This window comes from Vicia villosa, linkage group LG7 (assembly GCF_029867415.1).
Source record: "Vicia villosa cultivar HV-30 ecotype Madison, WI linkage group LG7, Vvil1.0, whole genome shotgun sequence".
Taxonomy (NCBI): Eukaryota; Viridiplantae; Streptophyta; class Magnoliopsida; order Fabales; family Fabaceae; genus Vicia; species Vicia villosa.
In genome coordinates this window covers 110,498,871-110,570,959 of record NC_081186.1, presented here as the reverse complement: position 1 = coordinate 110,570,959, position 72,089 = coordinate 110,498,871, and the positions used below count along the sequence as shown (strand labels likewise).

Genomic DNA, 72,089 nt, shown 5'->3' with positions numbered 1-72,089 from the left:
TTAAATACACCATTAGGTGCATGTGCTAAAATAGACCATAAACACACTTTCATATATGTGGATTCAGATCCTCTCTTGCGGTTTTCCTACTGTTGCTTCTCCTGCGCAAGTTTCAGCCAATAAATTAATCTCACAACCTAGCTATCAAAGGAGAAAATTCAACCAAAGGAGAGAGAAACTCGTGTATGTCGTCTTCTTCAATCTTCTTGAAATTTCTTCACCATCTCTATTATAAAATCTCATTATAATTCAACATCTTAGAAGCTAATAGGTGAAGAAAAAAAGAGGAGCTTATAAGATTCATTTCTCTTCTCTAGCACTTCACCACCATTTTTCTTGTAACCACCATTTTTTTACTGTTTTCGTCTAATTCAAAGTTGTCTTTAACGTTGTCGTCGGTGATTATGAAAATCCATTGGCCGAAATTAGTGATTGCAAAAAATGATTGCATTAGATGTATGCTCATACTTTTACTTGATAAATCGTTATGCCATGACCAAACATCTTTTTTCTAATCAAGAATGATTTCTTCAATGCTTTCCTTTATGACATGATCCTTGCCATAAATGTATCACATCACTACCTGCTCTTGCATAGTTTAACACTTATGATATTTTGTAAGCATGACATATGATATATCCTTGTTTTGATGTTTGATACTACTACATTGATTTTCCATGATATTTTGTGCTATAGATGAATAGAACATATTTGCATCTTTTATTTGTCTTTTTGATTTCGATTAAGGGGGAGAAGTATACTATGAGGGGGAGAGTATACACTCTATCTAACTCGAGGGAAGTGTTATCATTCCAAAATATATTTCTTTGTTTATTTTACCAACTCCCTTGAGAGATAAGTTGTCATCATCAAAAAGGGAGAGAATGTGGAATCTTATTTTGCAGGTAATAGGTTTTTGTTTTGATGATGACAACTATGAAGAACTGTAAAAGATCATAAAAGAAAGATAACATGATGACAACTGTGAAGAACATAACAACAACATGATAACAACTGTGAAATATCAAAACATGTGATAGTTAACAGAGTAAAGATGCAGCAATTGTGAAAATCAACCAATGCACTGAAGCGGTTAAAAATGTAAGCCATGGGTTTGATAAAGGTTTGACAAAGTTTTCTGATAAAGGTTCAGACATCAATAAAGGTTGTTTAGATAAAGAAAAACAAATAGATTACATCAAAAGCCTCAGAGAGATCTCAAGCAAAGTATCAACACAATGAATACATCAAACACATGTTTAGGGAAGTTACCTCAATTTAGTAACTGAGTGAAAATTTTGTAAAAGCAAAAGTTTTATAGAAGTAGATGGCTATAAGCATACACACACGTAAGAAATTTTTATAAAACATTTTGAAAAGAATAAACATTGAGAAGTATATATAGAAGTTGCTTAGAAAGAGATAGAAGCATTGAAAAAGCCAAAAATATTTTTTTGACTGGATCTAATTAATTATGTCAATCGATTAGATTGGCTCGCTTTTTAAGGAAAAGACAATTTGAATGCACTTATTCGATTAGCAATGGCTATATATCAATTCTTACCTTTTTTGTAACTCATAACCGTTACATTTAAATGAATTAATCGATTGGTCTAATCAATTCGTAATGGTCAATTTTGATTTAATGAGGTTTCCTCATTTAGAGGATTTGAAGCCTATAAATAGAGGTCTCATTTCTCATTTCATTTCATCCAGAACTCTATTTGTGTATTGATACACACTCTATCTCTCTCTAAGTTTTAATTTTTCACTTTCTCTCACTAGTTCTTATAGCCAAATATTTTTGTGAGGAAAGATCTTTTTGTGAGTGAGATGTCTTTGTAATTATGGATAGGTAGCATTGTATAAGTTCTTCAAGAATTTTTTTTATGCATCTTGGATGAACATAATCCATTTAGGAATAAAAATATGTGGTCGCAAGCTAAACATGTTAAAAGCTTTGGTTGGGGATTGTGTGATTAGTTCCTGATATTTAATTAGATTGGAGATCATTAATATGGTTGAAATTCCCTTAAGGATATTATAAATCCTTGTTCATTTGAAGGACGAATTTTTCAATATTGATGAACTTACCATTAGGTTCATGGTTAGCCCGTTTAAAACCATAGGTTAGAAGATCAGCCTGTAAAATCTACAAAGGTTATTCATTATCCTGTTCAACCAAATTTAGCTTAGATGTTTTGTTTAGATAATTCTTATCGCTTTAATCTACCATTGGGAAAGAAGCTTGGCCACTTCAATCTCAACATTTCTATAGAGAAGACGCAAACAATCATATCTTCTGTCTTGCATTATCATGGTTGTAGGACAACCACCATTTCCTTGTATAAGGGGGTTCGTGAGTTTCACCTACTAAAATATCTCAAGTATTTAATGGAAACTCTCATGATCAATTCTTGGGGAGAGGAGTGGGTTCTTTTTTATTTGACTGAACCTCTATAATTTTTGGTGTTTTTCTTCTTCCCTTAAACTCTTTCAATTCTGCATTTTATTTCAACATTTATTTTCTGGTGCTTATAGAAAAATGATTTTTAAACTCTGATTTTAATCTCGAAAATGTTTTAAGGTTTTTCAAAACCATGTTTTTTCAAACCACATAGTTCATCCTCTCTTGTGTGTGAAGTCTCAAGTCCAACAATATTATCCTCACCTTTCAATCTTCTTTCTTCAGAAATAATTTTACTAGCAACTTCTTCAAAACTCAAAGTTTCCTTTCCATATATCAAAACATGTTTAATATGCTTATAGGAAGATGGAAGAGATCATATGAGTCTCAAAGCTTTATCTTCATCATCATTCTTGACTCCAATAGTTTCTAATTCAGAAACAATACAATTTAGAACACTTAGATAATCAGATACTTTTGTATGTTCATCCATACACAACCTATGAAACTGTTTCTACAACAACAACTGATTTAATATATCTTTTTTCTTGATATAGCCCTTCAATTTTCTCTGAAAGCTCTTTGGCAGACGATATACCAAGAACATTCGCAAGAATATTCTTATCCAAATACACATGAATTATACTCGAAGTTCTCAAATCTAGTTCCTCCCACTTCTCGTTGTCCATGTGTTGAAATGTTTCCTTTCAATGCCTTATGTAATCCTAATTGTATCAAAATATCTTTGTCTTGAATTTTCCAAAGCTCTTTAGCTGACGATGTACCAAGAACATTCGCAAGAATATTCTTAGCCTAAGACTTACAGGTTGTGCTCGGAGCTCTCAATTCTAGTTCCTCCCACTTCTTGTTGTCCATGTTGGAAATGTTTCCTTTCAACGCCTTGTGTAATCCTAATTGTATCAAAACATATTTGAATTGAATTTTCCACAAGCCAAAATTGATTCTTCCATCAAATTTCTCTAAGTCAATCTTCAGTGCACTTAAAAAATTTGACATTGCAGCCAAAAACTTTCCTGCAGCAAAATAAAATTTTCCCAACAAACACAGAGTATAAAATTTCTTTTCTGATATGGAAGATCAGAAAAACTGCAACCACAGAGCATACTAAAATTTATACCCCACCAAACCAAGGTTCTTGATACCATTTGTTAGGATAAACAAACATAGATAAAAAAAAGGAACAACATAACAACACAAGAGATTATCATGGAAACTCCAAAAGTGGAGAAAAAACCACGATCGTTGTCAAATGACAACCAGAGAATAACACTATGTGAAAATTAGTACAACACATAGACTATCGTCAACCACCCTAAGGCCCCAATACACCCACACTCTCTAAAGAAAATGTTTAACTACCCCTCACAACACTCTAAAACAAGAGTATAAGTGAAAATATAAAAAAAGTCAAATACAAAAGTAAGGAAAAGGATCCTCTCATGCTTATCTCTTCTGCCATCCCTCATTCTCATGATCCAATGGATAAAAATTTATGAAAAACAAATAAATAAATAAATAAATAAAATGGATTTTAAAGAGAGCGAAAAAAGACTAATAGAGGGTTGTGATTGCAGCAGCATGGTAGCAGAAGATAAAATGCAGGAGAGGATCTGTATCCCAAAATTAAAGTGCTTTTGAGTGGTACATCTTGTAAAGAAAAATTTGAATCTTATATATAGCCTTGGATTCTCTCTTCCTTCACAACACTAAGTGATATGAGACTTCTTCAACATGTATATTTTCAACCAACCCTAACCGTTTTTTCATTCCAATCCCTGAAAACTACGACTGTAATGTGATAATACGAGTGGGTCGTAATTCTAACGTACTTTTGCCTATTTTTTTTGTTTTCTCTTATGTTCTTTAGGAATTTCCATATTTGATCTTGATCACTTGAATATTGGCTATAAATCTTGAGTCTACACTATTTTTCTAGAATAAGCAATAGCAACAGATATCATAGTAAAAATAGAAATAAAAGCAAATGAAAACACAAATAATTATGATAAATAAGCTTATTTTCCGTCCCAATTGCTCTGTTTCTTTGTGAATGACTCCCATTTGGTCAACTACCTGAAATCCAGACAAAATACCAACATAATACAAGAAATGGAAATAAAACACATGAAAATCGAGTCAAATATACAGTGTGTTTTGGTGTTATCAATTCTTCACTAGAATTTGCAAGAGCTATAATTTTTTATTCCATTATGGATTGAGTGAGTATTATCTATTTCTTAGACTTCTAAGAGACTAGTTCTTCAACTATTCTAAAGATGTAACTCATAATCACTTTGGAGTCTTCTAACAAGGTGTTCCAATTAGCGTTAATGTGCCCCTCAAGAACAATAGGAAACTTTTGATAATGTTATATGAGGTTCTTGGTCCTTTTAAGGTACCTCATAAATTTTTCAATATAGCGTCAATGCTCCATATTATGTATAATGGTAAACTTGCACAATAATCCTACGACATAGGCATGTCGAGTCTCATATAATCAGTTGCATAACTGAGGTTGTCAATGATGCTTTCGTATTCTTATAGTTTTATGTTATCACCGGTGTTTTTGAAGAGTTTAGTACTTGGATCATATGGAGTGCATGCAGCTTTACAGTCAAATTACTCATATTTATTAAGATCTACTCGACATAGTAAGACTGATCCAAAGATATTCTAATATTTGGCCTAGTAATTTTAATACTAAGGGTTACAATCACTTGTTTGAGGTATTTCATATCAAATTTTTTACTCTACAACGATTTCACATTATTAACGACATGAATTTTTGAACCAAATATGAGCAAGTCGTCTACATATAGACATATGATAGTGAAAATGTCACTTTTATACTTGAAGTAAATACGTTTGTCACATTCATTCACTTTGAACCCATTCGAGATTATTATATTTTCAAAATTTTCATGCCATTGTTAATGAGATTGTTTTAGACCATATCGAAATTTATCTAATATATAAACCTTAGTATGCTGTATGTAAACCAAAAATCCTTTAGGTTGTCCATATAGATTTCTTCTTCCAAATCACCATTTAAAAAACAATTTTAATGTCCATTAATTGGTGTACCTCTAAGTTATAAATTGTTGCAAGAGAAATGAGTACCCTAATGGACAGTATTCTAGTAACAGGTGAAAATCAAAGAAATCTACATTTTTTCATTGTCTAAAACCCTTGGCTACAAGTCAGGAATTGTACTTCTAAATGGTTCAATCAGATTTTAGTTTCTTTTTCAAAACTCATTTATAGCCTATGGGTTTGCATCCAGGGCGTAAATCTACTAAGTTACATGTCTTATTAGATTCTAGAGAATTCACCTCGTTGCTAATGGCTTTGGGTCACAAGTCAACATCTAGTTATGGGTAGGTTTATCGCATCCTCCTCTATGGTAGAGACTTCCATATCAAGTCCATAGTTTTTAGAAATTGTTGTTCCCTTGCTTCTACGTGGTTTTTCTTCTTCTTATTTCTTGCTTCTACTTCTCGATATGGTGCCCTCATTACTTCTTTATTTAAAAAGGAATATAGTAACATGAAAGTCAACTTCATTTGACTTTATGATAACCTTAGTATTCAGGTCATAAAACATAATGTGTTTCCATTAATTGCATGCTTTTGAATACATATCCATAGACTTTAGTGTCGAGCTTGAGTAGCTATGGGTAGGGATCCTGATATAAGCCACATAACCCCATGTTTGAAGATAATACGAGTTAGATTGTATTTTCTTCAGGATTTCTTAAGGAGGGACAATTATCTTAGGCTTAGGAACTCTATTAAGCACATAATAGACAATTAATAATATTTCCCTTGCCAATAAGACTTCGCACAAGAATTTAATGTAATAGCAACAATTAATTTAGTTAATATTCTATTTTTCTTTTATAGGAATATGTAGTAGTGGTTTCGTGTAATTTCATGTGATTTATAAAATTCGTTAAACATGTTGGTATCATACTTTGCATCTCTATCACTATGAAAGCTCTTAATTTTTTGTGTTGAATTTATTCTCTATTTTAGTAAAATTCTAAAACATGCCAGAAGATTTACACATGTCAAAGAGATATCAATTTTATTTTTCATGAGATATACATAGGTATAATCAGAGAAAACATCACTAAAGGTGATAAAATTTCATTTTTTTTCATTTCTAGTTAAAGTTCGGTCAAGTTTGCATATATCATAATGTATTCAATTTTAGGGTTCAAATTCTCTAACTATTTATTCATGTGAATTTTTCTTTATTTTGGCTTAACTACAAAAATTGCATTTTTGTATTTCGTTTATTTTTAATTTTGAGATTAATCCTAATTTACTCAAGTTCAATATCATTTGTTTATTCACATGATACGGCCTAGAATTTTAAATATAAAAAATCAAACAACATAAATGTTGTAGTTTTGATGATTCTTGTATGGTTTGTCGGTTTGCTTCAGAGCAGCATGCATGAATTTATTTTGCGGATTGAAAAAACCAACACTTCTTATTTTATATCTATTTTTTGAGCTTTCTCTTCAAAATGGAGGCAGTTTGTCATGCTTTCTATATAAATTTCTATAGTCTTGTGCCTTAAAAGATTTTTGAAATTCTTCCTAAAATGGGGCATTTTTTCAATGATAATAGCTACTTAAAATTTTTCATCTAAAGTCACACCTTGATATGGTACTTAATCGTAGGATTGAGACTCCACGAATTTTTCATTTGTCATATGGTACTTTATATAGTGTCTCATAGATTTTTTATCTTGGCACTAACTTCCTCAGTGACATACTTCTTCTTCATAGCTTTTTGGATGTCTTTGACAATATTGTAGGCATTGTAATAATCATATAAATCATCGATCACACCATTTAGAATATAGATTTTGTAGAGGTAGTCATTCTCATGACATATTAGTGCTTCTTTAGCAAATTTATCATTTTCAGCTTTATCCACGGGTGGTGTGTCCTTAGTCAAAACAGTATCAACCTTAATCACAGTTAAGAATATGAGCATCTATTATTGTCATTGTTCGAAGTGATTTTTCTAAAATTTAAATGGTTTGTTGAAGTCACCAATGATTTCTTCACAGTTAAAATTTTTATTGTTTTTATTTCGAAATAATTTTAAATTTTGATTTATGTCACTAAAATTGACTTAGAAAATTGATTTGTGTCAAAAATTGGATTGATTGAATGGAATGGTATAAATTTATATTCTATTATTTTGATTAATTAAAAATGGATGGAATGCATTGGAACCAGATGAGATGCATTTTATCTCATTCCATCACTTTCCATTATTTTTTTACCCTCCAATTTGGGCAGAATGACAAAATTGTGAGATTCCGTCATTAAATACCCAAATAATGGAATGACATTTTTATTCCATTATGTTTCGTTCCTCTCCATTTCACTCCGCTCCGCGTTATTATGCTCTGATTATTTAACAATATTCAAACATAACCTAAAGAAGTTATTGGTTGAATCGCGTATTAGGTTACACTCTTTAAGACATTTTATGTTATTGTCCAAAATTGTGAAAGTAGTCTATCAATCATGAAGTCTCAAGGATAAAACGTTGAATTTTATGATATTCTACTAAACTATATGTGTCGTTCTAGAATACACCACTACTATAAATAATGCTTCTAACGTCGGACGCGAAATGTGTTTTACCTCGGCTAAAGTAGCGAGGTAAACAAGGTCGTCATAAAAAGTAAAGTCTTATCACCTTGGTGTTTAAAACACCGAGGTAAAATTCTATTAGCGCATGGTTTCGAACCCCAATTTGTGCACTTTTATTATTTACAAAAACTAGTTCATTTTTTATCTCGGTTTATCGAGAAAACCGAGGGGTCATTAGTTTTTTTTAATAAAACTTGTTACAGTGTTTACCCATAATATTACATTTTTTAATAAAACTCGTTACATTGTTTGCCCAGAATATTACATTATTTGTCCATGAAGATCATACGTTGGATCTTTAACTCCTTGATATTATGGGCAAGATCAAATACTGGGAAACTCTTTTCTCAAAACCAACAAAAAGGGCTAGGTAAATTAATTTCCAGAAAATCTAGATTTTAGATCTTAAAATCATATAATTTTAAGGTAGATCAAATGTTGGGTGCAATGATGTTTTCAATCGCTTTGCATGCATTTGTTTCTGATATAAACAAAATATGGGTTATTCAGAAAAATGGTTAGATAAACAACTATTTTTTTGCTCAAATAAATATTTAAGAACACAAATCTTAAACCCAAATAACTTTAATGCTCTTGCAATCCATCATAGAGAACTCTTCATGGCAAACACTCTTGAAAATCTTAAACTTTTCATGATGATACTTGCTTGAGAGGCACAATTCTTGATATTCAGAACGTAATCCATGATAGAGAACTTCTTTATAATGGAAGTTATTTATGTTTCATGCGGATCACTAATGGTAATATCTTAAGCACTGATAGTCATGAAATAGACAGTAAGGATTTGATTAAGGATTTGATAAATGCCCTTGATTTTAACGCTAAATCATCCCTCAATTTTTAGAAAAAACCTACGGATTAAAACATTTAATTTACAAATAAAAAAATAAATTAATATAGAGGTTCCAATTTTAACGCTAAATGTTACCTCGATTTTTAGGAACACCGACGGGTTAGAACATTTAATTTACAAATAAAAAAATACAATTAAAAGAGAGGTTAGAACATCGACATGTCGCACATGCTTTAGAATCATATCACTATAATAGCAATGATCAGCTATATAATCAAGTCGTAACTTCTCTTTTAGATTATTAAATTGTTGTGTCTTCAAAGTTTGAAGTTCATTGTTTCAAAGTCTTTTCCTATTTTCAACGTCCTACTATCAACTCTCAGTTTTCTTGTTTCAAATTCCTTTTTTTTATCAAAAACAGATGCAAATTTGTTGTTCATTGTCAATGAAAAGTATGTTGATTTCAATGATTTCGAACGTTTTGAACCTAAGTTGAGAAAAACTGTTAACAAACAAAAGTTGAATGGTTACTTTAACATTCTACATGGTCCCATATACACTAACCTCGTTAAATAGTTCTGGTTGAATGCATTTGTTGTTTCAACTGGCCATCAAGAAATCATCCAGACATATGTCAATGCCACTCATTTATACATTACTCTGTCGCTGATTGCTATGACAATCAATTGTGAAGAGTTTGGTAGTTGTGTTAAACATTATGAATTCAACAATATCAATGCAACCCACCTTCACCGACTATTTGCCAACCAAAATAATTTCTCTAGTCCTGCTTCTCTTATCCCAATTGCAAAATTTTGGTTTGAACTTTTAGTGGCAAATCTCCGCCTAAGAGAGAAAGGACTAGAAACACTTACTTGGTATGACAAGTATCTCGTGTTATTCCTCACCTACAACATCAAATTTAATCTTTCTCTTACTATTTTCAACTTCTTGAAGGAAATGATAAAGACTTTTCAGGAGAAAACGAATTTCCTCATACCTTATGGAAGAGTTCTTTTTGAACTTTTCTATAAGTTAGGGATAGTTAGAGGTGATGTTGAAGTTTGATTCACTGAGAAGTTTGAATTTGTTGATTAGTTTTCTTTGTTGTGTTATTTTTTATTATCAATGAAATATTTCCTTTTTATATTATTGCCTATTTTTGTTTAACAAAGTTTTTGAGAATTACTAATTAACAAAACAAAACATGGCAACTGGAAAAGATGTCAACTGATAAATCTTTAAAAAAAGTTTTAAATGCGGCAAAGAGGATTTGAAGCGAGGTTTCTTATATATTACCTCGGTTCTAAAAAAACCGAAATAACAGAGTTATTATTTTTTTTATGGATTAAAAAAGGCACTAACTTATAGATGGGTTACCTCGATTTTTTAAAACACCAACATAACATGTTGTTTATCTTATTAGAAACATAAAATATTACGCTCCCAGAACATATCCTCTCATTTTTTGCATGTTGGAGATGAAAATTTTATCATAAAAAATATTATTCGTTGCAGTGCACTCTCATATTCATCGTTTGACGACCCTAAATAATTTCTAAAAAAAGAAAAGAAAATGATGACTCTTCAATAACTCAAAACAGACAAAATACAATAGAGTTAAGAATGAAAAGCTAAAGTGTTGATGTGTTTTGAAAAGTAATATTAGTTTTTCTTATAAAATATTAGAAACTAATCAAGGTGTATAAAATAAATAATGTGAAACTTAAGAGTTTTTTCAATTCACACAAACACATAATGTTCCAATAATGTGATGCTTAATTTTTTCATTTCCATTCCCACATTAAAATCTTAAAACTTATTTAACAAAGGTAATTGTCATTTAACTATTTCAACATATAAGATTCATCATGGCTAAATCTATCCCAATTTAGGGCACATTGTGTACCAAACATCAAAGGTAAGCAAAGTCACATAAGACAAATAGATTTAGGAAAGATTCGACATGGCCCTACAAAGAAAACAAGAGGCAACTGAAATTTCACCAATCACCTTCATATGAAACAAATTGATCCTAGTGGAGGAGTCTATCCAAAAGCAACATCAAGAGAAAGCACGCCACACCATAGACAAATTGACGACAATAAACGACGTTATTCAACCACTATGTCTTATTATGTTTTTCTCTTGTAAAAAAGATCTTATTATGTTCTATGATATATGGTATAAACAAAAATATCAAATTTCATGATGTATAAGAATTTAAGGTAATTGTTTATATATGTACGCTAAATTTAGACGTATGTTAATAGTGACCAAAATAATCTTACTTAAATTTTCAGAACTTAGACTCAGACTCATTTTGGGGGTAGTTTTATACTTCATCTTTTGAAGTTTTAAAAAATTAAAATCAATTTCTGTTTTGAATTTTAATTCCTCTTATAGTAGAGGTAACAAAATTTGCTTGTGCAGATATTGTGAAAAAAAAAATACAAGGTCAAGATCAAAGTAAAGAATCTCTAAAAAAATACCAATGTAAAATAGAAGATCATTAAGAGTAGATTATCAGAGTCGTGACTACTAAAGAATATCTTATTCATAACGTTATTGATATATTTTTAAGGGAGTCACAACTCGACACTCCCTTAGCAAGGTACGTAATTTTATGACTTTTTATTTTTTAAATTGAACCAAAGGTGGTTGATGAATCTCTCATTAACGAACATTGGTCTCTTGCAATACAAGATTAATTAAATCAATTTGATTGAAACAATGTTTAGGAGCTTCTTCTCAAACCTTCATCTACTGTAGTTATTGGAACCAAATGGATCTTTCGCAACAAGCTTGACTAAAATAGTTTAAAAAATACAACAAGACTCATTGTGAAAGGATACAATCAACAGGAAGACATAGATTTTGATGAGACTTAACTTGATTAAAAGCCATAAGGATGCCTTTAGTTTTTTTTTTTTTTTGCATCATGGATTTAAAACTCTTTCAAATGAATGTGAAGAGTGCGTTCTTGAACGTCTACATTCAGGAGGAAGTGTTTGTTGATCAACCTTCGAGTTTTGTAAACTCTTCATTTCTTCATTATGGCTTCAAGTTAAAAATGGCTATGTACGGCCAGAAACAAGCTTCTAGAGCTTGGTATGATTGTCATAGCGAGTATTAATTGAAAATAATTTTCAAAGTGGAAAAGTTGACAAAACCCTCTTTATAAAAAAAAATTGAGCATGACATATTGTTAGTTCAAGTTTAGGTAGATGATGTCATTTTCGGTGCTACTAATGAATTCTTTTGTAAGGAATTTTCTAAGAAGATGTAGAATGAGTTCAAGATGACAATGATGGGGGGCTTTGATACTTCCTCGGCCTTCTAATTCATCAATCTAAAGAAGACACTTTCTTAAATCAAGCAAAGTACTATGATAATTTGTAGATGTTGTTGATTGGCTGTATTTTTTGGTAAAACAAATAGTGTCTTTATCATGTCAAATTTGGTGTCATGACATGCATTATTCTGTTATGAAGTTCTCCTTGTGCAGGCCTTTACCTGATGTCAAGACCGATGTCATGACATCCGAAGCTGCTGTGTTTTATTCTGTTCTAGTTATGGTTATATGATCTGTTAAGACACTGTGCGCCTTTTTTTGGAAACATTGGATATTGATTTGATTCAGGACAACATTATGCGCTGTTATTCATAGGATCTTTGTTTTATGGAAATAGTTTTAATTAGGTTTAAAACTAATATTGGATCCAAGGCCCAGCCGCTGCAAGGTTATTTATAACAGTTGAAGAAGCTGTTGACTGTATGGTTTTTAGGGTTTGTCGTCCAGAAGTTTGTTGCAGTTTTTCGTTAAGTCCTAGTTTTCTTGTAAGCCAAACAATCATCATGGTTGTCTTGGTCTAGGTGTTTTCGTGTTGTAATAGGTACTTGAAGCTTTTAAGCAAGAGTACCATTGTACTTGATTGAAGCTCTTAAGCAAGATCAAGTTGTGTCTTTGAAGTGTGTCTTCTTTTTATATGTGTTGCATGTTGGTCATCACTGCTGTGATTGAGGGGGAGCGAGAAGGATCTCAAATCTAAGTTGCTTAGATTGAAGTTGCATTGGGTAGTTATTAAGTGAAAGGTGTAGTCTTGTTGTGTATTACTCTGAATTGATACTACTTATAGTGGACTTCCTCCCTGGCTTGGTAGCCCCCAGACGTAGGTGTTTTTGCACCGAACTGGGTTAACAAATCACTTGTGTTATTTGTTTTCTTTCCTGTTCATATTTTTAGTTTTGTTCAGATAGTTGATGTCGTGACATCCTGTTCGACATCACGTGTCTGATTCCAGAATTTCAATTGGCATCAGAGCAGGCACCCTGCCTGTTTTTACTGGGTGAGATCTAGGGACAGTATTTTTCTGGTATTATGGACAAAGAAGGTGGTGGATATGGGATTAGACCACCCATTCTGGATGGCTCTAATTATGATTATTGGAAACCTCGCATGGTGGCTTTTCTGAAATCCGTGGATAGTAAAGCATGGAGAGCTGTGAACAAAGGATGGGAACATCCTGTTATTACTGAAAAGGATGGCAAGAAAACTCTTAAACCAGAGGAAGAATGGGACAAAGATGAAGAGGCATTGGCGCTTGGCAACTCTAAAGCCTTAAATGCTTTATTCAATGGAATTGACAAGAATATATTCAGACTGGTACACCAGTGTGAACTAGCCAAAGATGTCTGGGATACCCTCAAGACTACTCATGAGGGCACCTCCAAAGTGAAGATGTCAAGACTTCAACTGCTAACTACAAAGTTTGAAAATCTAAGGATGAGAGATGATGAAAGTATTAAGGATTTTCATATGAATATACTTGATATTGCTAATACCTCAGGAGCCTTGGGAGAGAAAATGTCTGATGAAAAGCTGGTGAGAAAAATTCTTAGATCTCTACCTAAGAGATTTGATATGAAAGTTACAGCTATAGAAGAGGCACAGGACATCAGCAAAATGAAGGTAGAAGAGTTAATTGGATCTCTTCAAACCTTTGAGATGGGAATCAGTGAAAATTCTGAAAAGAAGAACAAAAGTATAGCTCTTGTGTCCAACTCTCAAGAAGAAGTAGAGGAAAGTAGAGAAGAGAATCTATCTGAATCTATAGCTATGCTTGGTAAACAATTTAACAAAATTATAAGAAGAATGGATCAGAAGCCAAGACCAAATGTCAAGAACATCTCATCTGACACGAATAGATCCTATGACTCAGGTAGAAGAGCTAAACCTGAAGAAAAATATAATCACAGCAAAGGAATTCAATGCCATGGATGTGAAGGGTATGGACATATTAGAGCTGAATGTCCTACTTACCTCAAGAAACAAAAGAAAGGACTGTCAGTCTCCTGGTCAGATGAAGATTCTGGAAGTGACTTTGAAGAAGAATCAGCCAAACATGTCACAGCCTTCACTGGTGTCTGCAATTCTGATGAAGACTCTAGTGATGATGAGCTAACCTTTGAAGAACTGGCAGCATCCTATAGAAAGCTGTGTATCAGAAGTGCTGAAGTATGTCAACAAAGTGAAAAGCAGAAGAAGTACATAGCTCAGCTGGAGGCTGATAACAAAGGCTTTAGTAAAACAATATCTGAACTAAACAATGAAATTATCATGCTACAATCCAAACTCGATTAGATGTCAAAATCTGTAAAGATGTTGAATAATGGCTCAGATATGCTGGATGAGATTCTGCAGATTGGAAAGAGTTCAGGAGATATGTCTGGTATAGGTTTTGTTGGTACAAAGAAACCTCCCCAGGATGGGAACAGGATTAAACCTGAAACTGAGATGTTGAACCCGATGTCAAGACATGCGACCCAACATCAAGACAGAAGTAAAATGAAGAGAAAATTTCAAAGATGGAGATGTCATCACTGTGGAAGATTTGGACACATCAAGCCCTTTTGCTTCAGGTTATATGGATACCCAGATCAAGCTCCTTACTACAGACCTAAACAAGTCATGCCCATCCAAAAGCCACAATGGATACCCAAAAACATGGCTTTAATAGCTCATACATCTCTTAGAGTATCAGCCAAAGAAGATTGGTACTTTGACAGTGGATGTTCTAGACACATGACTGGAATCAAGAATCTACTTGTGGATATCAGAAACCATGCTACTAGATATGTTACCTTTGGTGATGGAGCTAAAGGAGAAATCAAGGGAGTTGGTAAACTGAACTGCTCAGGAGTTCCAAATCTGGAAGGTGTATTACTGGTCAAAGGATTGACTGCTAATCTCATAAGTATTAGTCAACTTTGTGACCAAGGATACCAAGTTAACTTCACTAGAGCTGAGTGTGTGGTCACTGATGAAGGGAAGAATGTAATAATGAGAGGAGTCAGGTCCAAAGACAACTGCTACTTGTGGACATCTCATGAGACTAATTACTCATCTGTATGCTCTAAAGAAGAAGAAGCAAAGCTGTGGCATCAAAAACTTGGTCATCTTCATCTAAGAGGTATGAAAAAGATTATCTCAACAGAAGCTGTGAGAGGAATTCCCAAGTTACAAATTGATGAAGGAAGAATTTGTGGTGAATGTCAGGTTGGAAAACAAACCAGGATGTCACATCCAAAGGTTAGACATCTGACCACTTCCAGGGTTCTTGAACTGCTTCACATGGACCTGATGGGACCTATGCAAATGGAAAGCCTTGGGGGAAAGAAGTATGCCTATGTGGTTGTGGATGACTACTCCAGATACACCTGGATAAACTTCATTAGAGAAAAGTCAGATGTGTTTGATGTCTTCAAAGACCTGTGTCAGAGAATTCAGAGAGAAAAGGAAAATGATGTTGTAAGAATCAGAAGTGATCATGGAAAGGAATTTGAGAATCAAAAATTTGCTGATTTTTGCTCCTCTGAAGGTATACACCATGAGTTCTCCTCTCCTATCACTCCACAGCAAAATGGAGTTGTTGAAAGGAAAAACAGAACTATTCCATAATCAGCAAGAGCCATGATTCATGCTAAGAAACTTCCTATTCATTTTTGGGCTGAAGCTATGAATACTGCCTGTTATGTTCATAATAGAGTTACCTTAAGGAAAGGAACTGCTACCACCTTATATGAGATCTGGAAGGGAAGAAAACCCACTGTCAAATACTTTCATGTGTTTGGTAGTAAGTGTTACATTCTGGTTGATAGAGATCACAGAAGAAAAATGGATTCTAAGAGTGATGAAGGGATTTTTCTTGGGTACTCTACAAACAGCAGAGCCTATAGAGTTTTCAACTCAAGAACTAGGGTAATCATGGAATCTATAAATGTGGTGGTTGATGATGAACACAAACAAGCAGATGTCACATATGATGTTGGAACATTCTGGGAACAAGCAGCTGAAGACTCTAGAAAAGAAGATGAGTGCAGCCCCTCTGCTGCAAAATCTGAAGCTGAACTCTCTAACAAAGGACCTTCCATAAGAATCCAAAAGGATCATCCTAGTGAACTTATTATAGGAGATCCCAATAGTGGAGTAGTTACAAGGTCAAGAGAGCAAGTATCAAACTCCTGCTTTGTATCAAAAATTGAACCTAAGAATGTTAAGGAGGCTTTGACAGATGAGTTTTGGATTAATGCTATGCAAGAGGAATTATGCCAGTTTGAAAGGAATGAAGTATGGGAGCTGGTTCCAAGACCACAAAATTCTAATGTCATTGGAACAAAATGGGTCTACAAGAATAAGTCAGATGAACTGGGAACTATAATCAGAAATAAAGCAAGGTTAGTTGCTCAAGGATACACTCAAGTTGAGGGAGTTGACTTTGATGAAACTTTTGCTCCTGTTGCCAGACTTGAGTCAATTAGGCTGTTGTTAGGGGTTGCATGCATTCTGAAATTCAAACTATACCAGATGGATGTGAAGAGTGCTTTCTTGAATGGATATTTGAATGAGGAAGTCTATGTAGAACAACCTAAAGGTTTTGCAGATCCAAACCATCCTGATCATGTGTACAAATTAAGAAAAGCTCTTTATGGTCTGAAACAAGCCCCTAGAGCTTGGTATGAGAGACTAACTGAGTTTCTTACTAGCAATGGATACAGGAAAGGAGGGATAGATAAAACTCTTTTTGTTAAAGATGAAGGAGGAAAGATTCTGATAGCTCAAATCTATGTGGATGATATTGTATTTGGTGGTATGTCAGACAAGATGACTAGACATTTTGTTGAGCAGATGCAATCTGAATTTGAAATGAGTCTAGTTGGAGAATTAACTTATTTTCTTGGGCTGCAAGTCAAACAGATGGAAGACTCAATCTTTCTCTCTCAGAGCAAGTATGCTAGAAACATTGTCAAAAAGTTTGGAATGGAAAATGCTACTCACAAAAGGACACCAGCACCTACTCATTTGAAACTGTCCAAAGATGAAAAGGGAACTAGTGTTGATCAAAGTTTATACAGAAGCATGATAGGAAGTCTGTTGTACCTTACAGCCAGTAGACCTGATATTGCCTTTGCTGTTGGGGTATGTGCTAGGTATCAAGCAGAACCCAAAGTCAGTCACATAAATCAAGTCAAGAGGATAATGAAATATGTGAATGGTACCTGTGAGTATGGAATGCTTTACTCTCATGGATGTGAACCCATTCTCACTGGATATTGTGATGCAGATTGGGCTGGAAGTGCTGATGACAGAAAAAGTACTTCAGGAGGATGCTTCTTTTTGGGAAATAATCTTATTTCATGGTTCAGCAAGAAACAAAACTGTGTGTCCTTATCCACTGCTGAAGCAGAATATATTGCAGCAGGAAGTAGCTGTTCTCAACTTGTTTGGATGAAACAAATGTTATCCGAATACAATGTCACACAAGATGTCATGACATTATATTGTGACAACTTAAGTGCCATCAACATTTCAAAGAATCCCATTCAGCACAGCAGGACCAAGCATATTGATATTAGACACCACTACATTAGAGATCTTGTTGAGGACAAAATAATTGGCTTGGAACATGTTGCTACAAACCTTCAACTTGCTGACATTTTCACAAAAGCCTTAGATGCAAATCAATTTGAAAATCTAAGAAATAAATTAGGCATTTGTCTATGTGAAGGATTATAGCAATTAATCAGGTGTGGGGCCAGCATTATTTCTCTCTCCAAATATTTGCTATCATTACACATTAAAGTGGAGTTTCCCCCTCTTTTACATTTTGTCCAAACGGTTTCCATTCCTCCAAAACCTAACTTCAGCACTCACGCAACCTCTCTGTGTCATTGCATTCACAAACCTCTCGTCAGATTTCCATTCTTTCTCATCATGTCTCAAAGTACTCCCTCAAAGCAATCGTCTCCTTCCTCTGAAAAAGCATCGGAGTCTAGGGCACCAAATGTGGTGATTGATCAAGATGTCGTGTTGAATGTCGCACCATTAAACGCTGTTCCTGCTTCCGATCCTGTTCGCAGTCAACCAAGAAAGATGCATGCAAGAAAATCAACCGGAGGATCTGTTCCAGAAACTTTTTCTGTCCAGGGTAGAGAGGGCTCTTCTTATGTTCATAATGCGATTGCAAATATTGTCACCAGAATCTTGAATGAAGGGCACAAGGTTGATGGAATATCTGTTCCTCTAGCCCAAATGCCTGCTTCCGAGAACATCCAAGATGATCAAGGTGAGCAAGATGATGCTAGCAAAGATCAGGATAATGTTGAGACATCTGCTGATAAAAATGATGAGACCCCTGTTGCTAAAGATGTTGAGACATCTGTTGATAATGATGAGACCCCTGTTGCCAAAGAGGTTGAAACATCTGAAGCTATCAATGTTGAAGCATCTGGTACCAAAGATGATGAGACTCTTGAACCTGAGAAAGATGAAGAGATTCCTGTTGTTCCTGCTGAGAAAGATGAAAGCCCTAATGTGCATGATGTGGTGGATCTAGATGATCTTGATGATCCTATTGATATTGCTGATGATGACCTCATCTCCAGCATCTCCTACAGGGTCAAGGCTCGTAAGGGAAAGCAAGTTGGTGAGCAACATCCTCTCAAGCCTCAGGTTACTCCTCTGAAGACTGTTACTAAAGAAAAGATGAAGAAAGTTCCCACTGGACCTTCAAAGTCTGGAAGCAAAGTTAGTGTGAAGAAGAGGAAGGAAAGAAGCGTTTCTGACTCTGAAGCTGATGTCCCAAGCGATGTCCCTGACATCCCCTCCAAGAAGAAGATTGCTGTTACTAAATCTGCCACAAAGGTCCGTGATGTTCCTTTGGATAACATATATCTGCACTATGCTTCTAATGCAATCCAGTGGAAATTTGTGTATCAAAGAAGGCTGGCCCTAGAAAGAGAATTAGCAAATGATGCTCTGGAAAACCAAGAGGTCATGCAGCTAATCAAGTCTGCAGGTTTGATTAAGACTGTTTCTCAATTCTCTAAATGTTATGAAATGCTTGTGAAGGAGTTTATTGTCAATTTGTCTCAAGACTGTGCTGATGGTAGAACAGATGATTTTCATAAAGTTTATGTTAGAAGAAAATGCATAGAATTCTCTCCTACTGCTATAAACCACTATCTAGGTAGAAATGCTGAAGCTCAACCTGAGCTTGAAGTAACTGATAATGAGGTTTGCAAAACCATCACTGGGGGTAAGGTTAAAAAGTGGCCCATCAAAAGTAAACTGTCTGCTAGTCTCTTGACTGTCAAGTATGCTCTGCTGCATAAAATTGGTGCTGCCAACTGGGTGCCCACCAATCACACCTCTACCATTGCTGTTGGCTTAGGTAGATTCATTTATGCTATAGGGACCAAGACTGTGTTTGACTATGGGACCTATATTTTTGATCAGACTATGAGACATGCTGGTACCTCTACCACTAAGCTTCCTATTGCCTTTCCATCCCTAATATGTGGAATCATCCTAAAGCAATACCCTGGCATCTTGAAAGCTAAAGATTCTGTCTGCAAGAGGGAAAGTGCTTTGACTTTTCACTACAAGCTGCTTCAAAGGACTGATGCCTCAACATCTGCTGGGACATCTCAAACTAGCAAGTCTGTGAGCAAAGCCTCTCTTATAGCTGAGCTGAAGGAGACCTGCAAAGAACTGGAAAATAGGAAGATGAAGCTTGAACAGCTTATACAAAGTCTTGAGCAGTCTGCTGATAGTGGTGATGATCATGCTGCTGGTAGTGATGGTGAGAAGATGGATGCTGATAGTGATGATGAATATAAGGCTGAGGATGATGAGGATGCTGATGCCCAGACCAGCAGCTCCAGTGATGTGGAGATGAGTGAGGAGGATGATGAAGATACTGCTGGCTCTGAAGATTAAATCTTCATCTGAAGTTTGGCTCCTTTTGTGGCTAGAAAGGGGGAGTGATAGATGATATTTGGTTGTTAGATGATATTTGGTTGTTTCTGTTTGTTGTTGATGATATTTGGTTGTTGCTGTTTGTTGCTGGTTTTCTTTTTGGTTCTTGTTTTTGAATTTTTTGGTTCTGGTTCCTGTAATGGTTGTTTCCTGATATTTTTGGATATTATGGTTGTTTCTCTGGATCCCCTTGTCTTGACAAGTGATATTCTGTTACTGTTGAATCCTTGGATGTACTTCTAAGTTTCTGATGATTAATCAAGCAGGATGTTGTTGGTTAACAGAATTTATTTTTCTGGATCCTTGTTACTATTGCCTGTTGCGTGTACTCTAATCTCTTATGGTATCATCTATTGTTGTTTTAGCCAAAAATTCGCCAAAGGGGGAGTTTGTAGATGTTGTTAATTGGCTGTATTTTTTGGTAAAACAAATAGTGTCTTTATCATGTCAAATCTGGTGTCATGACATGCATTATTCTGTTATGAAGTTCTCCTTGTGCAGGCCTTTACCTGATGTCAAGGCCGATGTCATGACATCCGAAGCTGCTGTGTTTTATTCTGTTCTAGTTATGGTTATATGATCTGTTAAGACACTGTGCGCCTTTTTTTGGAAACATTGGATATTGATTTGATTCAGGACAACATTATGCGCTGTTATTCATAGGATCTTTGTTTTATGGAAATAGTTTTAATTAGGTTTAAAACTAATATTGGATCCAAGGCCCAGCCGCTGCAAGGTTATTTATAACAGTTGAAGAAGCTGTTGACTGTATGGTTTTTAGGGTTTGCCGTCCAGAAGTTTGTTGCAGTTTTTCGTTAAGTCCTAGTTTTCTTGTAAGCCAAACAATCATCATGGTTGTCTTGGTCTAGGTGTTTTCGTGTTGTAATAGGTACTTGAAGCTTTTAAGCAAGAGTACCATTGTACTTGATTGAAGCTCTTAAGCAAGATCAAGTTGTGTCTTTGAAGTGTGTCTTCTTTTTATATGTGTTGCATGTTGGTCATCACTGCTGTGATTGAGGGGGAGCGAGAAGGATCTCAAATCTAAGTTGCTTAGATTGAAGTTGCATTGGGTAGTTATTAAGTGAAAGGTGTAGTCTTGTTGTGTATTACTCTGAATTGATACTACTTATAGTGGACTTCCTCCCTGGCTTGGTAGCCCCCAGACGTAGGTGTTTTTGCACCGAACTGGGTTAACAAATCACTTGTGTTATTTGTTTTCTTTCCTGTTCATATTTTTAGTTTTGTTCAGATAGTTGATGTCGTGACATCCTGTTCGACATCACGTGTCTGATTCCAGAATTTCATAATTCATTATTTGTGAGATATTTAAGCCTTTAATACTTGATTTATATAGCAATGTTAAGATTAATTAGGATTATTTATCTCTGTTTTTATGACTTTAGCTTAGTTTAACTTTGAGCATACTAGGTGCTCTCTTTTGTAGTTTTATGTGTTTTTGTGTATGTGCACAAGTTGGTGGCGACAAGTTCTGCCATGCCAGGAATGGATTACCATTCCTCAGCGACCTTTTGAGCCAGATGACGTTGGAAAGAGTGATCGATCTCAACCTTAAGGAAGCATGACAGACTTGAGAGAAAAGGAAGAAAGATTGTAAGAATATTGTTTTGTTAGGCGTGACAGAACTCGCCTCTTACTGAATGAAGATTGTAAGAAGTAGAAGTGTCACTCTTAAGTTTATATTTTTTTATTTTTTTTAAGAAATGTTAAGCTTGAGAAACTTCTTTCTTGCATTTATTTTGATGTTATAGGCATACACCTCTAGATCAAGTTCTAGCCTCATCTGTCATAACAGTTCTCATCACACAAACACAATAGATGAAAATCATTGAATGAAAAATTGTTTAACATCCCTCTTATATTTGTTTTAAGTTATATACTCTTACTCATTATTGCTCAACCATAATATGTGACAACAAACAATTATTTTTATCCCTTGATCATGACTATTCATAATTTTTTGCTTTGAAAGTCAACTTAAGTTAATACAATGTGAAATTGATACTCTTATTTTTAAAACATTTGCTACTATTGGACTGTGTACTTGCATAAAATATTGCAAATAATTACTCAATATATTCAGCATGGACAAAGAAAAAGTTATCTCCACTCCGATGAGTAGTTCTTGCAACTTGGATAAGGACGAAAGAGGAAAGCCAATTGAAGAAAGCAGATGTTGGGGTATGATCAGTTCTCTCCTTTATCTCACTACATCTCATCCCGATGTCATGTTTGTGGTGTATCTCTGTGCCCATTTTCAATCATCCCCAAAAGAATCACATCTCTCTGTGGTATGATCGGGATGAGATGTAGTGAGATAGAGGAGAGAATCGATCATACCCCAGTATCTTCTTTCTACAATTGGCTTTCCTCTTTCGTCCTTATCCAAGTTGCAAGAACTACCCATCGGAGTGGAGATAGCTTTTTCTTTGTCCATGTTGAATATCTTGAGTAATTTTTTGTAATATTTTGTGTAAGTATACACAGTCCAATAGTAACAAATGTTTTAAAAATAAGAGTATCAATCTCACATTATATTAACTTAAGTTGATTTTCAAAGCAAAAAGTTGTGGATAGTCATGAGCAAATGATGACAATAATTGTTTGTTGTCACAGATTTTGGTTAAGCAGTTATGAGTAAAAGTATAGAAGTTAAAACAGGTATAAGAGGCATGTTGGGCAATGTTTTATTTGGTGATTTTTATCTAATGTGTTTGTATGATAAGAACTGTCGTGACACTAACAGATGATGCTAGAATTTGATCTAATGTGATTCCTGCTGCCAAAATCCTAATAAGTTAGAAAATGATTCATAATGCTTTTGCTACTAGATTCTCGTAAACAAAAGTTTCACTATGGTATCGTGTTATAGCATTTACACCAATTCCTTGGAAGATAATTAACCTATCTTTTTTAACTAATCTATTGTTGAGAATAAAGTGTGAGCAAGAAGTCTCACATTTATTAGAAAAGAGAAGATTGAGAATTTTATAAATGAGAGAATCCACACACCTATCACCTTAAGGTTTTTGGTGAATATGTGGTGTGTCTCTCACAAAGGTGTGTCCCAAGTTGCCTCCAATAGTGGTATCATGAACCTTGGGTTTCGAGTGAAGGGACTGACTTACTTGAATCGAAAGTACTCCCTGTAGATGGTGGATAGGAGATGTCCCGTTAAAGAGTATTAACGGCGGTACAAGTGTAAGTAGAAGAAATAGCTTCCACTTGAGAGAGAGCATTGTGTATAGACTCACACTTGAGAGGGAGTGTAGAGAATCAAGTGTGAGAAAGAAGTCTCACATTAATTAGAAAATGGAAGATTTAGCACTTATAAGTGGGAGATCCCACACACCTATCACCTTAAAATTTTAGGTGAACATGTGATGTGTCTCTCATAAAGATGTACTCTAAATGTAAAATATTTTCTAGTCCCGACCCCCAAATTGCCTTCAACATGTATTGCACTTCATAATTAAGAGGCCATCGGACATCACTCCGACATAAAATATCATTTCCATATCGACTAAGCCAATTATTATTAGCCTTAACTAAATATTTTTATATGATCATTAAAATTATAATTTAATTATTGTTTTTGTTAATATTTATAAATCAATAATTTATAATAATAATAATAATAAATAATAATAATAATAATAATAATAATAATAATAATAATAATAATAATAATAATAATAATAATAATAATAATATAGTCATTGTTTTATTTATAAAAAAGACGTGTTAGATTGTATCCTAAAAAACTTCCATGATTCATCTTCTTCTTTTTCTATATACAATCCTAAATTTATGAATTAAATCCATTACATGATTCACATAAAGTTACTTTAAAGCGACATATCCAATTACAACTATTCAATCTAACACAACGTTTTTTTATATATTTTAAATAAAAGGAGATTAAATAATTCTCTGACGTGTTGACTAGTTATAATTAGTTGTTGATATAAAATAGTTATATATTTGTATCAAAAAATAATTATATTTACTGTATCTAATATATAATATATTAGACTAAAATTTACTGTATCTATTATATGATATTAAATAAAAATATGCTTACATTTTCAACAAGGTGTGAATTCTTGTCTTCCAATTTCCACAGCAGTCAGCGCCATCAAATTTGTCGCACCAAAAAGTCTTAACTTTGAAGCTACGCCTTTGTATTTTATTTTATACACTAGACTAGATACAAATATTCCATCAAAAATGCTATTTGTACACCAAATGTACACCTACACCGTATGTACGGACAGTACTGTTCATATACAGACGGTACTATTCACCGTCCGTACATGAACTGTGCAATGTTATATTAATATTTTTTTTATGTTTTTTTTAAATATTATTTTTTTAAAATTATTTTTATGTTTTTTAAAAAAATATTTGACAATACCTGCGGATTTTTTTTCGGATTTACCTACGGATTTATAATACATGCGGATTTTACTTGCGGATTTACCTACGGATTTGACAATACCTGCGGATTTACCTACGAATTTGACAATACCTGCGGATTTACTTGCGAATTAACCTACGAATTTAGGTAAATCCGCATGTAATATCAAATGCAGGTAAATCTAGAAGTAAATCTGCAGGTATTGTCAAACTTTTTAAAAAATATTAAAAAAAAAGGTGAATTCTTATTTACCCACCTCAAAAAGGTGGGTAAGGTTACCTTTAGTGTAAAATGCATTGAAAACATCAAACAATTATTCTATATGATAAATAATTAAATACAAAAAAATTAAATGGTGACATCTGATTGGTGGAATGTACACTACCCATCTTTTTGTGATGGGTAGAGAAGTTGTCCCCAAAAAAAAATATTTTTAAAAAAATTAATATTGAAAAAAATTTAAAAAAAAAACGTAAAAAATAATAATATAATATTGCACTGTTCATGTACCGACGGTGAATAATAATGTCCATACATGAACAATGTCGTTCGTACATACGGTATAGGTGTACACTTTGGTGTACAAATAGCATTGCTGTTTTTTTAATTCTAGTTTCACTTTTTCATATCCATAGTTGACTAAAATTTTGAAGTTGGGACTTTCGTGGAAGCAGTCACAGAAATAATTTATCACTGTTCTCTTCTCTCAAACCTATACATCAGGCATCAGTATCTCGATAATTAAACTTATTATTGAAAAGAAACTAATTTATTATTGAAAAGAAACTAATTTTAAGAGCATGAGATGAATATTATATAGTATTCTCTCGATTCTTTATAAATAAAATTTACTTTTTTAAAATTTATTAAATAAATGATGTATATAGTCTATATATAATTTAAATATATTATTTATTGAATTAATGTAAAAAGTCAAATTTATTTATCTAAGAGAATGAAAGATGTATTATCATCGCTATGTTTGAAATAATTCAACTGATATGAAATAATAAAACTGAATGATGGTAAACAATTTATTTAAGGTTTGATTTGGTAATAATTATTTATATTTATATATTAATGTAAATGAGTGAACAATTTATAAAAAATAATTAGATTAATAATATTTTTTAAACAATGGCATTAAATGTAGAGGTAGCTAACAAATGTTTATATTTGAGACAAATAAATGCATGTACTTTTATTTATTGAGTCTTGTCTTCAGGGCACTCTTTAAGCATATTAAATAAAGAAAATATTGTTTATAAAAGTCATGATTTTAATTTCCAATGTATTATCAATACATTGAATGCACGCATTTTTAAAAAAAAAAAACTTACCATTTTAATCATTTAAAAGTGTCATAAGGACACTAATTAGTATTTCCCTTATTTATTTATAACAGAAGCAAAATAAGTGTGTACATATTTAGTGTTGGCTAAATCTCGAATATGATTAGATTGGAAAAGAAAACTTGTGAGAAATCATCAACAACAACAATTCAAACATGCTTTTAATGTAATATATTATTCATAGTTGCTAGTTTTTTTAAAAGAAAAAAACTTGTGCTTGTATTGGTTCGAATGATGTCAACTCAATGTTTAAGAGTTTGACTTAGTATATGTTTGGCAGTGAAAAGAAACTATACAAAACATGTTAATAGTAAGCTCAAAAAATGTTTGGCAGTGAAAAGAAACTATACAAAACATGTTAATAGTAAGCTCAAAAAACATGATTCAAATTTGTAAAGTTGTAAAATAGTTATTGGTGACATCATTAATGATAATTTGACTAAATCATCTTTTTAGCCTCTTAATATGATCTCGCACTCCATTATAGCTCTTAAATTTAGATTATCTTTCAATTCACCTCATATTTATCTTATACACCACACAAAATTTTAATTTTACCTTCAATTTTCGTAGATGCACATCCGAAAACATCCCATATTTTAAAAAAATTTGATTCTTTCTGTAGATGCATCTACGGAAGCGTATAAACTAGTGTATATGGGAAAAAAATACACATTAAAATCAGTTAAGGGAAACTTCCGTAGATGCATCTACGTAACAACTTAGCACCACATTGTTCCGTAGATGCATCTATGGAAGTGTCTGATATAGTTTGAATCAGAATGATCACTCCCCCATTGTTTCATTTCTTCAAACTTTTCATACTCCACACCCTAAAAACCCTACATCATCAATACCCTATTTCATTCCAACATTCAAACTTTTTGGTGCAACAAATCAAAGGGAGCAAGAAGAGTATGAATTTCAGGTAAATAATCACTTTCAACTACTAAATTGTTCACATTGTCAACGATTTTTTGTGCAAAAAAGTTATGTAGCTTCTGTAGATCCATCTACGGAAGGTGTTGAAGATGAACACTTTCGTAGATGCATCTACAGAATAGTCCCTGCAGTTTTTTTCCAACATTTTGTAATTCTCTGTTATTTTGACAAAATAGGTATGGTGCACCCCGATAATATTTCAAGAGAATTAGCTACTTTTGTTGATGTTTGTACAAGTATCGATGGGGTAGTCGCAAATGTGGTAGATGTCGGAGGTGACTTTCGTAGCAAGCAAGACTTTGATGATCGTGGAAGCAAGCTAACATGGATTCCTAGGAATGCAACTAACCTTGGTTTTGGTGTGGTGATAGGAAGATCGGATAATGGTACGACAAGAAGAAACTCATTTGTAACAATATTGTGCGAAAGAAGCGGGAAATACCATCCTCCTCTAAAGAATTTTAAAAGAGACGACACGGGTACTAGAAAATGTGAGTGTCCATTTAAAATCTGTTGTTACATGTTGGCTAGCACGAAGTGGAGATGCTCTATTGTTTGTGGTTTGCATAACCATGATTTTTACGCAAAATTACAAGGCCATCCTATGGCATGTCGGCTCAATCTGGTTGAGAAGACATCTATTAAAGACATATCCTTGAATTTTGTCCGACCGAAAAACATACTTGCCACATTGAAAAGGAAGGAACCCGGAAATATATTAAATGTAAGGCAAGTGTATATGGAGGGGTGTTACATCGAAAAGGAATGAACCCGACAACATATCAACATAATTGCTGCTACTGCTTTCTGTTCTGCTAAAAAAATAGCAGGGAAACTTCCGTAGATGCATCTACGGAAGGGTGTTACATTGAAAATTATAGGTCTTTACCGTATATGCATCTACGGAAAGGAGAAATATATCCCCCTTCCGTGGATATATCTACGGAATGTTCTGTGATAGACATTGGGTGGTCCATAGTCTCCAAAGGCTTCTATAAATTTTGAGTTTCTAGGTTTGCATTACACACAAGCGCAAATCCTAAACACAAAAATGTCTCGCATTAGGCCAGATGGATGTCATCGAACATCAATGAAGCGTCCCGATCCTGAACCGGAATACCGCATAAGGGAAGGGCATGTCATTTTCTCTCTCTTCAAACCTCCCATGCCGGTGAAGTTTTGGAATATCCATTCCTTCGACCAACTCAAGAGGAAAATCATGTCTTTTTTAGACGGGGGTGAAAACTCGGAGAAGAAATCAAAAGGATCCAGAGGCTTAGAACAAGGACCTCGTTTGAAACCGGAAAAACGGAACATTGGTGGGATTAAGTGAAATACGATATTGATATCATTCAAATGATGCATGGAACAGATGACATTGTCTTAACAGTTGTAATTTCTTAGATCTCTTAGTTTTCTTAATTCTCTCTGTAATGTTGATTAATCAATGAATCAATGCAATGTCTTTTATGGTTAAAAATGTTTCTGCTCTGATTTTCTAGGTCTGGGCTGATTCCGTAGATGCATCTACGGAAGACTTCTGTAGGTGCATCTACGAAACCGAACAACGTTAAACAAAAAAAAAAGTGTTTCCAGAGATGCATCTACGGAAACACAAGGACAAAATGATCAATTCGATGGTGCGTAAGAAATGTATGAGATTGGTTGAGAAATTTTCTAAATTTAAAATATCACATCGATGTCTCAAATATTTATAATGTATTTTATTAATCATTTTTGCCTGATTAACAATTGAAAAGATGAAAGGATGTTAAATTTGTAACTAACAGATGGAAATGATTAACTTGCTCCGTTTTTGTTAAAGTTAAACGTACACCCGTGCGATGCACGAATATACCTTATAAAATAAATTATTTATAATTGTGTCAATTCAATCTAATAATTTAGATTATTAAAATATGTTATATTGAAAAGTTAAATGTGAAGTTGAAATATTATAAAAATAAATGTAAATAGAAAAAAATTAAGTGATAAAAAATAAAAAATAAAGTTTAATAGTTTATAATCTCAATTACTTGTGATATAATTTATTTAAAATTTTGATACCAAGTAAAATTAAATAAAAAAATAGAATGTAAGAATAATAAAATAAGCTAAGAATATAAATATTTTAACATACACTCTTTCACAACTCAACTTTTTAAATTATATTATTACTAAAAAATATTTTTGCTGCTTCAAAATCTTTACCTACAAAATAAACATAAAAAGTTATTACACAACAATAAATTAAAAAAGAAAAAGGAAATAGGAATAGAAAATAAAGGCAAGATACAAACAATATCTTTTAAAAAAATATATGTTTTTTGTGATTCCTTAAAATAAATACCTACGAAAAAACATAATCAATCATTAGTAAAAAAATAGAAACAAAAAAATTGATGTGAAAAAATAGAAAAACTAATAATAAAAGAAAAAATAATAATAATTTAATAAATAAAAAATCTTAAAACTATTTTAATTTCAAGTGTATTCCCTTCATCCTTAACATGCTTGTACGGCTATACCTATAAAACAAAACAAAAAAACAAATAAAAATACATAATAAGTAAAAAAATAAAATAAAATATTCAAAGAAGAAACCTCATTTATGACATGTTGATATTTGCAAAAATGTAATACATTATATTTTATGCCTTGAAATTTGATCCTTCAACAAATTAAAAAAATCAAGAGAAACAAAATAATCATGTAAATTGTTAGAAGGAAATTTACCTAATAAAAAATAAAAAGAATTAATGTTTAAAATGGACAAATGAGTTGTGTTGTATATGTGAATTTTATAAGTAATACGGGTGGTTAGTGAGAGATTTTATAGCTTAAAATTTAAAAAAATTTAATTTTTAATTATTATTTAAAAATTTAAAAATTTAATTATTATTTGCCAATTTAATAATTTAGTTAATTAGTGAGTTAGTTTACAATTTTTTTGAATTTCTGAATTAATTTAATGGGAGTTAATAGAATTTGTGGGTGAGAATTTAACTTAATTTTTTATTATTTATTTATTATTTAACAATTTATTTATTATTTGCCAATTTAATAAAATAATAATTAATTATTATTAGTAGTTTTATTTAATATTTAACAATTTAATTATTTAATTATTATTTTCCAATTTAATAATATAATTAATTATTATGATTTATGGGCAATAGAATAGAGAAGTGAACTATACATTATCTTTATGTGCAATTTCTCCGTTAGAAAGATGTTGATACCTGTAAATATAAAATAAGAAGAGAATTTTGAATAGAAAATTAAACAACATAATCAAAGAATGTGTGCAATATCACCATCTATAAAAATGTATAAATAAGAAATAAAAAAATTAAGAGAGAAAGAACAATAGAATAGAGAGGAGTGCTATCTATTGTGATTTAGTTCATTTGATTTAAATAGTGAGAATTTAAGAAGTTACATTATGCTAAAGAAGTAGAAGAAATGGGTAATGGAGGAAGTTAATAGGATTAGTGGATTAAAGTAGTGGGTAATGCTAACTAATTAATTAATTATATAAAATGAAGTAGTGAGATTAGTGAGCTGTTATAGTAGAAGATATGCCATGAAATTTTTAAACACGTATTTTATATTTTTTTTTAATTAGTTATTTAAAAAATTTAGTTTTTTAAATTTATTTACTTAATTATTAATATTATTAGAATAGCCTAGATTAATAACTTTAATATATAAGATGATTGGTGTCATATTTGTTTTTTTTTATTTAGTATAATAATTATTTATTTAATTAAAATAGGAGTTCTTTTTCAATCTTTTATTTAATTTAATTAAATAATTAAAAATGAAGGTGCAAATACTCATTGAGAAGGTGGGGTGGGCTACTTTTTAATTGCTTATTTAGTAAAAAATAATTGAAAATGGGAGTAATCATTTTTTAATGTTAATAATTATTTAATTAATTAATTAATTATTAAATTTAATAATTGAAAATTCAAGTTTTAAGATTATAATTTAGTATGATGATATGATGATTCTAATATAGTATTTTTTTAGATAATGATCAAAATAAACCATATATCGAGTTAAAGGATAAAAAAAGATAATTTAGCTTAATAATTTCTCTTCTTCAATTTCTTAAAAGAAAAATGAGTTAGTTTTTTTACCGATAAATGTGCTTTGATTTAATTCGTATGCACTAATAATATAAAAATATATTATTTGACTAATTACATTTATTTGACTTTCTCATAATTTAAATGATGGGGGCATAACTAACATGTCTCATCAAAAACATTATCCTCATCTAACTCAACTAACATATAAAAGTTGAATTACCTTTCTTATTCTACAAATGATAATTTATGATTAGTTTATAGCAAGAATAACATGAGGGAGCTGCGCATGGCCCTCTTTTGCAAGCCAGATTGCATACTCATTGTCGTGTAGAGACTATGAATGAGAGATAAACTTCAATTCAAATGGAGTTAATAAATAATTTGAGTAATTAATGGAATTTATGGATGATAAGGGTAAACCTTTTCTTGATTAAATCAAGGACATGTGTAGAGATCGTCTCCACTATGATATCCTCATAACCCTTACCCTTGGCTAAGAAAACACCATCAAATCCTAATCCACTTGGGTTTCTTAATGAGCTTCCATCAAAAATGATCTTGATCAAGTTTTCTAAAAGAAGAATTCATCAAACAAATCTTTGAGGTTTAGGAATACTAAATTTTACAAATAAGTTATGAAAACTAGTTTAATATGTGCTTTAATTCTTATTTATGTTTTGGATCAATCCTGTAAATAAGAAAGAGTAGCTCTTAAAATACTAAAACAATGTATACATACACACTAAGATGTTTTACAAAACTTCATCTATTTCTAAATATTTCTAAAAATCGCATATGTTCTTAAAGAGAAAGTATTATCTTAATTCTTGAAAGATGTATTGTCATCCTTAAAAAGGATGGAAAATAGAATTATATGTTGTAGATGTTACCTTTTGTGATTTTGATGACAAGAAAAGAACAAATATAAAATTATCATGAAGATCATTAATGTAGAAGTTATTAAAAAGCGAAGCTAAAAAGGTTTCAATGTTGAGAAAAAATATAAACAAAGATCAACTTAAAAGGAGTCTTTAGTGAACAAAAGATAAACATGTTTTTATAGAAAATGCAAGTTAGATAATAATGAAAATTAAAAAACTTCTTAACTTGAATCATTTAAGTTTGTTACAATTGAAACAAAGAAGTATTAGTTTCTTCAACAGAGACAATGTCAGTGAGAATTTGCTTCTTAAACTTGTATAAGCGGATTTTATGAGCATGAAGAAGCACTTTAACTTCATCAAAATTCATTATGTCAAACTAACTTTCAATAACTTACATTATAGGAACATAATCTAGAGACAACCCTTCAAGAATTAATGTGATGAATCACAAAGATGGTGTGCTTTAGCACAAGTTTGCTTCTAAAAATAAACAAAAAGACGATCCCGGAGTTTAATTAAGAGATCTTAATCAATGATATCATCTTCAACCATGCTTCTAATATTGAAAACACAACTTTCACCAATGAAATTTGATACTAATGCATAGGATGATTCTTGTATAAGAGTTTTTTCCAAGTCATCATTTAATAAAAGAAAGGTACTTTCACTACTAATTTTAAAGCACCATTATAATATCTGGTACACGTATTTCTCTACTGTACAGAAATAATAAACTCAACATATTTTATTTGTTTGTTAAATAATACCTTAGAAAAAGAAGCTTACAAATAAAAAATTAAACAGTTGACAACAAAACATGATTATGAGTAATCCTTCCCACAGTTCTGCCTTTTCTATACAAAGGTGCAGCTTTTTTTCCAGAACAAGAGAAGGCTCATAAGCTACTAACAACCATAGTTTCATGGATACAGAGACACATTTATTACTTATCAGCGTTGATTCCGAATATCCTGACCTTGTGCATGTTAGGGAACTTTGCAACAACTAGCACGATCACGGCAAACGTGTTGAAGAGCAGCATTGGATGTTCATAGTCAGTTGTGTGTGAGGCTATCAAGTACCTGTCAATGAGAAGAAACAAAAAAAAACAGTGAATAATTATTGACTTTTAAGCACTAGTAGGAGAAAAAATTGGATTATATAACTGACTAATCAAAAATGGGATTATTCCATTATTCTAAATATGTGACAACTCTAGCCATCAAATAAAAGTCATTTGGTATGACTCTTCTTTAGCCATCAAATAGGTCCCTTAATAAGACTCTTCAAAATCCATAAACAAGATTAGTTGAAGTGTTGAACTAAGCTTTTACTTCATTTGTTGTTAAAGAGTAATGAATCTTGACATTAGTTATGAATAAGCTACTTAATTTGTGATACAAGTTTTGATGATTAAGCTTTTTACAATCAACATTCAGTACAAATTTGTCGTAAGAAAAACATTCAGTACCATAGAGTAGCATAAGAATATATAATATAATAGTTCAAGTAGAATTTTCTTTTAAACTTGATAGACATCTTTCAACCACAAATAACATGCATTTGTTCATTTCATCCAACCAACTTGAATCTTACAGTTTACATATCTCTCTTGACTCTCTCATTAGGACAGTGACACCAGAAAAAAAAAAATGCAATGCGTTATGACGGGTAGTCAACAACGGCGCTAGCCCACTATGGGAAGAACCTTAGCGGTACAGAACGCTATAGCAGCAGCTATAGGGTAAATAGCGGGATAGTGGAGTAGAGCGGTTCCGGGGCAGGAGTGGTTTCATGCTTGCTATCCTTTTCCCTTCTAAAAAGCCAAAGTTACCCCTTAATTTACAATGTTTTAAGGGTAACTTTGGGTTTTTCATTCAAATTAGAGTTGAGACTCAACCTTAACCTTCCTTCATAGTCCTTTATGCCCTTCAAGAGTCAAGTGTGTTTTGTTTATGAATATTTAATGAGTTGAATTATTTGTTTAGTTTTACATTAAATATACGTTCATAATTATTCTATGTAATTTGTCCAAAAAATGATCAGATAGAGCGGTCATCCCGCTATATGCTATCCAGCTATCTCAATTTTGGGGTCGGCCTATCTGGGAATGACTACTCTGGCGTTATGGGACTAGTTTTGGATATGATCAGCAACTACTATCTAGATAGAGACATGTGACGCATAATGGAAATTTCAGCAATACTAATCATAATCAGTACAAAACAAGACAAGATAGTCGGGCTAGCCAGCCCACCCTGTGAGGAAGTTTCCAAAAATGTGTTCATAACCTAGAGCAGACACAATCATAGATTTCGCTAGCACTACGGAAAGTCCATTTGGCAATGTTCAATAGATGTTGTTCATTGGAGCATTTGGCATGAAAAACGCTGTCATTTTCAATGGAGTCTTTTCAAATTTGTTTTAAAGAAACTTCTAGTTTTCCTGAGTTTTTATGCTGGTTTTAATTCATTTCTGTTTTTCATTGAATTTTCCCCCTGTTTTTGCACTAATTTGTTTGCTAATAAGATAACACATTCAATATTTGTCTATGATACTGCCAGTAAGATCTATTCACTGTATGTCCTAGTAAACTTTGAAAGTGGGACCTTATATCAGATATAACTTTCCGTTCCAAAACACATATTTGCATTTTTTATCTCCATTCCTTACTTTGGTGCATTACATGTGTAACTAATAACTATCCACCAACTTTGACGATAAGAAGTCAAGAAGTTTTAATTTTTCTGTATCGGGGAACAATGGGGAGAAGATTGTGTAGATAACAAATCTGCTACGGTCTCACTACGATCTCACTAGAATGCAATTAGTTTTATAATATCAAGAAAGTTAATTGAGAAACATAAGAAGACACAAACACGTTTGTCTGCATCAGAGTAGACACAACATAAATCAGCAGGAACAAACACCTCTTAAAACAAACGCAGGCATGAAAATAAAAGAGAACTTACAGAACCAAAGGAACAACTGTCAAAAACTTCCTGTTACGAGTGAGCTGCTGTCCATTGTCGACCTGCTCCCACCATGTCAATCTGTTGTAGATCCCCTGATCATCCGCAAACGGAGTTCCTTTTTTCCAGTGGAAAAAGTGATATGTTACCTGATAGACACAACAAAATCAATCAAGCCATGTAAAGAGATCAAATTTTCTAACATTCATAAACAATAACTGACAAAAAAATATATTAATTTATAGTTTGATCCAGTCACATAGCTTTCTAAGACATGTAATAATACAGCTGCCTGCCCCAAACAAAAACCAAAAGTTGATGAAGACAAAATATGACAGTCAATTCATTTTAAATCACTGCAAAATTGTATGAAGTATTTGATTCTCCGTCAAATAAAGAAACTACTTCACCAGGAATTACCACACCTTACAATGCTTTTGAACTAGTGTACTTCTAGAGTCATACATAGGATAGGCAAGTACGAACGTTTAGAACATTCCAGAAGAGGGAAACTGTGAAATCACAGCAATTTAAAACCATAAGTAGTTCAAGAATCACAGACACAAACACATAAAAATCCGTCTTCTTAAAAATTTCATTTCAAAAGCTATGGAAACACACAATCTTCCTAAGAAACATCTGTAAAACATAATGGCCACTTGCTCGCAAATAAGATACAGAAAGGTTTTAGCCAATAATTAGACGCAAACCCCGTGTCACTCATCCTAACAACCATTGACAAGAAGAGTCCCACAAGAGTGATAGGACACTCCATGAAAATACTCCAATAGCACTGAACGACACGCCTTCCCAAACTAAGACACTACACTAGGAGAGGCCAAAAATGGTGTAGGAAGAAGAGACTAAGAATAAATACCAGACAATGCATATGCATATAGCAGAGGGAATGTACAAAAGTAAGAAAAGGTAGGGCTATCCAAAGTATGGGCAACGTTATGGATACAGGAATGGGAAGTTAATTGTGTAACACACTATTAAATAACTAACTTTTTCTCAGCTTTATCATCAACAATGTCTAAGGATTTATGTTAATGACCAAAAAACATCAAATGCCAATGACAAAAGATTAACGGGATACAGTTAACTTTCCATTAAATCATTAACCTAGGTTAATATATAGAATAAACTACCTATAGCAATTGACATAAACTTGAAATTAGAGTCACTTCGACACAAAGAAAAACAGAAGCAAACTGAACATTGTTCACTTCCAATACGATTTCGTAAGATTACTCTATCTTATTGTTTCTAAATAACTATACATTCTGAATCATGATTAAAAAAAATTAACTTTAAGAAACATGAAACTCATACATTCATCCATCAAAACTACAATCAACACAATTAAACAATTACTAAAAACCCAAAAACAAAATTAAATAAACAACACAAACACACTAAAAAAACCTTGAACTACAAAGTTTCCAAATAAGTCATCATCATCAATCATCAAAGGGTAAATCAGGCAACAACAAAAACAAAAACAAAAAAATCAAACACCCAATATTCAATTCAATTCAATCACAATTCAAACAAAAAGCAAAAAACAATGAAAACAAAGAGAAAAGGGTGAAAAGAAAACGATACAAGAAAATGAGCGAGATTAACAATCGTCCACGCGATTCCCGGCGAGCAGCCAAACACAGATAGCACAAGGATCCACGTGAAGAAGAGGATGAGGATATAGGTAGTCCAAACGCCAGGATACGTAAACCATTCCGTGTTCCTGTTCAGATCCGCAGGTGGCACAGCTTTCACGTACAGATTTGCCATCAAAATCCAAATACACGATTCCGATTGAAATCACAAATTCAATGATCTTAGATTGAAAAGCTTCGAGCTTGATGATGGTGATTGGGGTAGGTTGATTTTAGGGCTATTTCTGAATGAAAATTGCAAAACCCAGAAACGCAACCCTTTTTTTTTCTACCTGGTGTTAATATTGTGTCAATGATAGCGTGCGTGTGTGAATGTGATTGATATTGGAAAATAAGAAAAAAAAAACGAAAATCATATAGAGCTAAAATTGAATTTTTTTTTTTTTTTCAACTAAAACTAATATTGATTGGTTTGGTAATAAATACATACATTAATAATAAGAAAGGGTCATGCTAACAAGTGCCCCGGGGGCACTCTTTAAGCATTCTATTTAAAGAAAATATTCTTTAAAAAGTTAACTATTTCAATTTTCGATGCATTAATTACTTATATTTCCAAGAAAAACTTACTCTTTTAAGCTCTTAAAAAGTGCCCCTGGGACACTTGTTAGCATTTCCCAATAAGAAAAAGTTTAAGCTCTTTATTTTACTTATTTATTAAATTTATTTATTTATTTTAAATTTGAAAAGTCTTACATTTTATATTTAAAATTAGTTTTGTTTACGTGACATTGTCAAAGTAAATAAATTTAGTATTTATATCATATTTTAAAAATAATTATCTAAATATATCATGTCATCTAAATTAATTTTAAAATAAGGTGAAGACTAAAACATAAGAAAATAAATCATTAAAGAAAAAAAACTTTTAAAATAAAATAATCAAAGTTTTTTTTAAATAAAATGGTAAAAGTATTTTTTTTTTAAAATAAAAATTAATATAGATGTAGTAGTGAACTAGTGATCATGTAGGTATTTTAGTTAATATAACAGAATATTTTTTGGTGGTTTTTTTCAGAGTAAGAGAAAAGTATTTTTGGAGTTTATTTTGGTGATACAAATTACAATGAAAGGTTTGTTGTTTTTGGGCAATTAACTAAACGCCGACTTGTTGTTGGTAAGAAAATGCGAATTATAGCAAAATGATAAGGATGACAAATAATTAGAGAGCAAATTCATTATAGAGGGCGCAAAAATTAAAGTTTAACACGATGCATACTCTAGCTACTAGTAGTCATGTGATGCGAACGGACAATAAAGTAGAAAATTAACCTTGTGAAATAGACTTAATTGTAATTTTAATCTATTTGTCTTTTTGTTAATTTGATTTATTTATTTTAAAAATTACTATTTTATTTTCTTTTTAAGTTTTATGTACAATTTTTGCCCTTCTATTTTATTTTATTTTTTGCAAAATTAATTTTTTCTTCAATAAAAAATTTAAAATGGAATCAAAATTATAATTTTAAAAATGAGGAGACCAAAATCAAAAAAATAGAGGCCAAAGTAAAATAAAATTAATTTTTTTAAAGTATTGTTATAAAATGAAAATGTAAAAATTAATAGTGTATTGTTTTGTTATAAAATCTTGTGAAAGCTTTACGGTTTTATAAGAATTTAATGGAAATACACCGACAGTGTAAAACAGTTTTATATTGTCAGTGAAATAATAACCGTTAATTTTTGTAGAAGTTTGACTTTTTCTTTAAATCACATAAAGTATTTGTTTTTAAGGACTATAATGCACTGATTGTGTCAAATATTTTACACTAATAGTGCACTGATTGTTGTAAAACTAAGAATTAGAAAAAACTACACCAAAACTAAGAATTGGAAAAAACTACACCAACAAGGGTCGAAACTCACACCCTTAGGGTCTGTTTGGTTCAACAGAGGGGAGGGGAAGGGAGGGAATTTAATAAAGGGGAGGGGAGGGGAGATATTTTAATTAAAAGTATGTTTGGTTCAAACGAGGGGAGGGAAGGGGAGGGAGGATTTTTAATTAAAAATATGTTTGGTTCAGGAGGGAGGGGAGGGATTTTAAAACTAATTTACCTTTTAACCCTTAAAATAGTATAACACTCATGCTAAATCAAATAAAAACAATGTGATATTTTTTTTTGTCAATTCATAAACAATATAGATAATCAAACACAAAATATTTACTATTTCAAATACTTTAAAATATATTAAAGCGTAAATAAAATATTGATAAATTTTATACAATAATCATATCATCCATGATCAGATGAATTATTTTATCATCTTGATGATCCATCTAATTTTATAAAATATTTATAAAATTAAATATTAGTTAATATATATATATATATATATATATATATATATATATATATATATATATATATATATATACACACACACACACTACAATTATATATAAATATGTAATACAACGCAATAACTTATAAAACAATTGAGTTATTACAAAATAATAAATCAAAATGAATATAATAAAACACATGAAAAAATGAAGTTGAGTCATCATATTAATATAAAATAATGGAGTTACCGTAAAAAATGGAGGAATTCTAACAAGACGGTAAAATTTAACGTATAATATATATTAAAAACAATTTAAGATTTTAATTAAAAAGTAAGGGTAATTTTGTCAATATAGCAAAAATAGATTTTATCATAACTCCTCTCCCTCCCCTCCCCTCCAAATCCCTCCGATTTGGGGGGAACGAAAAGTTGCTTCAGGAGGGAATCTGATTACCTCCAATCCCCTCCCCTCCCCTCATAAAAAATTGAACCAAACATACTTAACTTAAAATATTCCCTCCCCTCCCCTCCAAATCCCTCCGATTTGGGGGAAACGAAAAGTTGCTTCAGGAGGGAATCTGATTACCTTCAATCCCCTCCCCTCCCCTCATAAAAAATTAAACCAAACATACTTAACTTAAAATATTCCCTCCCCTCCCCTCCCCTCCGAAATCCCCCAACCAAACGGACCCTAAGGATAATAAGTCAATGCTTCACCGCTGGAAAGTTGCCATATTGTTGTTATAAATTTAGCAGTTACTATAAATATTAGTTATGACCTTTTATAATTTTCTAACCCAACTTTCATTTTTGAGGCCCTGTGCAACGGGCTAGGTTGCACAGGCCCATATCCGACCCTAATTATATATGTTGGATAATTTTGATTGGGCTTATCCATAACTGGACCCTTGTATTGGACCTCTAGTCGACCCAAAATAGTTGTCCTCCAAGACTTGCCAGTATGTTAGCTGAGGAGTCTTTCAAAGTTGTGGTCGGCCCCTAGTGATGATGACCGACCGTAGCAGAAAAGTCATGGATCAGTTTCAAAAGTAATGAGGGGCAGACGCATAAAATGTTTTTTCATTATGCAAGTCTTTTCTTTGCGTGTGGCCCAAGGAAGGAACATTTGATTCATCACCCTTAATTTTTTTCACAATTGTTAATCTGGATCGTTGGTTTGATGTTAATTTTTTTATGAAAGGATTTGTTCCTTACCAAGCTTCTCTTTTTCTTCATTCACCATTTGGAATTTTCTTTCCTCTCCTTATTTCATTCTTATGTTCGCGTGCTCCGACAACTTCAGCCTTTTGTTGTCTCTTCGTTTGTGGGTTATTCTTCTTAAGGTATATCATTATCCTCCACATGTGTGTCGTTAAGGTTAATCTAGGAGATGTGCCCATAAATAATGTTGTTGGACTTAATAGTATTTAGTCATCGTCGTATACGGGAGTTGAGAATCCAAAATCGGTGGACATCTTCTACGAGGTAGATTATCCCATTCCTGCCAATAATATGCGTAGTGGTAGCTCTAAATCAAGGTTGGATTCTTTAGGCAATGAGGACGATTCGTCAATTGGGAAGTTTCCACACGATCTGCCTCTCTTGCTCGAGTCGAATTTAATTTGGGTCTTATTTTATCTAAGATAGCAGTGCGTAAGACTGGTTGCTCTATCTAGTCTTTTGAGATAATCCCTCCATGTCGGTATTATGTTATCGTTGACCGGAATTATTCATTCTATGATGTGAAGTTGGAAGTGGTTTGACTTAAAGAGATAATGAAGCCAACCGATGCGGACGATTATCCCTGGGTTGACCCTGAATACTTGTGGATGGTTTCTTCTTGTATCAAGGAGGTTGTTGTGAAGATGGCCACCTTCAAGGTGAAGTCACCCTTATGGTTGTCTATCTCCTTCATCCCTATGATAAGATATGCAGCAAGTTCGAGGGACGCTCTATCCCTTTTTATGATTGCATCTTTCAGAAGTTGGGTGTTCGACTCCCTCTAACCTCTTTTGAAAATGAGGTGTTGGACTACCTTCATATTACTCTCTTGCAACTCCACCCAATTGTCTATGCCTCCAGCGGGGTGTTCCAATATTGGTATGAATATAATAGGCAAGCAATTTTGCCTCGAAAAATCTCTTCTTCCACTTTTTTCAAGGAATCCTCCTTAAAGGAAAGGCTTGGTCATGGGTTAGTTTCCCTTTGTCTGAATGATTATAAAATCTTCCAGGTTTATATTGAGATTTGGAAAAAGTTCAATCCCAGTTATTCCTTGGTAACTCCAATTTCTCACACGGCTCACTCGGAGTTTTGTACTCCCTCGACTTCTATTACAGGGCGGTTAGTTGTACTAACTAAGCCCAGAAGTTTTGGACCCCATATCATTTTGATAAGAAATTCATCTCTTACTTTATTTTGTATACCTCACTAGCCAACGAGGAGAAAGCAATGAAGGTGTTTTTGCTTTCATTTCCTGACAGCGTGTTAAGTTGTTAGGATTTTACATATGCAAAATTCATTGAGGGTAGAAGAAACATTTTAGTGCTTGATATGATTTTTTTTCTTATTCTATTGATGTTAAAGTATTATACTTTCCTCCCTTAATCTTCTTATTTCCTTTTAGATGAAATCAAGAGAGGGGGAAATGAAGGTTATATGCTTTCGATTGATCCTTCTCTAATCGAGAAACATGTTATGCCTCTGAGCAAATAAGGAGCTTCACTAGTTGATGTGTGAACCATGTTGTCTTCGAGGGTTATTCAGTGGCCCTCTGAGCATCAAAGTAAGAAGAATAACGATAGGCTTGTTTCTCTGATCGAGATTAAAAGAGATTGCGGCAAGGTGCCTGCTCAAATGGGTCCCACTAAGAAACTAAAGTTGTCTATAAAAGCTCTTAATATTCAGCTAACAAAAAAATCGAGACTCATCCCCTTCAGTTTCCCTACGTCTTTGCTGGTTGAATGCCTATGGCTACTTTGGAGACAAATGTATATGTTTCCATTGAAAATTATGCTCATATAAGCAAACTCTCTAAAATACGCAGGTTAGGGTTGTTGGTGGAGTCACCTTCCAAATGATGTGGGTAGCTTTCATTATGACTTTAGTTACTGTCGGCAACAGGAAGCTATTGGTTGCTGGTAATCCCTTTCAAGAGGATGAATCTTCTAGATCCTTACATGATCTTTCCAAGTCTAAAGTTATCCACTACCAAGGAGATTTGTCTAGGCTTCCCTAATCTCTAGATCAAATTTCTCCCTTTTCTAGACGAGGTGAACCTACATGGAACACATGTGGCTCTAGCCAGAAGAGTGGCTGAACTATAGGACATGCTTGAAGAAGAAAATAATATTCTCAAGCGGTGGATATTTCCATGGAGACCTCATCCCTGAGTGCCTTAGTCGTCAGAATAGAGCTTGAAGAGGAGAAAGGATCCCATTCAGGTGAATTGAAGATTTTCCACGAGGAACCGGATGGTTTGGACAAATAGTTTTTATATCTTTCTACCGAGGGTTTGGAAGAAGATGTATTCAAGAATGTTGTGGACCAATTATATTTGTTTGTTACTAACGCTCAAGATCTCTACAACTCTTTGAAAATTTTCCTCGAAAGAGCTTCATTGTAATTTTTCATTATCTCTCGCTTTGTAAAATGAAGGATGTTTATTGCAATATTTTACATGTGTGCTAGATTATGTTCTTTTTGTACAATAATTTATTTGTGGTTTGGATAATCTCTCTTATTTCACCTCTGCATATCCCCTTTATTGGAATTGGCATGGTATGGTATGGAGGACTTTTCCATTGCCATCGAATGATTTCTCAGTGTTATAGAGGATTGTCCCTGACCAAGGGTTAAGCCTCCATCCATGTCCCCAAGTTTTGACCTGGATAGGTGGACGTCTTATAGGCTCCACCGTCTATGCTCTTGGAGTGACTAACTTCTAAGAGGGGTGTATCAACAACATTGAAATGTACATAGTTTTTCTCATCTTTGATTTCCTAAAAAGAAAGAAAGAACACAAACGCAACTGACATGATAGTGGGAAAAATATTATTATACACACACACATATACATACATATATATATATATATATATATATATATATATATATATATATATATATATATATATATATATATGTTATAATAAAATAAATAGTTTGATCATTCCACTTTTTTAGATGTAGTATCGCTTTAACTTGGCAATGTTCCAGATCCTTGGTACTTACTCCCCCAGCAAGAGTTTTTTAGGATGTAGTCTCATTTCCTAGTGTTGGCTTGCACCTTGTATGGTCCTTCTCAGCTTGATGTTGGCTTGTAATCCAAGGTATTTTTCCCTCCTATATCGGCTCTTCACAGCACCAAGTCTATGATGACACTCTATCATTATATAATTTTATAAGAGTTTTCATGTGTTTCTAATTGTTTTAAGGTGATTTTATTTAAGTTTGACCATGAAATGAAGAAGAAACGAAGAAGCGAAGGTCTTAGGAAGGTAAGAGGGAAAAATTGAAAAATAGCAAAAATCCATTGGGAAAATTGCTGCCACATCGTTGTGAGATGAGCGCCTCATTGCGGCGCAATATAAAGACATTATGTAGCATGACCTTCTTTTTCTGCCAAGCATTTTTTTGCTATTAATAGGACAAAGAAAGAAGAAAAACTGGGGGAAGTTTTTAGTAATTTCTGACGACAAGGCAATTATTGGATCTCTGGAGAGAAGGTTTTCATCACTAGAAGTCGATTTCTAATCGAAGATTCATGTATTGTCTCTTTATTTCTTTAGGTATGATTATTATCTCAATGAGTAACTAATTTTCTATTTATTAGAGATTTCTAGATTAACCTGTATAAATCTATTGGATCATGTATTTGAGTTTTTTTACTCTTTGCACTTTTGATTAATTGAGCTTATTATTCAGTTAATTTTTGCGTTCATTAATTTATATCTGTTGACAAATTTGTATAATGAACTTAGAAATCATAATGATTACTAACCCCGAATATATGAATTTGATCTAAATTACATGTTCTACTTAGTAATTAGTTAGAGATAAGAAATTATAAGTTGTGACTAAAGATTTAATGTACCGATTATTGTCTATTTTAACTAGCCAGTTGCCCTAATGGATTAGGAGACGTAATATAGAATAATGAGTTATACACCAAGAGATTAGGTATAAATGCTAAGTTAAACTATCATAATAACTAAGAAATCAACATAGGGTCACTAGACACCAACATCAACAATGACATATTGGATATTTGAAGCAAGACATATTCTATATTGTTCTAATTAAAATTTCCAACAAGCTTTTATTTGCAAAATATATATTCCATACTAATCATTTGAACCCCTTCCAAACGTACCATTTCAAAGGTACTGATCTTTTCACATGTCGTATTCTTTGATTGAATCGTTGAAATGTCATATGGAACAATCATTTTTAGAGGTTTTAGGTTTAAAAACAGAGGAGGTTCATCATCAGAGTTGCTGGAATCAAAAACCCTAATTGTCTTTGATTTCTAGCTCATTTTGGAACATGATTGAGGGTATTGATAGAGGTGAAAGGGAACATAATTTCTAGCACGAGAGAGAGAGAGGGAGAATCGGGTTGTTGTTGCGTGTGAGAAATGACTGATTATGAGAGAAATTTGAATTTAGGGATATTTATCTTATTTTACGCGCTGCAATTATCACATAGAGAGGATATTTCCATTTAGGATTACATGCCCCCTTGAATTTATTTCCATAAGATTTCACACATGCAAATATTAAATACACCCCTTAGTGATTCAAACTGATCATTTTCTACGGTACTGGTATCAATATCTCTTATAAATTTTACTTATAGATCAAAAAAGTAGGTGAATTGTATCTTTATTTTAGGATGCAAACTTTGAACATAGTGTTCCAACATCTCGTTGGACATACTAAACCCAAGGTCATAAAGAAGCTTTCCTTTATTATTCTTTACACATAGGATTTTCTTTATTCTCTCCCGACCTTTCACATGTGTGGACTCCATGAGATTCATAGAAAGTAACTTTAGACCTTTAGTAGAGGTAGGATGTTGGAGCATTTTGTTGGACATATTAACTAACTGATACACTTCAATCATGGGTTTTATCAATCCCTTGACAACATCTTCATATATGATTTCCTCCATGTTCTTAACCTTGGATGAAGTCTGAGCGATCCACATATAACAACTTTTTTTAGGCCTTAAGCCTCACATTATCATATCTTAATCTTTGTTAGAGACAATACATTCAGACTTAATGTAATTAACATACAAACCTTGATCACACTGTTGACTTGTGTTGATCAAGTTACCAGTTAATCCTTCTACTAACAACACAACATCAAGACAAGGAAAACCTGGACTAAGCATTTTATATATGCCCTTGATTCTTCCTCTAGCTCCATCATCAAAGATGACATAATTCTTAGAGTAGGGGTTCAACTCTTTAATATAACTCTTTTCACTAGTCATGTGTCTTGAACATTCACTATCAAAAAACCAATTCTCTCTTGAAAAAACGTTTAGAAATGTATGACCTATAAGACAAGTGACAATTTCCTTGGGTTTCCGCTCCTTCTTTGTTAAAGTTTTCTTCCCTTTCTTTCATATGGGACTTGGTTGACTATAAGACTTAGAATATCCATAAAATTTATAGCAAAGGGGTCTTATATGGACACATCTTCCACAATGGTGACACTTACAAGATCATTTCTTCTTGCCTCTGTTGTAAGGGTACACTTGTTGAGCAGGATGTTGGGACACGTGGTCCTTTATCAGGAACTCATATTTTTTTCAAGAGAGACAAACTTCATGGATGGGATTTTGACCTTTTTTTTCATGGAACTATAGTCAAACACTACAACCTTCATATTCCCTGTCATAACATCCACCATATATGAATCATTGGTCATTATACTATCTGACTTTGTCAAATTCTCAAATTTGGAATACAACGATGCTACTTCCTCTTTCATCCCAGTAACGGCTGAAAGAAGTTTCTCCTTTTCTTAAAGAATATAACTTATATTTTTCTTCTATTTTTCCCCAGTTAAGCAAGCTTCCTCCCATTTTGTTATGTAAGAGCCTTAATGTTGCATCCATTTTTTCTTCAGTTATGTCTTCATCCCTAGAGTCTTATTCAGACTCATACTTCCTAATGAATGTCGTTACTTTGTTAGTTGTTTCTTCTTCAATCTCATCATTAGATTCATACCAAGAGATTGAAAATCCCCTTTTTGTTTTTTTAGAAAAGTAGGACATTCAACTTTAATGTGACCAAACTCTTTTGCTCCGGGAACTGATGTCTGACCTCTTGTCTTGGATATTTGTCCTCCATTGTTTGTCCATCCTTCTCAAGGATTTGTTAAACTTTCTTCCAATAAGTGTTATAGTATTTGATATGCTTTCATTTTGATATTCATCCTCTTTAGTGTTGGAAACAAAAGCAAGCTCGTGTTCTTCTTTTCGGAATTATCACTTATAGCAATCTCAAATGTATGCATAGAACTAATGAGTTCATCAACTTTAATTTTGCTTAAGTATTGAGATTCTTCAATGGTTATGACCTTCATTTAAAACTTCCTAGGAAGAGATATTTGGATTTTCTGACCAGCTTATCTTCTGACATCTTCTCTCCCAAGGCAAATGAATTGTTGATTATATCATTTAAATGAACGTGGAAGTCAAATATAGATTCATATTCCAACATTCTCATATTTTCAAACTTTTTGGTGAGGAGTTGCATCCTTGACATACACACTTTGGATGTGTCTTCATGAGCAATCTTGAGTATCCCCCAAGCTTTTTTAGCTTCAATACATGTGTTGATTAATCAGAACATGTTCTTGTCAACTCCATTGAATATAGAACTAAAGTATTTGTTGTTTCCAAGAGCTTCACCATCTTCATCTTTGGACCAATCAGCTTTAGGATTCAAAATTGTTGTACCATCTTGAGAAGTAATAATAGGATAATTCTAACATTTAATCACAACCTTTCAAGTTTTGTTGCCTATGGATTTAAGAAAGGAAACCATCTTAGATTTCCAATAATCATAATTTGGGCCATCTAAAATAGGTGGTCTATTGACACACCCTTCATCCTTAGTGTTGTCTATTTGAACAAAAACTATCTTCCCTTGAGCTCACCCAAACAGAACAGGGTTCCTGCTATGATGCCAATTGAAATTTTGTTCCTCAAGGGACAAATGTTGGACTAGATGTTTATGACAATTTGTTCAACTTATTAAACCAGATTTCACACAATATGTCAACAATGCAAAATAAAAGAGAAACCAATAAAGAACACAAGAGAATTGACAATGTAGTTCGGAAAACCACACCTACATCTAAAGGGCATCCGTACCCAAGAAATTTTTTTACTCTTTTATAGAATTAATACAAAGTGTCTTAGATGAACAAGCAACTTGTTTAATGCCCCTAATCTTAATTCTACCCTAGGTATTTCTATTCAGGACTCCCCCTAAAAATGAGAAGTCTCTTCTCACTTTCTCTTAATCACTAATCCTAAGTGATCAACATCAATAAACATAATGATGAGTGTTGAATTACAACTCAACTAAATAAACCAACTATAATGAATTACAAATGAAGCAATGGCAAGGTGTACAAGAAACACAAACAAAGACTCATCTTAAAACTCAAATAAATACTAAAGCTCATAATCTTCAAGGCATGGAAAAAGTCTTATAGATATATTAATCAAGTATGGGCTTTTCTCCTTTGGGTATTTGATTTAATCTCGTTCAGAAATAGTGGAGATCTAGTTTGGATTTGTTTCTCCAAAACAACTCCATAAAAAGATTGGATTTGAAATCAAATTTAAATCTTCATGATTTAAATTAACCTAATTAAATAATCAACCAAACCAAATTGTAAAAAGATAGAAACTATATTTATTGCACACATAAGTAAAAGAATGCATTCCAAGTAACTGAAAAACGCACGCTTACTGCCACTGACTTGTCTTGAAGAGAATGGACACTTGTTGGGACATATGTTTCCACATGTGTACTTCTTCACATAAATAGCTAGAACAAACCATGTTGTTTTGTATAATACAGTTAATCCAAAAGGAAGAACATACATCATTCAATGTACTGAGTTACAAGAGAACAAGGATTATCCCAAAGGTATACCTGCCATATCACTTGAATCAAATATGTCGCTTTTTTTGCAAAGGAAAGCAATAAAGGCTCTCCCGCCCATAACAAATATTCCATCATCGCCAAAGAATACCAATGGTATGGCCAAAATTCTAAAAGTAAATAAAGATTTCGCGGATAAAGAGAGCAAGCCATAAGCTATGACAAATCGTGAATAACTATGATGATAAAAGGAAGGTTGGCACGAAGCTCTAAAACTAACAATACTTGAAATATCAAGGTAAAATACTTCATTAAATTTCCAAAATTATTACACTTGTGACACAAGCATGGGAATTATTGCAGGAAATAAATAGAATAAAGCAAAAAGAAAATAAATTTGGAGCATTTAAAGCTGAGGCACCGGGACCATCTCCTCAATTCACCCCAGAAGCAGACTTAAACGGATCCAATGCCTCGACAAAAATTACAGCATCAGGGCAATGTTTCCTCGCCTTCTCCACCACTCATTATTGAACTCCAAGCATATCCCACATAGTATTCTAAAGAGCATCATGGAGTGCTCACATTAAAGTGCCCCCGTCTTTGATAGATTTCAAGGCCTAGGCCACCTGAACATACGTTTCTCGATGATCTTCCACCTAATGAGATTTCTCATAAACAAAATTGAAAGCAACCTTAAACCACTCCTCTGTATCTTTGAGGGAATCTTTCATCTCGGTCACGTGAGCCACCAAGGGAGAAGGGAATACATGTACTCTCACTTCCTCCTATAAAGAGTTAGCAACTTTAACTTCTTCTTGCAGCACAGCAAGCTCCTTCTCAAGATCAGTGCACTTCAACTCCATAACTTCGACCTTCTTTTTCCAATTATTCTTTTCCTTGAAAGGACTACGGGGGACAAGACATCACCTCGTCCAACAGATACGAGAAAGAATATAGAAGCAACTTTGAACATGTTGTAAGTAAGCTTAGAAGTCATTTCCCTCTTACCCCCTAAAGGAGATTTTGGACGAGGGATAAACCTGATGTCGAAACAATAGAAATAACCTCCTCAATAGTGTGTGGGACCCGAAAAAAGAAGATATCCATTATCTTTATAAAAGGGGTCACCTCCCCAAAAGCATCATCCTCAGCAACCCGAGTCCATTTTGTAGAACACTCAATTCGAGGTGACTGACATTCCTCCTCCCGGACCCTCTTTAATGAAATTGGGGGTGAGGTTGGTTCCCCCGCTATCAAAAAGGTCATAGAATCCGCAAGCTGACACATCTCGGGTATAAGAGTCAAAGCTTCTCTTGGGTAGGAGAAGGTGTCGGAGTCGGTGCGATAGTTGCAAAAAGATATGGGTAGACTGTGAAGTACCAATATTTACCACATCTTGGATGCCTTGGGTATCGGCAATGTTGTGGAACATCTTTAACTTGATTATTTTATCCATGCTATCTGCAAAATGCAATCACGCATGTCAAAAAAAATCATGAAGACTTTGTTCCCTCTGAAGAATTCTCTCCTCTCCTCAAGATTAATTGCACTCAAGATAGTGTAATTACCAATCTGCCTTTTCCTCACTTCGGAAGAGGGCACCTCACCAGGGCCGAACCCTTCCTCATAACAAATTCCATGAAACCAAGATTGCATCTCCTCCATTGTCACCTCATCCGGAGAAAGAGAACTTGAATTGGTACATTGGGAGTAAGTAGACCGGTTAAAGTGAAGCTTGGACCAATACTTTGGATATGAAAAATTACAGTAGCAAGGAGAATCAGCAAGGATATAGCTGAAAACAAAGTGAGTTGTAGAGGTGAAGGGCTTCACCAATATGAAACGTCACAAAAAATCGCCCTAATCCATAGTGAAGGGATGGAACCACTGGTGGACATAATGAAAGTAAATGAGCCTCTGATTATGAAATTTACCCGAGGAGGTATGCCTCAGATGGAAAATATCAAAGAATAAATTAAAGGTTTTTAGGACTTATACTCGGCACATAGTTAGAAATCCATATGTATGGCCAATACCTCATATAAAGCTAGGAAGGAGCAACTTTTAAATGTTTCAGGATAGCTACCTCAAACTCATAAAAAAGGCAGTCAGAGCCTTACTCTTGTAAACAAGCTCTCATGGAATGAGACCATGGAGTCATCAAAAGAGCTGCATATCATATTCTCCCCTGACACTGAAAGAACCAACCACTCTGAAGGATCTCAGACCATAATGTCAGCATCACGCAGGGCGGACTCAGTGCTCAAATTCGAAGAAGTGCATGTCATTGTTGTATCTACACAATTATACATCAGCGCGCCCAGTCGACGTCGAAGATTTAAATGTTCTAGCACCTCAACGCCGTTACACTCACACCACAAGTTCTATAGACAAGCCCAAATAAAATATCTAGCATACTCCCTCTTTTGCAAATTGACTTGTATTTCCTCTTCAGGCAAGACACGAGGGGAATATGGACCTCGACTTAAGTTGTTATTCCGCCAACATTTAATATAAGAGCGTCCAATGACCCAAAAGAAAAAGATTCTTCCTCTAAGAAAGTATCATACATCTCTTCTGACCCAGAATCGTCAAATATGGATATGATTTATAGTCCTACATGATCACTATTGAAGGAAAGATGGTGAGGATGATGGGACCATATGGAGGAAGTTTCTACTTCGGAGTCACTCACTAAATCGATATGGTTTTCACTCATCTGAACTAAAGATACAACAAATACTAAAGGGAAAAATTGAGTTAGAAGGGTACCTAGTTAAAAGAGAGTGACACCGTAAGAGCAATGAAAAGGTGAAAGCTTTAAGCAAAGCTCTGAATCACTCTCAATGATATTCTGAGAAAAAATGAACGAGGATGTTTCTCTAGAAATGTAACTGAAAGCTGGAAAGGTAAAAGGTTGCGAAAACTTCCAAATCTTCAACTCGCTCTATTTATAAGCAACGACAACCGAAGGATCAAGACCGACTACGAACAGGGGTCATAAGATTAACAAATAGAATTTCACTCATGGAAACTCGCTAAACTCAAGTACACTTGAGCACTTTATAAACTGCGTTACACCCTAATTGGTCATGTTATCACACAAGAATGAAGCGTCTTAATGATGAAACTGCATCAAATGTGGATGTCCCCCATTACCTTTTTTAAAAACTAATCCATAGCGATTTAGTTTTATCTCACACCAGACTACGACATGGAGGCCGATCAATGATACTTAAGGCTTCTCCCGACTCCTTCAGTGTTCGGAAAAGCCTTGGGGAAACTCTTATGGATCGGCCAAAAGGCCCAATCCAACAAAAGCTCACTCTACTCAATTCAACATATAAAAACAATTCTCACACTATGAGAAGATACACAATCTCTAATCTCCAATTTCATTATACTCATCTTGAATCTTAAACTGACTTAAGTCTTGGAGTGCTAATCATATAAGTCCATTTTACGCTATTGTAAAGGACACCAGAGTCACCATTCAAGATCACTATTATCTGTTTCTCTTTATTTGTGGTTCCTTCGCATAATTTGAACATCCATTTCTAATTTCCGTCAGAATATTTATTATAATAACATAATTTAAAATAATATTAATCTTATAAAGTTTTAATAAAAAAATTTATATAAAAATTTAACAATATACCTTTTTATAAAAAGATGAAAAATAATAAATCAAGACATAAATAATGTAATATCTCATCATAAAAATGTAACACTAATTAATTGGCCGTACAATATATTTAATTATAATAATATAATTTAAAATAATACTAATCTTACAAACATTTTAATATGTTGTACAAAATAAAAATTTAAGAGTATATCTTTTATAAAATTTTCTTGCATTTAAAATAAAGAACAATAACCAGATATAGAAGCGATAGATCATATTGCAAGAGCATATCTATTAACATGTATTAACATGTAAAGCATACGAAATGGGAATAAAAGAACAAAACATATGGCTTCGCCCGGACTCGAACCGGAGACCTTCAGTGTGTTAGACTGACGTGATAACCAACTACACCATGAAACCACCTTGTGAAATTCGATCATGTTTTTGATTTTAAATCCATACTATATTCGCAAGATGAAGCTTTTGCGTTTTTTGGATGCATAATGAAAAATGAAATAAACGCGTTTTATATATTTCTCTCATCAAATTTATACTTTTTAATCGGTTCCATAAATCTTATTCTACCTTATATTTTGATTCAACATTTTTATTTTGACATAAAAGTTCTTGCGAATGTTTAACATCCATGACCATAATGAAAAAAAATTAATTAAAATAAAGCATTAAAAGTTTTTAGTATTCTTTGATTGAAATATTTATTGTTTTTCTTCTTAACATTTTAAAAGCCTGTGTTCATTTTTTTAGCAATTAGAGGTGACGTGGTGAATATGTATCAAACATTTTCACAAGCTTTGTGAAAAATAATACACATAGAAAATCATTTTGATTTATGATCTCAATCAATTATTGTTCGGTTTAGAATTAGAAATAAAGTGAGGTAGCGAAGTTATGTCTTGTTACGATGGATATATACTTTCGTGTAGTGGATAGGGGACTAACATGCAAGGTTATTATTCTAATGCTCAAGCAGTGAGATAAATTATAAGTAACGTGTGAGTGATAATGAATTTAAATACTTGAAATGGCGCGCTTTACCCTTATATACTATGAGCGGTTGAAATTGCTCGCGTATGATGTGGCATGTTGTGTGAACAACTGTTAGATTCGATTGGATGGTGATTGATGTGATGAATGGCAGAATTACATGCTTCTGGTTATAACGAAGGTTTACCTACCCCGCGTGCCTTTCCACTCGAAAATCGACATTGAGTCTTTCTCTACGTGCCTTGCGAACAACCTAAAACAATTGCCCTACAAACCCTATTATATTCTATAAAATTAGGGATTGCAACATATATCTTTAGACTGGCTGTTTGACTGAAGTAAGTAAGGGATCTGGATGAGATGCCATTAGCATTGAGAACAAGTGCATTAAATATCTCTCTTTCTCTTTATTAACGATGTTTCACATGGAGGTTCTGACACATGTCCCTATGTTTGATGCTAATGATATTCCTTTTGTCTTAGGATACTTAAGTGCTCTAAACACTTCCTGATGAGATCTTGACAGTTAGTAGTGCGATACACATGACTTTCTAACATGGTAGATCGTACAATTCACTGTTGTGGAAGTGCATATAAGAAGTTCTTGGACCAATAATCATTTATTTCTTCGTTACCTGTGGATTTCAGAAACTATTATTCTTCCTCTTTTTTTGTAATTCCTTCTGCCATTTCCAATTTCTCGCACAATCCTTCATCTTAGAGCACTCCGTATCTCCTCTTTCAGGGCGCAAGCTCCCAAATTTTCTTCTTTAAGGTAATGTATAAATTCCCTTTTCTTTTAATCTTGCTTTTTTATTAGGGTTAAAGAATTATATTGTTGCTGATTTAGTGGTTTATTTCACGTACATTTTAGCAAGAAAATTAGACTAAGCTCTAAACTTGCCTCACATTGCTATCTGTATTCACTTATTTCTTGTGTTAACATGATTCCTTATAATGGAAGACATCCAACCTAAAGTTAGGAAGGCCACAAAGGATAACTCATCATAATGGGTGGACCAAGAGATGTTGGATATTGCTTTTGCTTTTGTTCGTGAGGGCGATATTGACCATGCTTTCACAATGATGAAACCTCCTAAAGATTGGGGCGATTATCCCTGAAGAAGACATGAGGATATGCACCAAATACAACAGGTGCATCATTCTCATTCATGAATGTTTATTCTCTTTAATAGGATTTTACCTCCCCTTCAATGATTTTCAGGTTGACATGTTTAATCATTTACTAATTGCTCATTCACAACTGAATTCAGCGAGTTGGGCTTACATCAAGGTTTTTTAGTATTGTTATGAATGCAAGAAGGGTGTGGCAATCACACCAGTCTTCTTACATCTTTTTAAAGCTCAATGGGTCTCTACTGATTTAGCACGGGGTCAATGTCAAATATATCTCAGTCAGTGCACCAAGATGCTTGAGGTTTACTCACAAAGTGTGAAACACTTCAAAGATCGACACTTATTGGTTTCTCCCCTCAATGAGGTGGCTTATTCCAACATATGTATCACAAAGTATGGGCCACCCTACTGATGTTTAGACAAGTTCTCAAAGTTTTGGCGTCAAAGATATTTCTTGGTGGATTCCGGTTCATATGTTTACAAGATGAATGACATGTCTTAAAATAAAATTTACTTAAAAAGACACTTAGTATCTTTCTTTGAGAGTATGGAAAACTTCAGTGGCATTGTCCCTTCTGATGTAGCGGAAAAGAAACAAGATAAGTCATAGATAGAGACATGCTTGTTGGTGGATGTTGACTCGAAAGAGGCTAGGAAGATAATTTTTGGTCAATATCAAAAGGAAACCATTTTTCTTCAATATCCCTTTGGTGTTTCACTTTCTAACCTACCCATCCTTGGCTTGCAGACAAAATAAAATGTTAAAAAATAATGCAACAAATGAAAAGGACTCCTTAAGTTGTACCTCTCATGGTGGGTGCCACTGATGCTCCTTCCACTTAGGGGTTCAGACTACAATGCCCCCTGTATGGTCAGTTACTATATGCTCACCTATCTTGGCATAGTCGAAGGTCTGTGATTCTCCCAGTTGGGTCGTAGTGGAAGTTGCTCTGCATTCATAACCGTTTGTGGCAGAGAGGAGTCCAACCAATAGTCTTGAACTCGAGGTGCATCAGTAGGAAAGGTCGATCGCCTACCCATGTCATATTCTTGGACAAGAATTAGGGGAACATTGCTCTATAGGAGAAACTTCTTCGACTCTGGTGGTCGTGCCTCTTTTTCTCCTTGCCCTTCTTGGTGCAAAATTTTTCGGGGAGTTTCTAGCTTCTGTTTCCAAAGAGGACTAATCATACTTTTTTAGTAAGGATGAAATTATTTTCCAAAAAGAGTTAGCAAACCCGGCGTATCATACTCACATGTCGTCAACTATTTTAGCATTTGGTGTTGGCGGAAGGGGATAAGTATTTATGCTTGAATGTCTTTTAAAGGAAAGGGAAATGCTCTAGGAACACGTCAATTCTATTACAATAGAGGGAGATTGGTATCAGGAGGAACTTCTAGGGTTATCTATTTTACTTTTAGGGACATGGTTTACTGTAAAGATTTTCTAGAATCCCAATATGTTGGTTGAGAAGATGCAATCCCTTGTCTAGGTTGTAAAGAAGAAGGGCAAAGCTCTGGCCTAGTACAAGCATCATTGACCAAGGCTGATGTCGTTTTCTCTGAGGCCAATAAAGTATTGGACTCTTCTCGTAAGATAATACAGTAGTTTGAGGCCTATTTGAAAGAAGTTTGAGAAGGTTAGAAGAAAATAGAGGACGACTTTTAAGAGACGTGCCTTGAAAATCTTTCCTTGGCTAAGGAATATACAAAGGCGGTGGAAGAAGATTTCTCTGCCGTGCCTGTAACTTTCGAGAATGCATTGCAGCAAGTGGAACATTTTTATCCTCAAGTGCATATTTCACGAGAGATCTTCACCCAAACCAGGAAATGGTGGATGAGAAATTGATTCTAGTTAGTGATGAGTTGAATGTGTAGTCTCTTGTTGGGATTGTTTGAGTTGAATGTTTATGGTTCTTTCTTGGTAGTATATATATTTTAATTTCTATTAATTACCATTATTTTTATCTCTAACAACATTGATTTATGTTTCAAGTTCGTTTCTCTAGGAGATAACTTGTTTTTCGAGGTTGTAACACCCTAATTTTTCATGAATAATTATTAATAAACAACGTAGTAATTTAAAAACTTCACCCAATTAGGATGTCACGTTCATACAAATATAAACTTGCTCATAAATAATATTATGTAACACAAAAAATTTATCATAAACATTTGTAATAGTTACCGAAAATCCATTAAGTTTAACTTCATTTTATTGCAGCGGAAAAACATCAATGAAGCGTCCAAATATTGAATCGAAAAAAATATAACATGTATAAAGGTTGCAACAAAATAGACATTATAGTTCTCCAGCAAATATGAATATAGCATGCAAGCGTTCAACCCCTAGTGTTACATATCAAAGAAGACATCGACACGACAACAGCGACGAAAGCAAATAAAGAATAACACCCTCTTCTACTAACATCCACACCTTCACAATGGATTATCGGCGGGTTACCCATATGGATGTAATGTATATCAATGGGGACGAATACTATGATATCCATGTCCGTCTCATTGTATAAACATGATATCCGTATCTGCCCCATATCCGTACAAATATCCGTTAAGCGGGTAATCCACGGGTTTTAAGGTACCCACGAATATTCACAGAAATGCTTGGATAACATATTTTTCTAATTTTTTTAGCATATTTTAAAGACACAAAAAGCTATTATCACATAAGATCTATACAATTTGCTCTCAATTTAACAACCAAATTTCATCACATTAATTGCCTTCTTTTTCACCAAAACATAATAGCATGCAAACAGAATATCCATAAATTTCATTTTTTTAACCAAAATAAATAAAAGATATTGTGATTGTGAGTTATGGTAGAAGAGCGGAGGACGGAGGAGTAGGAACAAAGACACTAGTTGGATAAAGGAAGGGTAATACTGGTTGGTTGGATGGTAAAATTATTGAAGTGTGATTTGGAATATTGGAGAAGCATAAATATGAAATTGCAAAATAGAATGTGTATGAAATGTGAAAGGTTTTCTTTAATTAAAATTTCAAAAATAAAAATATAAGAAGAGTAATTTTTGAAAAGATAAAAAGTCAGAGAGTAATGAATTAATAATATTTAAATAATTTTATAATTTATTAACATATATGGATATTCGCGGGCACTGATATCATTAAATCCGCATCCGTATCCATTAAGAAACGCGTATTTAAATATCCATTTATTTTATCCATGAGTATACATTAAACTATCCGCCACATATCCGTAACATATTTTATCTGCAGATATCTGCTGGTACAATTTTTTTGCCATCCCTAGTTACCCACATAGAGGCAACATTCAAACAAAATTGCGGAGATATCTCAATAATCTAAAGGAATGCATAATAATAAGTAAATATGAATTATTTCATGCATAGTCACCCATTCTATATATTCAACTTCCATACCATCATCAACATACAAATCACACATTAATTATGTAAAATCACACTCATGCTATAATCATAATTATGCAGCAGTAACAATAACGTCAGCTATGCAATGAATAGATACTCAAAACCAAAGACTCAATGCACGTGGTACCATTTTTGTGAACACTCAGGTTCACCGCTCCAATCCTCACCATAGGCACATAGCACACCAAAACGCACTCAAATCCACACAATGGGATTGAGGCTCAGTGATACGGACCACCGTCCAAACATGCAACAACAATTAATACAATGTCTTTCACCATTAGCAATCGTATTCCACCAATTCTGGCTACCAAACATCACACACATGCTATAACAATTCTGCAACAATATTCACATTCATAGTACAACACGCAACAATAATACATACAATTTTCACAATGTAAAGCCATTTCACAACATCAAACCCAATTCTAGAAGCACGAAACCATTTTTACATGTTAGTACATTATCTCAGCATTCCACAGGTTCAAACGACGCGTCAAACAAATACCCGAAACTCAAGATGCGAATTTTTAAAGTTTCATAAAAATTCTGCCTACAGAGGTGGTAATCGGTTAAACTCTAGGTGGTAACCGATTACACACTCACAACTTGCCCAGATTGCTCAATTTTCAAAGCCGTAATCGGTTACATCCAGGGGTGTAATCGATTACGCGTGTTTCTAAAACCCAAAATTTCCAAAATTGCGTTGCGTAATCGATTACACCAATATTGGTAATCGATTACTCCTTCAAATTTTCCAAATTTTTGAAAGGTTTCGTAGCTGTAATCGGTTACGTCCATAGTGGTAACCGATTACCACTGCGGTAGAAGCAAATTCTGCTATTTTCAAAATACGAAAACTAGTTTTCACCCACCCAAATTCCCTAACTTTTCTTAAAGCATTGAGAAATAAGCAATTACAGGTACATTTCCAATAACATACATAATTACAACATTCAACAACACTACATCATTCATCAATAGGATTCAATCATTCAGAAACATGAATAGAGCACAATTAACCATAACAATTCATAACCCCCAATACCTACGTATCATTATACAACCCTTTAGAATATTGGAACCTCACCATTACCTTAGAATTTCTAGTAAAAACTTCTGACCTCTATCAATGGAGACTCTTTCTCAAGCCCTAGCCTTATTCTTCCCTCTTTTGTTTCTCTTTTCACGTACTATCAGAATATGACCTCGCAACCTCCTAATTCCCTTATTATATTATAATTATTCTTTTATTAATAAAATAATAAAATAAAACTAAATAATTACTTAATTCTATTATTACCAATATTATTTAATCTATTTAAAATCTAATAGTAACAATATACTCTCTCACCCTTATGTTTCTACACAATTACTCACACACCTTAACACTTCCAAATTCTAATTTCTAAAGGATATCATCCTTCACCAAAGGGTCTCCAAGCGCACCAAAACACCAAATAATACACAACATTACATAAATCAATTATAATTAATTAATTAAATAAATTGGGGCATTATAGAGGTAGTACTCAATGTTTTATTGGAAGTAGGGCGTAAATAGGCTGGGCCGAGCTAGGCTTTGTCAAGCCTGAGTCTGGCCTGTCAAAAATCTGAAGCCTGACCTGTATCCTGTTATAGGCTTATTTTTAGGCCTAAGCCTGGCCTTTTCAAAGGTTTGGTTAGTCTGATAGCCTACATAAAAACCTATTTGTTTTAGAGATACGTAAATAAGCAATTAAAATAATGTTTAAATATACTAACTAAAAGACCAAGAGACTAAAAATTTATTCGCATTAACTTATTTTAACTTACCTATTAGCATGAGTTCTGTGATACTATTTGTTTAAGAGAACTTATGAAAACAATGTTCATTAGGTGTTTTCATCTTATTTTCACAAGTTCTTCAAGATAATCAAGTTTTATTTATGTATTTTAATTCAAAGTGCAAAACATAACACGGTGATGATAAAAAAAATTATTCATATTTATTTAAATAGACTGACCTAATAGGCTTAAAAGACTTTTTTTTGGGGCCCGAGGCCTAGCCTTTTAACTAAATAGATTTATAAAAAAGCCTAAGTCTTTTCTATTTTAAAAAATTGTGTGGCCTGGCCTAAGCCTGTGTAGCCTAGCCTGTAGGCCCTTGTTATCAGCTTGACCTATTTCGGCCCCTAATTGGAAGTCTCTAAGGGTCCTTCCCAACCAAGGATCGATTCCCATTCCCATCACCCAGGTGAGAACCTAGTTCCAGGTCGAGGTGATGGGGACTTACCACAACCTCCAAAGTGGCTAAATACCAAAAGGGGTGAGGGGTGAGCCCTTTATCACCATTTTACGGTTTGTTGTCTTGTCTATGCATTAACACTATGGGGCTTTTATTGTTTTATTAGTCGTACACCAACGACGTTTGTAATAACACCTCAGGGTCGTTTTTAGTGTGGATTTGATTGCTATAGCCTGGACGTTTGTGACAACTTGATAGGGCTGGCAATGAACCAAACTAACTCGAAAATAGTTTGAAACTCGATTCGAAAATTAAATCGTTGAACTAGGTTCATGAACCAAATGAGCTGAGTATGAGCTAAAAACTAAGTTCGTTAACTAAATGAGCTGAACTTGAACTATACATAGTTCGACTCGTTAGGTTCATGAGTCAACTCGATTGTATATTTGCTCTAAATCTTAGTATCATATTTTATCTTAATCTAACAATTTTAATTGATAATTTATATTCTCCAGTGAGCAAAATATTTCTACAAATAATTATACAAATAAAATTAACATCGTATAAATTCTAATCTTATATCTTTTATTTTATTTCTATATTTTTTAATTAAAAAAATATTAATTTAAAATGTCATATATATATATATATATATATATATATATATATATATATATATATATATATATATATATATATATATATATATATATATATATATATATATATATATATATATATATATATATATATATATATATATATATATAGACTTTAAAAAATTAATTTTAAGTTCGTGAAATAAGTGAGTTGAACCTAACAAGTTGAATCGAGATTTTCGTGAACTTCTAGCAAGTCGAGTTTGACCTGAAAAAAAAGTTCGAGATAAACTCGAACTCGAACTCAAACTCGGCCAATTCTTAGCGAGTCGAGTTTGAGCTGAAAAAAAAGTTCGTCATGAACTCGAGCTCGAACTCGAACTCGGCCAATTCTTAACGAGTCGAACTGAGCTGAGGCGAGTTCGACTCAACTCGACTCATTTCCAGCCCTAGTGACAACATCCCAGACTCGTTGCTACCTTTTAAAACCATAAGTTTGTACATATCTCATTTTAAGAGTTTTCAAAATAAAATTTGATGAGCTTTTGGAAGATCTAACCAAAAAACATTTGCTAGGAAAAAAGTCCTAAAAAGTCCTTGCATGTAATGTAACTAATTATTATATCAGCTTTAATATATTGAATGTTTCATTTTTTGTTCTCCGTGTATCTAATGAATTCATTGATGCAAATATATACACTATAAATTTGCAAAAAAGAGGCTTACCGCATATTCACATTCTGATTTACCTCCATACAACCAGCAAATACCTATCACTAGATGATATAAACATAATTATCTCTATAGAGATATCATATCCTATTTTTGAAAGAGTTGTGCAAATTAGTGAAGACTCACATGATACATGGTCCATATGGATTATCAAACACTTCTTCACCTTACATGAAAAGTGACAAATGCTCAAAATACTTTCAAAAAAATATTTCAACCCACAATGATTTTCGATCAAGAAGGTTTTCCTGTTTATCATAGAATATCCGATGGAGCTTGTGTAGAAAACATGTTGTCCCTTACAATCAAAATTTCCTTCTAAAATATCAAGCTATCATATGAGCATAGAATGGAGTAACTAAAATACTTCTATGAAGTATCTTTTCAAGTATATAAACAATTGTTATGATCATATTATGCAACCATAAGTAGTAAGACTTGAAATGATAATGCAAATAATGAAGAAGCAGATGAGATTAAGTAACTAAAACCTAATTATAAAAATTAAATATATTTTTGTCCACCAAGAGTTAAAATAGACTTTAATAAAAATAATAGTTAAGAATATATATATGAAAGCTCATTTTAACGTTAATCTTTGGATATCTTGATGATATAGTAAATCATTATAGATTAAGCTCAAACTTTATAGGTATGATCTATATGATATTATGTTTCAATCCAACGGTTGAATTTAAAAAATATTAATTCGAGATGTAGTTATTGAACGAGTGTAACTCGTGGTGTAACTCTTCGGGTGTAATTTGATCCCTCCTCATATATATATATATATATATATATATATATATATATATATATATATATATATATATATATATATATATATATATATATATATATATATATATATATATATATATATATATATATATATATATATATATATATATATATATATATATATATATATTTAAAATTCGTTATGTTAGTTGAGTTGTAAGTTGCAACCTCATCATGCAAACTTGTCCTTTTAACATTTACATTCATCCCAAACAAAATCTCTTCAAAAAAAGTAGCATTTTGATTCACCATACACTTGTTTGTTCCCACCTTCTCTTTCGCACCAACCCTTTCTAATTTTCTCTCTCTTTTTCATTCCTTACGAAACCACCATTTCTCAAATTTCCCCCCATTTTTTTCACCTTCTTCAATTTTTCATTTTATTTTACATATTAGTTAATGAGAGACCCATGTAGCAAATTTTGAACCTTTTCGAGGTTTTGATTCCTGGGTATGATGAAAAAATGGATTTTGAGAGAATTTTCTGCATGTTGGGTTTTGTCTGAGGATGTTTTTTTGTTATTATTATGACATTAGAGGTTGCAATGTTTTTTCTTTGCATTTAGCCATTGTTATCGAATGCCGATGCAATTTTAATATTCGGCATTCGATCCATTGTTATTGTTGTTATTGTTGTTCTTCATTCAATTCCAACATTTCTTCATTCTAGTCAGAAATATAACCTCATCCAATAAATTTGAGAATTTGATAGTTTGAAAATTTTGTTGTTGTTGTTGTACTTTTTGTTTTTGTTGGGTTTTTTATTTAGAAAGTGGAAATGAATTCTGGGTCTGTTCCTCCCTCTGATAATCATCATTTTAGAACAAGGGAGCTTCTTGATTTTGAGGAGGATTTTGTAGAGAAAGATCCAACCGGCAGGTACATAAGGGTATGTATGTATGCATTTCTATGTTTTTTATGCTATCATTTATATTTTGGTGGTTATTATCAATTTTGATTAATGTGTGTAAATTGTGGTGTAAATCCTGGAATTCGAGCCCGTTTAAAAGTGAGTATAAGATTAATGGTTTATGTTTAGATGCATATAAAAGTCACATTTGGAGGCAAAAGTTTGTGTATGTTTGGTTTTACTTTTGGCCCAGGCAAAATCAATTTCAAAGGTGTAGAACTGATTATGACATGTTTGAATGTGCTCGGGTAGAATTGATTTAATTTGAAGGTTGAATTTGAACTTTTGCTTCTACAATAGATTTTTTACCCTCAAATTGATTGTTCAATTCACTTTTCGATGAATATATCCAAATATAAATAACTTCGTATCCAATGATTCTATATTTCACTAGTTCTTTCTATTTTTTTTAATTTGACTTTTGTTTCCTCTTGTTTTTGTCTCAGTACAATGAAATCTTGGGCAGGGGTGCCTTCAAGACTGTGTACGATTCCGACGCTTACTTTTTTTTCCTGCTCATTATGTCGATTTTATTTAGAAAGTTCGATAATTGGTAGGGTTGTGGCAATTGTTTCTTGATAAATCGCGCGATTTAATCTTGGTTCCTTTTTGCAGTTATAGGGCATTTGATGAAGTTGATGGGATAGAAGTTGCATGGAACCAAGTTAGGATTGATGGCCTCTTACATTCACCAGATGATCTTGCGAAATTGTATTCCGAAGTTCACCTATTGAAGGCCTTAAAACATGAAAACATCATTAAGTTCTACGATTCCTGGATCAATGATAAGCAGAAAACCGTTAACATGATCACCGAACTCTTCACATCTGGAAACTTAAGACAGTATGTTCTCTTGGTTTTAACCGCTTTACTTTACGCTGTTTCGCTGCAAAGCACGCATGAAACTCTTGTGATCTTTTGACTGTCAGGTATCGTAAGAAGCATAAATACGTTGAAATGAAAGCTATAAAATGTTGGGCCAGACAGATTCTTCAAGGCCTAGCATATCTTCACGGTCACAAGCCGCCTATTATTCACCGAGACTTGAAATGCGACAACATTTTTGTGAATGGACACCAAGGAGAGGTTAAGATAGGTGATCTCGGTTTGGCAATCGTCATGCAGCAGCCAACTGCCCGGAGTGTTATTGGTAACACATTTTCTTTTCCTAAAATTTGAAGTTTTTATCGTTGATGATTCTGCGAGGAACACTGAAATATGCTTCTTTTTTTTTTTTTATAATTTCTATTTTTAAAAGGGACGCCCGAGTTTATGGCTCCCGAATTATACGAAGAGGAGTACAATGAACTCGTGGACATCTATTCTTTTGGGATGTCAATGTTGGAGATGGTTACTCTCGAGTATCCCTATAATGAATGCACCAACCCAGCTCAAATATTTAAGAAAGTTACTTCGGTAAGTATGGAAATCATCAACATACTTAATGCATCTTACGATTCATTATATGATTCGATTCACGGTTAAAATCTCAATTTGATAACCGCGATGTTTTCCATTGCAGGGCATCAAACCTGCTTCCCTTAATAAGGTGAGTGACCCCGAAATTAAGGAGTTTATCGAGAAATGCCTGGTTCCCGCGTCTGAGAGATTGTCTGCGGAGGAGCTTCTTAAAGATCCATTTTTACAAATTGAGAGTCCAAAGGATCCATTCCTGCCGTCTATTAAAACTCCAAGAGCTACAGATATTCCCAAGTCTCGTTCTCCGTCTATGGACATCGATAATGACTACAAACAGTTTTCCGAGAGTATCTACGCTGAAAGCAACCAGGAAGTCTTACATTATCCTGTTTTTGAAGTCCAGAGGACTAATAAGAATAATGAGTTTACGTTAAAAGGGACTAAAAATGATGATAACTCGGTATCATTGACCTTGCGTATTGCTGATACATGTGGTAAGTATGTGGCTTTTCTTGAATTAAGCTCTTGTATGATAAACGCTTATGTTATAAGCGATTAACTAAGTTGTTTATCCGAGCCGGACCTGAATGGTTTTCGTTGTGTTACTTGCAGGTCGAATAAGGAATATACATTTTCTCTTTTACCTCGATACAGATACTGCCGTCTCCGTGGCCTCAGAGATGGTTGAACATTTGGAGCTGGCGGATCATGATGTGGTTTTCATAGCCGGCCTTATTGATTACTTGATAATGAAGCTTCTTTCTTGGATGAAACCGTCGCACGATCATAACTCAGATCATAACTCAGCTGGAGAAATAAGTCTTTATAGTGGTTCTACAAATGTCGATAGCCAAATCTCAATGGCATGCCCTTGGGGTTCTACCCGAACTAGTGTTCCCTCCGATACAGTTAGCGGTCAAGACGGCTTTTCCGGGTTTAATATAATGCCTAGAGAAGGTTTTGAGACAGCTGGAAAGAGCTGTTCTTACAAAACTGCCGATAACATTGCTTTCGAGGGTGTCTTTGATTCGTCGCCTAGTTTGACTAGTTTGATTGACTCGGAAGATGGATCAGGAACTTCTGATATAACTGTTGATGACGCTTCGATGAAAAATGACAGTTGTCATGATTCCAAATATCTCGGGGTTGGATGTTTTAAATGCTTTAGAAGGCCGATAACCGAGCTTGAAGCCGGGGAGACGTATTTTGAAGACTGTAAATCGCAGGCAGCAGATTACAATGTTAATAAAAGGACTGCAAACACGGGATCATCGAATATCAGGAGCCTGTTAAGTAGCTGCTGCTTTTCTATGCCTTGCACCGAAGAGGATATTGATCTTAAGTTAAAGCTCGAACTTGACGCGATTGAGTCGCAATATCAGCAATGGATTGAGGAACTCACTAGAATGAAACTGGAGGCAACGGAAGCAACCAAAAAGAGATGGATGGCCAAGAAAAAGTACTAACAACGTAGCAGAGGCGTGTCTGGTGTCCAACACATATCATCGTGTCAGAGTCGTGTCCGTGTCTGTGTCAATGCTTATAGTTAACTAACCTCTTTTTCCCTATGTCGAAATTAATTTCATTGTAAAGTTTAATTTGTATATTGGATGTGGCTCTTTTTTTTGCAGAAGCTGGTGTCATTACCCTCAATTCTCAGGATATATTTTTTTCTTATGCTTGGGATATATGTTGTGGATCTCTCATTACATTGTAAAAAAATGAATATAATTCATTAAAACAATCTTACAATATCTATATGTTCATTTTTAGCAACAGCATGTCAAATCGCTCAACACCTAAATTTAACAAACTGAGTTTATTTGACATATAATTACAATTTCAATGACAAAGTTGTTTATGCACTAAAAAAAACTGGGTTGGCAAAACGAGTTCGTTCCGTTAGACATGTTCGTTTTGTCGGGATATTTTCATGAGACGGATCAAGATTTTAGATCTGCATCTTCTAATATGTCTGTTTCACTTTCTTTTTTTTCCGAGCGCAGACATTAACAAGATTTTTACGACTCTTAATCTTTAGGGGTACATAATTCACTTGTTGGTCCCCCCTAATTTTTTTCGTAGGACTGATTAAGATTTTAGACCTGTACTCTCAATTATATCTGTCCTATTTTTTTTGGTAGGTCTAAGAAAGTCGGACATGCCAATTTGGCAAAAAAAAAAGAAAATAATAATTTTGTGGCGATTTTGAAAATAAAAATCAAAATAGAAAAATTCTGTTTCAACCCTAAAAACCCATATATTTCTCTAAACTCCCAACAAAATTGCTTATAAAGTAATCACTTCATTCAAAGCTCATAAACCAACAAAACCTCACACACAACAAAACCCAAAAGGGCAAAGGTATGTTTCACTTTCACTCCATCTTTAACCAATCACTAAAATTTCTTCAATCTATTAGAATCTTTATATTTGTTTCTTCTATAATCTATATTGTGTATTGAATCAAAAAAAGGAAAACCCATTTTCTCAAGCAACATATAAAAAAATTGCATCATTTTCTTGCCTAACTTTTTTTTTTAATCCCATCCTAATCACCCCTTTTGGAATCTTGTTTACTCAATCATATTCTTTGCTTCAAAATTATTGTTTTTTCATTGATTGATTCAAAACATATCTTAATTCTTAAACCCTATTTGATAAATCACATACAATTATCAATTGTTTGATAGTGTTTTGTCATTACTGTGTGTGTAATAGAGACTTTTGACCTTTTTTTTATATTTTAAATTATTGATTTTTATGTGATATAATTAATGAGTAGGAGGTAAGGTGGAAGAGTTTGGAGGATTCATTGATGGCGGATTTGATGGGATCACGGGCTTACTGCTGCTTCAAGTGCCAGAACCTTGTTGCTTTTCATGATGATATTGTTTCTAAAGATTTTCAGGTGAAGTTCTATCTTGAAAATTTTGGGTTTTTGTATATGTTTGTGATGGATTTTTATGTTGAAAATGGTTTAGAATAGGATTAGATAAGAATAATGGTTTAGATTTAACTTTCTGTGGTGAAAATTTTGATTTGTATAATTAAACCTATATGTTGAAAGGTTTTCAAACATGATCCTTGTTCATGAAATTTATGTCAACTGTATTAAGGGAATAATTTCGTTTTGATTCATGTATCATAAATTGGGATTAATGAGCTTCAACTAATGTCGAATCAACCTCCAAGGGTTGGCTTGTTGCTGAAAGTTTGAGTTCTGAGAGTATGCTCTTCTCAGGGTCTCAGGTTTGAATTCCGCTACGTGCCACCAATCCTTGTGTTGGGTCAGTCCCTACAGAGCTTTGACTTTAAATGCCCCCCGCTAGTTAACGGTGAGATTGGTGGAGAGAGCTTAAATGCCCCCCGCCCCGCAAGTGGACGGTGGGATAAGTTCAAATTCCATTAGGTGCTAACAATCCTGTGTTGGGTTAGTCCATACAGAGCTCTAGCTTTAAATGCCCCCGCTAATGAACCGTGTAATTGGTAGACAGAGCTCTGGCTTTAAATGACCTCCCGCTAGTGGACGGTGAGATTGATTCCCACGGATTAGTCTGTCTCAAGGCTAGATACCAAGTTTTAAAAAAAATAAATAAAACTAATGTTGATTCGATCAGAACCATTTAAGTTTGATCCATAACTAAAACAATCGTTAGTCTGACTTTACTTACTTAGCTACTTTACTTGTCTCTCGACGGATCCTGAGATAACTAGGGTCAATTTTTTAACCAAAGATTTTCAAAAGTTATGTTTAACAGGCAAGCAATGGAAGAGCATTTCTGTTTTCTCACGCGATGAACATATTTTTGGGAGCGAAAGAAGATAGAAACCTTATGACTGGTCTTCACACAGTTGCTGATGTTTATTGTTCTGATTGTGGAGAAGAGCTTGGATGGAAATACATTAAAGCTTTTGAAGAAACACAGAAATATAAAGAAGGAAAGTGTGTGCTTGAGAAGTTCAAGATTGTTTTGGGAAATGGGTAGTAAACAAAATTGATTTTAACAATTGTTTATGGGGGAATTCCACAAGTGCAATAGTTGTCTTAATTGTGAATGTTTTTAGTGTGTAAATGTTGCTTGTTCGGAAAGAAAGAAAAAAAGTTAATTCGTCGAATACCGGCCGAAATCGGTATTAACGAGATTTTACTTATCTTTCGGCCGAACTCTGAATTATTAGGGCTTCTTTAAAATAAAGTTGTTAAATGATTTCTCCCCTAATGTGAACAGTTGAATGGTCCTTGTCGTATTGTACAAAAGATTCTTTTCAAGAAAATTACAAGTATCATTTATTAGTCTCGTGCAGAAGGTTTGGCAAATATCAGAGGCTTGTTGTTTTACAATGACTGTTTAGATTCTCACTACTTTAGCATGAGTTTTATTTGAGAGCAGTATTCATGTAAAACTGAATTTCATGACATGTGGTATGATTGTCTTATGGGTGTCAAGACGCTGATTCAAAGAGTGTCGAAATAAGAAGAAAAAAAAGTTTAGATAACATTTGTCTGATTTTTCCGACACTTATTTGATTTTTTCAATACATATTATATGAGTGTCATAGAAATGTCGGACACCGACGCATATCTGACATTGTTACGGTTTACTCTTTAGAAGTGTTCGTGTTTCATGTTAGTACATTGTAATTGTTGCTTAAGCATATGAAAACTAACATATTACTATTGACTACAAGTACACATTGATAACTATCACAAAAACAAGACCCAACACTATTGAATTTGGTGCTTGATGGGCTTATGCATGACAAGTCAATTGTTTCATTGGTACAAGCCAGAAGTTGTCAGCATTGGTTCTTTTCAAAGTACACTCTGAAGTAATTTGAAGAAAACACTCTTGTTTTTTGGTCAAGACAAACACTGAAAATTTAACAGCACTTAATAATATTAGAAAGAGAAAAGAAGAAGAGCATTGATTACTATGATCTCTACATTCAAAACTAATATAATTGTATGTTTGGTTTAGCTTTTGAGAGCTGTTAATGAAAATCTATCAATTATCAAAACGAGGAGAGCAAAAAACACATACTTTTTAGTACTCTCTTTTAACATCAATTTTTTTAATTAAATGAAAGATATGAGTCTCACCTTTTATGCGGGACCTATTTTTAAATTGAGAGATTCACATATATCTTATTTAATAAGAATTTGTGAGAAATATAATAAGAGAATTTTACTCTCGTAGATAATTGCTGGAGGATTTGAAGTATGTTGAATATGTAAAAAGTAAATAGAGTTGAGATATTTATATACCTAACTCGTGAGTTAAGTTGTGGGTGGAGAATCAATTTCATTCCAACTGTTCGACTAGAGCGTGGGGATATGAAAATTAATTTCTTTCCTATTATTACTATTATTAGGAGGGGTGGTTTCTTCCTTGGAGAAGTAGCAATAACGGCTCTTTCACACACATGAACACATGGTTTGCCACAAACTAATAGCATCATAACTCAATATCGGTTGAGGGCTTATGTCCTTGGGCTAGTTCGGGTCAGACAATCTCATGAGTCATGCCTGTACGATTTATCTTCTAACCTCTTACAATGTTTTTTGACTTATTAAGTTGTGCATATGTAAAAGTTTAAATTAACCGGTTATATAAATTATCTATATTCATATCCAAATTCGGTTATAAAAAATCGATTAATTTTAATATGGTTTTTAACCAAATCCATATTTTGAATATTTTATAAATATGGTTTTAACCAAACTCATATTTTGTACATCCATATTCAAAATAAAAATTAAATTAAAATGTTTTGTGAAAAAATTGGAACCAAACTCATATTTTGTACATCCATATTCAAAATAAAAATTAAATTAAAATGTTTTGTGAAAATCCAATTTTTTTCAAAAATACGAATAAATCAATTTTTATAAAAAAATTAAAAACATTAAAATCGAAAAAACAAAAAATTGATTTTATTTTTAAAAACATTAAAAACGAGTTTTTTTAAAAAATACGAAAAAAATGATTTTTTTTTCAAAAATATGAAAATCGATTTTTTTTTTAAATACGAAAAATTGAGTTTTTTTTCTAAAAATCAACTTCTTTTTTTTTTTAAATCAACTTTTTCCGAAAATAGTAAATCGATTTTAATCGATTTTTTTTTGGAAATATGAAAAGTCAATTTTTTCGGAAATAAAAAAACAATTTTTTTTGGAAATATGAAATTATCATTTTTCATATATACAAAAAAGTTTATTCTTTTTGGAAATACGAAAAAAATCAATTTTATTTCTAAATTCATAAAAAATCGAATTCTTCCGAGAATACGAAAAAAATTGAGTTTTTAAATAAATACGACGAAATAACCAAAATCAAATTTTTTCGAAAATAGAGAGTTTTTGAAAAAATGGAAAATCAATTTTATTAGAAAATACGAAAAAAAATCATTTTTCGAAAAAATACAAATTTAAAACTAACCGTAAAAAAGGATATCTAAATATTAAAAATTTGCTTATAAATTTTAGGACCGGCTATAAAATATGGTTATGGATAAATCAGTTTATATAACCGATTATGTAAAAATATAACCACTTAATGGATTGGTTATGATATCCGGTTATAGTAAATAGTTATTAATTGGATATGGATTGATTACGTGAATAATCCGTCCATGAGCACCCCTACGCGTAGGTCTCTACCAGGGCTTAATCTTAATCCACAATCCCTCAAACAGAAGGCATGGGAATGACAAAGTGATTTAAACTAGATGAAAGATAATCCCTTTCTGAGTGAGTGTTGGAGAAATAAGTCCCCCAAGCGTGGCTTTGAGGGTGAGTCTATCGAGTGTGGGGAGCACATGAATATTTAATACTCCCTCAGTCCCAAAATAAGTGTCACATTTGATAAAATTATTTGTCTCAAAATAAGTGTCGCTTTAAGTTTCCAATGCAATTTTAATTTTTATCTTCCAATTATGCCCTCTAATTAATACTCTTAATTTATTATTCTCTCACTTTACATTTATGATCATTCAAATACACCAATAATAAACAGGGATAGTTTTGTAAAAACACTATTCTCTCTCTTTCATTTATCACATTTTCTTAATCTGTGTGAAATGACCAACTATGACATATATTATGGGACAGAGGGAGTACTTTGTATAATGAGTTAGTCTTGGAAAGACACAAATGGTGAGAGTCTCTCATTAAATTGCATGCACGAAATCTAGGCCAGGGATGCTCTTCCACCCGCTAGTAGGTGAAAACCTACCGACTAGTAATGATGACTCCAGAACATTCTCTGACCCGTTGATATCCCTAGGTCTAATGACTTTAAGGATGTGTTTGGTAGAGTAGAAATAGGAAAGAGAGAAATAGGTGAGATAGAAGTTGAAAAGAAATTGATAACATCCGGAAAGAAGAGAAATTGGTGAGAGAGATTAAAAAAGAGTGGGTCCCATAACTTATGTATTTCTCTTCAAATATGAAGAGAAAGTAAGTAAAGACAAATTAATAGAAGGAAATGACTATTTTGTCCATTAAATTATAAATATATATTTCAAAATATTATTGATTATAAGGACATTATAGTACTTTAAAAAAATGTAACACTTCTCTCTTCTCTATTTCTTCTATCTTTCTCTTAAAACAAACAATACATCAAATCTATTTTATTTCTCATCTTTTTCTCTTTTCTTACACTCTTCTCTTATCTATTTTTCTCTTCACAACTTCTCTTTTATGTCAAACGCACTCTAAGAGTCACTCTGGCGACATACCCTTAAAAGAGCACCTACTATGGATTGGTCCCTGTGTCGTCCCGTGTGTGCCATTGGTGGGAACATAGTCGTGTCTAGGCAACATCCCTTTGACGGGCACCTACTCTGGGTTGGTCCTCTGTCGTCCCATACGTGCCTTTTATAAATTTATCGTTGCGATAAAAGATTTTATTTTTCACAATTCAGCAACTAAAGAAGATGCATTTTTCAAAAAACATGGAATAATAAAGCAATATTCTTACATTTCTTCAACTTCTGCTTCAAAATTTCTACGACTCCAAAATTATTTTCAACAAATTTACATAGATTTCAGAAACATTACTCCAACTTCAATTCCAGATTCAATCTTTCCTTTTTCTTGTAAAACCTCATTTTTCTGGTATACAATAAACTATAAAATGTCAACATTATATA

At 33.1% G+C, this 72,089-nt stretch overlaps 3 protein-coding genes and 1 non-coding gene across 6 annotated transcripts; 2 read left to right on the top strand and 2 right to left on the bottom strand.

The window, feature by feature from the left end:
* Positions 1-32,598: 32,598 nt before the first annotated feature.
* LOC131616521 (uncharacterized) lies at positions 32,599-36,918 on the bottom strand. The gene is made up of 3 exons (XM_058887876.1): positions 36,536-36,918; positions 34,928-35,076; positions 32,599-33,037 (listed from the first exon to the last, which is right to left on the bottom strand). Exons 1-3 carry the CDS (start codon positions 36,719-36,721, stop codon positions 32,899-32,901), a joined length of 474 nt encoding a protein of 157 aa, XP_058743859.1. The 5' UTR covers positions 36,722-36,918; the 3' UTR covers positions 32,599-32,898.
* A 15,090-nt stretch (positions 36,919-52,008) lies between these two features.
* On the bottom strand, positions 52,009-52,082 carry TRNAV-AAC (transfer RNA valine (anticodon AAC)). Its single transcript has one exon. It is a non-coding gene; the product is annotated as a tRNA-Val (tRNA).
* A 9,855-nt stretch (positions 52,083-61,937) lies between these two features.
* Positions 61,938-65,683, top strand: LOC131616518 (probable serine/threonine-protein kinase WNK10). Of its 2 annotated transcripts, XM_058887872.1 has the most exons (7): positions 61,938-62,489; positions 62,957-62,994; positions 63,126-63,353; positions 63,440-63,660; positions 63,769-63,926; positions 64,033-64,423; positions 64,542-65,683. In XM_058887872.1, the coding sequence occupies exons 1-7, from the start codon at positions 62,379-62,381 to the stop codon at positions 65,393-65,395; spliced, it is 2,001 nt and encodes a 666-aa protein (XP_058743855.1). In that variant the 5' UTR covers positions 61,938-62,378; the 3' UTR covers positions 65,396-65,683. The 2 variants fall into 2 exon arrangements, with proteins under 2 accessions (XP_058743855.1, XP_058743856.1); XM_058887873.1 differs by lacking the exon at positions 62,957-62,994.
* A 494-nt stretch (positions 65,684-66,177) lies between these two features.
* On the top strand, positions 66,178-68,252 carry LOC131616519 (protein yippee-like At4g27745). Of its 2 annotated transcripts, XM_058887874.1 has the most exons (3): positions 66,178-66,293; positions 66,715-66,840; positions 67,691-68,252. In XM_058887874.1, exons 2-3 carry the CDS (start codon positions 66,748-66,750, stop codon positions 67,916-67,918), a joined length of 321 nt encoding a protein of 106 aa, XP_058743857.1. In that variant the 5' UTR covers positions 66,178-66,293; positions 66,715-66,747; the 3' UTR covers positions 67,919-68,252. The 2 variants fall into 2 exon arrangements, with proteins under 2 accessions (XP_058743857.1, XP_058743858.1); XM_058887875.1 differs by lacking the exon at positions 66,178-66,293 and having other exon boundaries at positions 66,381-66,840.
* Positions 68,253-72,089: the final 3,837 nt, after the last annotated feature.

Bases quoted from the DNA above. Each gene is read 5' to 3' on its own strand.
- LOC131616521 (XM_058887876.1), bottom strand. From the start codon at position 36,721: ATGGCAAATCTGTACGTGAAAGCTGTGCCACCTGCGGATCTGAACAGG. The intron at 35,077-36,535 runs GTATCGTTTTCT...TGTGTCTATCAG, and splicing joins TTAATCTCGCTCATTTTCTT to GTAACATATCACTTTTTCCA. The intron at 33,038-34,927 runs GTAAGTTCTCTT...TCTCATTGACAG, and splicing joins ACAGTTGTTCCTTTGGTTCT to GTACTTGATAGCCTCACACA.
- LOC131616518 (XM_058887872.1), top strand. From the start codon at position 62,379: ATGAATTCTGGGTCTGTTCCTCCCTCTGATAATCATCATTTTAGAACA. The intron at 62,995-63,125 runs GTACGATTCCGA...TCCTTTTTGCAG, and splicing joins AGGGGTGCCTTCAAGACTGT to TTATAGGGCATTTGATGAAG. The intron at 63,927-64,032 runs GTAAGTATGGAA...TTTCCATTGCAG, and splicing joins TATTTAAGAAAGTTACTTCG to GGCATCAAACCTGCTTCCCT.
- LOC131616519 (XM_058887874.1), top strand. From the start codon at position 66,748: ATGGCGGATTTGATGGGATCACGGGCTTACTGCTGCTTCAAGTGCCAG. The intron at 66,841-67,690 runs GTGAAGTTCTAT...TATGTTTAACAG, and splicing joins TTGTTTCTAAAGATTTTCAG to GCAAGCAATGGAAGAGCATT.